This window comes from Corvus cornix, chromosome 2 (assembly GCF_000738735.6).
Source record: "Corvus cornix cornix isolate S_Up_H32 chromosome 2, ASM73873v5, whole genome shotgun sequence".
Classification (NCBI taxonomy): Eukaryota; Metazoa; Chordata; class Aves; order Passeriformes; family Corvidae; genus Corvus; species Corvus cornix.
In genome coordinates, this window is record NC_046333.1 from 142,976,683 (window position 1) to 143,029,485 (window position 52,803).

The following is a 52,803-nucleotide window of genomic DNA, read 5'->3' on the forward strand; positions in this document are numbered from 1 at the left end:
TTAAACTCATTTCATCAGTTAGAGCTATGGTCAGTGCTGCACACCTGACTGCTATGGGCCTACATGTGGTGCTGGCAATGGTTGTGTGCACAAGATTTGTCCCAGCAATGTTACAGAAAGAGCAAAGGTGGCACAAATCATTTCAGAGAGTATAGTTTTCGTTATTTTTGAGGACGAGTCACATCTTACCAAGAAATGGGCAATAAAGTGTGTGCTTCAGTTACTGCCTTGAAGCTTGAAGCTGCCTTTATGCCTGCACATAAAATAGGCAAGTGCTGAATATGGGGGGAGGGTACTTGTTTGGTCAAGTAGCAAAAGAAAAATGTTCCCAGCTGAAAAAAAAAAGCAGAAAATAAAATAGCAGGCATCAGCTTCCAGGTTTTTCAAGCTGTCTGTTTCTGTTGTTGTATCAAGAAAGAGAAGGGGCCTTTTATTGTTTTGAAACTCATTCCTTGATCTTTCTGCTGTGTAACAGGAAAGGCAGGAGAGTAGCATGATTAGATAGACCAAGTCAGAAAAATGCATCAAACTAGAATACAAAAAGCCCTTGGCTAGCTAGAAATCTCAAAGGCTTTTATGGGTAGAAGAGCCACAGTTTTCATACAGCAAATTCCAAATGAAACTGTATCCTTGTCTGAGTGGGCGAAAAGCCCATCATGTATATGAGAACAGTATCTAATCATTCTATACTAAATCCATTGATAAAAATCATTAGTAGCTATTTCCAATTTAGATGGAAATTGCATGTTTGATGGGTTATCACTAGTTTAATTTGTGATGAATCCAGCAACTACTGGGCTGTAATGACCTGAACCTGGATAAACTCCTGAAGGATGCCATGGGATTATTAAAGACACTTTAAAACTCTTTTGTGACAGAGTTTCATGCTCCTTCTGAGTTTACCAACAAATACTGACAAAAACATCATTCTGTGACCTTATTAATATTTTTAGTTGTTGAAGTTCAGTGCCACTAGGATGGGATATTTATAGCAACATCAGAAATACTAAAGTTGTGCTTACAGTGAAACTAGAAATGCAAACTTTCCTATTCACAACACCTTTGCTCTTTACAACATAGTTAGTGTCATATCCCATTCAGAAATTTAAAATGTCTCCTGGTTTCATTCTTTTCTGTGTAAGAATTTATATCACCTTCCCTACCCCTCTGCTGACATTGTTTTATAACAGTTCATATTCCTTTACAACTCCTGTTGATCCATGAAGAAATACTGAACAAGACTTGGTTTAGGTTCAATAAATAATTCTCTTGTAATTTTTGCTACTTCTTATCATTTTATCATAAAACTCTTAATACCTGGTGTTTTACTTAAAACTAGACCTTCTGAAATCACATGATGATGTGAACACTTCTGCTTTAAAAAAAAAAGTGTCTCCCCAACAAATTTAAGTAAATAAAACAATGAAAAAAAATCATATGATGGACTTTGGAGCTTGGTTTACAATTGAAATTTTAAGAAGGGGATCCTTTCCCATGCTAGGTAAATAACCATTTGTATTAATAAAAATAAAACAAAAATCCTATTTTCCTTAGGGGCATTTGGAAAAGAAACTACTTTTGTTGTCTTTGTAAACCACAACAATTTTTGCTTTGACCTTAATTTTTGACTGCCCATCCTGTTCACAATAGCTCAACCCCTGCTAACACTCACCATAGGGAGGTCTGTAATAGAAACTTATTGGCATCCTCAAGGCTATTTTCAGCTCAAGTTGAAGTAGGATGTCTCAATATTCATTACAATAACACCCTGCTAGGTTTGAGTCTTAGTAGTTTATAAAACACTTATATCTTGAGGTGAAAGGTGATATACACTTCCTAAATATTATTATTGAGATGATCATCTTTTACGTCATCATTTCCTATTTTAGAAAGAAAAAGCATGAAAAGGCTGTTTAGTGAGCATGTTAAGCTCACACATGACAAATACTGGTTGATTCACTCCCCAAAGCATTTTGTGATAGCACCAGGTACACACCTTTCTGTAACAGCTACATTGAAATACTGACTGTCCACCTACTGGTCTGAAGAACCAGTTTATAAAATTAACTGTAGAGGCAAAGCAGTAAAAAAAATCAATAAAATTCCTCGATACTTCTCATATGAAATGATCAATGAATGAGCCAAAGGAAATCAGTCTTCCAAGAAAATATTTAATGGGGTCAAAATAAGACTGCAACTACAGCGGTAAGTAAAGTCTAAGTCAGTTTTGATTCATGTCCCTGTACCCTAAATACACTCAGGTTGTAAATAGAACAAGGGAGGGAAGAAAGGTCCAGGGTACTTTCTGTATCTCTGAACTCATGCCCATACCTTGGCACAAACAAAAGGTCACATTACCCAATCTCCTTACGTGTGCTACTGCTTGTGTCCTACAGCTGCTAAGAGCCTGAATGTGTGCTAATAATAACCACACAATCCAACCTCTCTCAGTGAGACATGGAGGAAAGGTGCTAAGTACCATACCACAAGGCCCAGCAAACTCAGAAGAAAAATGAGCTTAGCCAGTCAAACTCAGGCATGGTCACCCCATTTGGTATCAAGAGCAGTGGGCAGCATCAAATCAAAGAGCTTGTCTGCCGTAAACGGGTGAAATGCTGCCAATAGAGAGTTTTCAACTTCCTTTTTTCTGATGCCATGTTTTCCACTTGATTCCCTTTTGCATGGGCAGCCCACCCTCCTGGGATGTGATTGCAGTGGGAATTCCCAGGGTGAGAGGTCTCCTGGAATACTGAAGAAAATGGATCATTCCTGAGGTCTTCATGGTGGGGAAGCCATGCTGATATAGCAGTGTGCCCAGCTTTTGGCTGCTTCAGTCATGTAAGAGGAAAGGAAACTCAGTTTTCATTCTCACAACTCTTCTTGGAGAAAATTCCTTGTAGACCAGACTGGCACCCAGGCCAGAGAGACATGGTCACCCGGGAGGATCTGTTTAGGTTGGTCCCTCCAGCTCTGTAGGACAGATCTGTAACAGCATGAAGGTTATGAAAATTTGTCAGCATCAGCCTGAAGTCACACAAAAAATCTGACATTACTGCAGTACCTTTCCACAAGGGGACTAGAAGATCAGGGGTTGGACTAGACGAACTCCAGAGGTCCCTTCCAACCCTAACTATTCTGCGATTAACATAACCAGAACCTGGGTCTACCTTGTATTTACAGTTCCACATGATGCTCCAGCCAGTTCCTTTTATTATAAAATTTAAAACTAATTACTGTGGTTAAATCCACACTTCAATATGGGTAGAACCAGTGGTCAAATCAATCGTATTTATGTTTACAAGGTTTTATCACCTGAAGGCCCTTGGCTAAGGCAATTAGCCCATAGGAGCATGTGACAGCATTTGAGGTTCTCTGAACAACCAGTGAGCTGAATTGTCTGGCTAACAATTAATTAGTTGGGGATCCCTTTGGAGGTAATTACCTTCTACTGCCTATTAAGACAACACCTGACAAGATTATTTACCACCTCATTACACTGCTTTGTCTAATTCAGCTGCTCTGTTTTCCACATTAAGCACTATTAGAAAACATCTACTTTGTGTCATCAGCAGGCTAAACGATATCCAGGGGCTTCCAGCAACAGTGTGGAAGGATGATAAAATATTGAACAACTCCAAACCACACACCACTATCAGGGTACATAAGGCCACATTTTGGCCAAGCGCCACAGCCACTGCCGGGCATCTAAGGATATTAATAACAGATTTAACTGTCCCTAGAAGAGATTAGCCTGGAAGGGAAATGAACCCCCAAGCCATGCTTTCATGAACAACAAATATCTTATACAGTTGCCTTCTCATCTTAGGGATAAAAAAGTCATTTTTAGATGAAGACAATAATTCCAAATCTCGGAGGCTTGAAACTGCATGTCAAAAAAAAGTTTGATGACAGTGGAAAGTATTTTGATGTCATATTCTGTTTACCAAAAATATTAGCCTAAATAATTAAAAGCCATATTGAGCCATAAATAGCATAATTTTGGGTTAAAAATATCACTAGGTATTTTAAAATTGAAACACCTGACAAGGCCAATGTTCTTCAGGGAAGAACTTCAGTTTTTATGAGTATTAATTTTTTTAGCTGTTTATTTATTCAAATTCTAAATATATACATCTTCTGTAAATCAATAATGACCTTCACTAAAGAATTGCTCTTAGATTCTTCAGACATAGGAACAAAGCACCTACATAAGCTATCTGGGGAATGTTTCAGAACAAAATCTGTTTTACCCTATTTGCAATATGTGTTTGGAGATATTTAATGTGCACAGACATTTATCTTCATAATGTGGTTGTACATTTTGATCAATCACATTTTATTCAATGCTTATAAAAAGTGAAATATAGAGCATTCTTTAAAAGTCCCAGCAGCCAATATTTCTATTTCTATCCAGTTTACATTAACTTTATAAAGATTAATTAGTTTCCACTCAAGGATTAAGGGAAGTAAGCTCATTAGTTTGTAGGTGTATACACACCACATAGCAGCATGCTGATCCTCCATTTGGATCAGAAGCTTTGAGCAAGCCACTGCCTTAAAAAAAGGCCAATATGACAACTGATGTTTTTGTAGTCAGAAGGGCTAAGTTTCGTTGTGGCTCATGAGGCATTCAGAAAGCATACATATTTCTCTCCAGCTCTTCCTTGAGTTCCACATGCATTCTGGGACTGCAAGGCAAGTACACAATGCTGCCAATGTTATATTGTTATTTCATGGCTAGAACAGAGAAGTTGTTTGGCATCTTAAGATGCGTAACTGTACTGAGGCAGAGCTTCATTTGCATTTAAGCAACTTTTTTTTACATACTTTGGCTATTTATTGCAAATCTACAGTAGCTGAAATATGAACATTATTCTGTTTCCACTGAACTCCCTGCCAAATTCCTGCAGGCAGTGCTGGGAATGTAGTTCGGAGAGTTTGGTTCTGAGTGCCAGTTTTACATTTGATGCAGGAAAGTGCTTCTGATCAGAAGGTTTTGACAAAAACACCCAACCAAAAGCAAACCAACAAAATTTTTCACATGGCCAGCTAAATGGATGGATTCCACTTGTAAGTGAATAGTGGCCTCAGAGGTTAGCAAACAAAACTGGGGCTGTGTTTGGGCTCTGAAACTTGGGTGTGAGGTAAACTAGCACAGCTCAGTTTTTTCTTGTCTCAGAGACTGGCAAATCATCACTCACCTTCTCAGATGTGCTGTGAAGTTGAATTACTCAAGATAATTTTTCTAGTCCTAAGAAGCCCTAAGGTGGTGTTAATGATTATTCCCACAGTACTGCCAATCACCATAAACCTCTTCTGGGTCACAATCTAAGCAAGACCAAGACAGATATTTCTGAACTTAGAACTTATTAGAGTAACTTATCATACATCCTTCATCACATTAGTTAGATCCAGATTGCAGGAGATAGTTCACCTTGTCAGGATATAAATGACTAAAGTCAATGTTGAAAATGGGACTGTGAAGTTACTCATCGCAAGCCTGAATGAAGAGAAACCATCTCAGTTCTGTGCTTTGCCAAGCAGGACACCTGCAATCTATCCACTGGGAGGAAAAAAGAGCGAAAAAAAGAAAAAAGAAAAGAAATAATGCATCCAAAGAACTTTGCGAGTTTAAAGCAGATATAAAATGTATCATCTGTTAGGGTTAAATAGAAAAGGCATTTCTTTGGCTGAGGGCTACTGGAGACAATGTCTGAGAGAGAATTCAGGGCACAGACAGATATACAGAGAAAAGCACAGGGGTTTCTTTTCCTATTGGTGAATTTATGAAGGATACTTATTCTGCATCAGACAGGACAGTTATAGCAGCTGGAAACTTTCATAATGGCCCCGGGTCCACAAACTGTGGCTTTTGTCACCTTCAGGTGCCACATTTGAATGGTGACTGTGAATCTGCAACAGCCTGAGGAGCCTCAACCTCAAATGCAAAAGCATCAGTAGTTAGATCAGGACAGACTGAGATGGCATTCCCAAGTCACCCTCTACAAAATCAGTTTTACTTCTCTTTGAAAACTTCTACAGGACATGGTCATTGCCCAGTCAATACCCAAGTTACCCTGCTTAATAAAGAAAATAATGTTCTTTATTCCAAAATCAGAGACAACTTTTCATCTTCCTTGGATAAGGAAATTCCATATGTACTACAAAACTTATTCTGACTTCATTAAGGAGAAGATCATAAGGTGCTGTGTTTTCTTAGGGAAACGTTAGATTGTTTATTGAAGTAAGAGAATATTTTGTGTGTTAGAGCCTCTCTGACAGAGCTTGCACTGTGCATACCATAATTTATAGGCTTCTTGGAAAGGGATGGTAAGCATTATTCCAGAAATGTGAAATGAGACAAATCAATGGAAATGAGCAAACTAATAGCCCGCATAGGTGTGTCAGTAAATTGCTTGATTTCCTTGGCTTTTAATGAGATTATCTAATGAACAGCATTTCTCTTTAACTGCCTACTAAACAACCAATGATTATGAACTGATTTTTTTTACTTAACTGGTTATTTCAAATAAAATGATCCAGTTCCTTGCTTTAAAAACACAGTGCTGTTTTGCCCTGGTGTCTGCACATCAGTGATGGGACCAGCTTTGGGCCATGGTGGCTCACATTTACCAGCCAGCCCATTGTTTGAATGGGTCTCTTAAGAATATGAATTCAACAGCAGCAGTGATAAAACTTCAATGCAATTTCAAGGAAAATACTGCCCATTATTGCTCGCAGCATCTTTGCTGTCTGGTTTAACTCAGTTCAATTCACAAGTATAAATAATAATTTTGATCAGCCTCTTGCTGCCCTTTCAATCAGTTACACATCGGGGCCACACAGACATAGCTACATTATCTTACGTCCAACATAGCAAAGGCACAGCAGAGAGATCTTGTCCTGTACATGGGATGAATCTTTGCTGCACTGGTGCTGGGGAAGCCCATAAGCTCTGAGCACACTCAGATGTAAGGCACTGCTTATTCCCTGTGAGATGCAGCACAAGTCCTCAAGGTCCTTGAAGATCTCCCAGCTGGAAGTGGCCCAGCACAGAGCATGGCAAGGGAGAGACTGGATCGTGTTGCACTTGTGCAAACACTCCCTGCGAAGGCAGGCACCATTGTTTGGGTGGGGAGGGCTGGGGGGAGCTGGGACCAGCCCCACTGGCTCTGCAGAAACACAGTTCCTTCATCCCCTCCCAGTAATGGACGTGCCCTGGGGCAAGTCCTGCTGTTTTCTGGTTCTTTGCTCTGCGGCAAATTTTTAAAAAAAATCTCATTTGCAGCAAAACCTTTGGCCTTCTAAAGTGACTGCTGATGCTCCATGAAAGGCAGAGCTTGGTAGCTGAATCTGTCACCACTCCTAAGGGGAGCTTTTGGCCCCTTGAGAACTAATCTGATGACCTGAGATCTGTAATTGCTGCTCCCTTAAGCTCCAGCAGATAACCCTGTGCATAAATCACCACAGCAATCCAAACACCAGAAAAGCGCTGCTTGTTTTTTTTCCCGCCCTCTAACAGCTCTCCTCGCTTCTCAGCATGATATTCAGAGAGGAGGAACAGGAAGGTCAGGGCAGACTAGCAGAAATTGCCAAATTTTGCATTTTGGCAAAAAAGGTTCTCATTACTAAGCTATACAACAAAAAGACAGTTGCATTTGTATATTTAAAGTGTTAAATATAACATCTGGTGTCTCACCGAGAGCTGTAAGGACTGCTGTGGTTCCCCTACTATTGTTTGAAAGAATGCATTCCTTCACAAAAAGCCAGCAAGTTTATCTGACTGATGGAGAGAGTCCAGGCTGTCTCTCCTATAAGGCAGAGGCAGGAATCACTCCATTGCTGCAGTGGGGTTTGTGCCACAAGGGCAGCAGCTGCAAAGAAAGCAAAAACAGTGATAGTAGGTCTGGCTAATCACTGCACTGATTTACTTTTCTTATTAGGAAAATCCCTTCTCAGTCACACCAAAAAGCATCAGAAAGCCCTTTCCTCAGGCCCTTGTGGTGCTCACCTCCTGCTCCAGCCTCTGGGAAGCAAGGGCATTGGCGTCTGTTACCATCACACTCTCCTTTACTCAGTTTGATGCCTTAGGTTTTAACTTTTATATTTTTTAAATCCTGTACTGCCTAGTGTGTAACTCTGAAGTTTCTTGTAGCCTGTTAACTTCTGCTCTCTAATGCTAGGTAGACATAACAAAGCCTCTCCAGGCCTGCTCTCCAAGGACACTCAGACTGTCCTAGGCCCAAAATGTAAACCAAAGCCTCTGAAGGGGGGGCAGGCTTGGGGAAACTACATCATTGACTGAAGCCTTAATTGGAGAATTAACCCTGATATGCAAATGACCCGAACTTATAAAAGTGTGAAGAACTCGTGACATGTTGTCTATCTTGGGGTCCATTTTTGCAGTAGCCTCTGGCTCCCCAGGGTGTACATTTGAAGGCCCTTCAAATAAATACCTACCTTTATTCCCTTATTCTTGTCTAGTCTCTGTTTTAGGTGGCCTCTTCAGGCATCAAGTTCACTGAGTTCAAGGAATCCAAACACATATCAACTCACAGCTCCAAAATCCCTCCCAGGCACATAAGTGTCAAATGCTCTGAAGTTTCAATCTGCTGTGGATTGTATTTGACTCAAGCTGCCACTGGCTGATAAGGACCTCAACAGTTGAGTTACCGCAGAACATTCAATTCTGTTTTAAGAGATCTTTTCCAGAATAATTCTGTCATTTCTGAGTGGCCAATAACACTAGAAGATTCCAGTGTTTGAAAGCTTGTTTTAGACAGGTTGCCAGTTCCTGAAGTGTAAACCACCTGGATTAATTTTTAACCACTTTCATTCCAAGAATGTGGAGGTAAGTGGTTCCTAAATCACTAAATCAAGTTCAATTCATAAACAAGTGGTAACAAGTGTTCCTAGCTACTTTCATGAGGATGAAAGAGAGATTCAAAACTGCCTCTTTTTCTTTTTTTTTTTTTTTCCCCTAAGGGCTTGTGTGTTGCATGGGAAGCACATATTTACCCTATTTACAAAGACAGTTTGTTCACTGTCCCAGTCTTCATGTAGTCTCTCTTGTTAGCCTAAACAGACACATTCAATTTAATTCAATGCATGGAGAAAGCTCAGGGAATAGAATCAAAACAGTAACAGGAATACAAACAGCCTTTCCACATTAGGATAGCGCCTCTTGATCTGCAAGACAGTTTATGTAGCCAAGGCAAGTGCGAAGCAGATCTGTATTGACAAACCAGCTGGCCAGGACTGTCCTTGGAAAGCCACCCTGAGTGACCACCTGGAGGGCAAAGTTGGGGGTTTTCGGACATTTGAGTATGAGCAGCCATGAAATCACAAATGAAATACATGATCTAATTATAGATGAAGGTAGAGTCATGTCACCCATAAATTCCTTTCTAGTCAATGTGGGTGTCTATATTAGGGATCCTGTGTAGAAATTACTGTTTCTCTTGGTTGAATATAAGGGAAGCTAGCTCCTTCTCCCATGTCAGGGAATTCTGATGATTCATGATCAGTCAGATCCCGCTCAACACATCTGCAGGCACTCCTCAACTCTATTGGACACAAAATCTATAGTCTGTAACTTGCAATCTGATGCTGCAAGAAATCACCTCTTTTTCCACTTTTGTTACAGCTCATTAATTTGCTCTGCAGCTCCAGATACATGGCACCCTTGGCCTGGGCTATTTACATCTCCCTGTCTGGGTTAAAAAATAAAAGGTACAGTCAAGACACTATTTCTTCCAACCAAGTCAGGGAAACTTTCTCTCATGTGAGGCAGTGTTTGACAATGTGTGCACTAAAGTCTTCAGCTCTGTCCTGAATATTTTGATTTAATGCAATTCCCAGCTGTGCTCAGCGGGATTGCAATTCAGAAAACCAAAAGAGTAAAGCATAATTCTCTTCTTCCATCCCAGGCTGATAGCCCAGACTGCACCTTTGCTCCATGAGACTGTATTTATATGGTTTTTGTCTGCAAGAGAAATACAGGTCAGAAAACGCAGGGGCTGTTATGAATATGATGATGTTATTACTGGAATCTCTATGATAAAACAAAACAACAAGTGTGCTAGGTACCAGACAGATATGAAATGAAAAAATTAATCTGAACCCCAAGAACTTAGAGAGACTGTTGTCACATCCTGTAAAAAATCATGCTCCAATAATTACCTTTCACTGTACAGCACATGGAGCCTGGGTAAACCAAGTGGAATTTTGCCCTCTGCTAAGTTATATCAAGTTGTGCTAATTAGGAAGCTGCAGCTCTGTTTCTGATTCTTCTACTAAATCGCTCAGTCACCTGTGAGTTACCAAGCCATGCTTATCCACTGTGTGTAAGTACTCTGGAACTCACACTGAGTTTCTCCAGGCAGTTCTCAGATAAAGCTGGTTTTCTCCTAGCTGAAAGCCGTATCAGAAAGAACTTGGCCTAATGAGGATACTGCCAAAATAACAAGTAGGGGATTAATTTCAATGTTTAACAGCAGACAGGGTGACTGACTTAGTGACTGTAGGTCTGTGGAACAAGAGCAGGGAAAAGCAGATTCAGTCCAAGGAAGTGCTAGGGCAGCTTCCTCAGGTAAGTCAAAAAGCCCAAGTTTGCACAGAGAGGTTTAATGTATTTATGCATAGGAAAAGTTTTCTAGCTTTCAGAATAAGGAGCCTGGAAGCTTTTACAGAGGCAGAAGAACTTGAGTGGTTGTTTAGAAACAAGATTCCTGACATACTCTGCTCACAGCACTTTGGAAATTGCCAAGATGAGCATCCAGCATGGTATGGCTGCTCTGCTGCTCCTGTTCCTGGAAAAGTATGAAATCGAAAAAATCTTTCAGGAAAGAAGGGTAATCAAATTACTCTCAAAGTCATATGAAAGAGACCTCAAATCAGTGAATCACCATTCCTAACAAGTAGCTTTCAAGTAAGTCACTATTTGGCTGCTTTGGTTCCAGTGACTCAGCAGCTAACCTTTGGTACATAGCTGAGCTGCTGCCACCAGCACAAGGGAGGGGGTACACAAGGCACAAGGGATTTTGTGGGACAGAGGGTGCCCTTCTCCGAAAATGCCAGTCTGGATAGCAGTGATGACTTCACATTATCCCCCTTAAGGAAAACCTATACATGGTAAATACCACTCACGTCACAATTAGTACTAGGGTTTGAGCTCCTGAAAATACTGCACATCAAAGCTTGTGCTTCTGTGGCAGCTATAAAATGTACATAAATATAACACACATTTTCCTTTTCTCCTTCCTGCCTGAGTGTACTTTGGCCCAGTTATCTCTCTATGTCAGACAGCAATTTATCATCAGCAGAAAGTAGAAGAAAAAGGCACAAAGGAGAAGCACATGAGGTCAAGCACTCCTGGGTGCCCAGAAAGACATACCCAAAGCTTCCAGAGGGAGCTATAGGACTTGGCATCATTATATCATACAGACTTTGCTGTGTGGGGCTGTGTACCTTTGCCATATGCAGCTCTGTGTGCCAGTGCTTGCTGGTTTATTCTGCAATCTAAGCTGCACAGCTACACATGTCCCTGATTTTGTTTCCATGCCCTGCCTATAAACAGAGAAAATGGTCAGACACACTTGGCTCTCTATGAATGCAGAAAGAAGCCAAAATATGTTGGATATGAAGTTTTATAAGTTACTTGGCATCATTACCCTTCCTGTGCAGCAGGAGGAGATGAGGAAAAGCATCCTTGATCTGCAGAGCAGGATTATGACCCCAGCTGGGATGGATCTATAAGGTGTTCCTGCAGGGATGCTGCCCACACACCATACCCAGCCCAGGGTGAGGGAAGGACAGAGAACAACAGGGTGAAAGAGGCCCATGTTCTTGAGAGCCAGCTCCACACTGAGCAGTGGAGTCCAAGGCAAGCCATGCCCCAGTCTCCTCCTTCCCTGGCTCTGAGGTCCATGGGACACCTCTTGAGGCTCCCCCCAGAAGACTCAGGTAAGTTTATACTCACTACCTGTAGGTAGTATTCATGTCAGGTTTGAGTATCTCTTTCCAGATGTCACTACACCAGCTCCTCTGTGGTCAGCCCACTTGACTTGTAGCAGGACAGAAGATACTCCTGACTTCCTGCTGTGTAATGAACCCCATGAGCTCCTGAAGCCCTGGTGGAGGGGAGAACAAAACCTCAGCACTGCAGATGAGACTGAAAACTTCACAAAGAGGTAATTCTGCTCTGAGAAAGTAGCACTGGAAAAAGCTCTCTTTTCTCAAAATTCCTTCTGCATGTGAAATTTTCTAAATAGTATCTTGCAAATGTTGCATTTCAGCATCTCACCAACTCTTCAATTTTGATTTCTCTTTCTTTTTCTCTTCAACTTTTTCTAAAAAATATCTTTGCACGCTGAAGATTAATAAGCTGATTTGGGAACACTGCTGATACACGGCTATCTTGAGTCAGAGGAAAAACTCTTATGCTTGTAGTTCATGCCATTCTCTCACTGAATTTTCCTGGCCTTTCAGACAGGCATCAGATGAAAAGTTTTAAGTCACATAATTTGTGCAGTATAATAATAGGACTGGCTGAATATTCAAGTTAAAACAGAGCACTGATTTTGGCAGAAATAATACTATTTACTATAACAAAGACATGTCATGTATATTTATCATTATTCACAGCCTCTGCTGCCTTCACTCTGCTTACCATCCCTTCCACATCTGAGAAAAAGCAACCTAAATTTATATAGATTCTGATTAACTCAATAAAATGTTAATCTCTATGAAGTGTAGTTCAAATGCAGCTTGCATGTAAGTCTTCACTTGGCAGTTGCATGCCCTTATTTAGTAAAATCCCAGGAGCACAGAGCACTCAAAGTTGAGTTTTTTCCCATTGTAATTTCTGGTGCATGACAAAGGAGCCTGGGAATTTCACCTGGCCAATTTACAAACTCTTCCAGGTTTTTCTAAGGAATGCCTTTTTTTTTTTTTTTTTTTAAATACTAAAAGTTTTTCAGTAAAAATACAGTCAGATTTATTTAGGAAATATGGATGCCTTCAATGCAGACATTTACCTCTGTGTTAATCATTACCTCTTCATTTCAATCAGCACAGAGCTATAGAGTCTTTAAGGTTTTGGCCATCTCATCATAATGCAAATGCCTAAAATTAGTCTGATGAGCCCTTGAAGTCCCTGTTTCTCTCCAAAGCTTAGACAGAGTCTTCATCAAACATGTCTGCAGCCAAATGGGAGTAATCACAATATTTTTGCTCATATTCAGCAGCACATATCCATTTAAAATACATAGATATATGTATTTCTAATTCTAGTTAATGAGATTTAATGTTTTAATACAAAAATATTTTTATTAGCAGTCAGCAATAAAAAGATATTTCATTGTTTTACCAGTATAATCAGATACAATACAATGCATCTGAACCTAACCAATTGAAAATCTTTCCCTCTGCCTTACTGAGGGTTGAGATGGTCATTAATGGCTTTTCCTAGCCCCAAATATTTTACTCTTCAATGGGATTTCACAGCTATCTTTTTAAAGTATCCATCATTGATTCATTGCCATCCAAGCCAGACTGAGCTATGACAGGGGTTATGTTGATATCAGCAAGGAGGAAAAGGCTCCTGGTCCCACTTGCAATGTGTGTTCTGATGTCATACACATCCAGAAACACCAGCATATCCTTCAGTTTTCCAGTAACACACTGGAAAGTTAATTAATTTACCTGAGCTGAGTGGAAACTAACCTGACACTAAGCTCTGTTTTGCTAGACAATTAATTTGTTACAGAAGGAGAAGTTTGTTCCACTAACTTGCCTGACATCCCCTGTTTGCAGAAATGGGTTTTCTTAAACAGTCACACACAAAAAAAGCCATCTGTTCACCTCTGTGTAGAACAGAAGTATACTTGATAACTGCATCAGTCTAGGGGTCAGTCTACTCACCAAAGCCTTAACAAAATAAATGTAATTGGTATTTTTATGCTAACAGAGCACAGTCCTAGATTAAAATGGGATGGGGATTAAAGTGTTGAGATTATTTTAATATTTGCTCTTGCCCCTTTCTACAGATTTTCTAATCTTTTTTCTTTGAGGCTTTTAATGTTCTCTGTTGCCACCAGCACCCACCACTCATCAGTGGGGCTTCAGGTAGCTTAAACCTTCAGGCTTTGTCCTGAGGAAGAGGTCCAAAAACTCCAGCTACATCTGCTGCTAGGTGAGATCTGCAACCTCCATAAAGACATGGGAAGAAACACCCCTTTTTCCATAGCATGTAGTTGAGGTGCTCTTTACTAATCTAATGACATCCTAAAACGATACAGCTGGAGTTCCTGAAACTTCTCAGCAGTTATTTGCTTATCAACAGCTCAGCATTTTCTTCTGTCACTTATTCCACAAGTTTGTTTATAATCTCAATTAATCTGATCACATGGATGTTAAATTCTAGTCTGAGAGACCTACCTAAGCACCTTCTGCTAGCAGGTGGGCACTCCCAAAGGAAGCACTCATTACACTTTGAAGAGAGTAGCCAAAGAATGCAGTCAATATGTTCCTATCTCTTTCTCAAAGTTATACCATGGAAAACTAGTTTAGAGGAGATGGCTAACTCCTAAATAGCTGGAGATGGATGTACACTCCTACCTGCTAAGCCACATCCTGTAAGGATTTAAGAACAATTGAGCTTTCCTACTAACAGCATATGGTTGCCAAAGATCTTTCTGGGTTTCATAAGTAGGGTAGAGCTTAATACAGGGAGAGGAGCCTTGAGTGGAGGATCTGCCACCTGCTTTGTCCCAGCCTCCAATCTCACATATTTATGTTGTGAGCTCTCCATTGCATGGACCATCTCTTGCTACACATAGATGCACTCTACTTCAGGGAGATCCTCTTCCTAGAATAGACATATACTCAAAGCAGTACAGTGGTTCAAATTATTAATAACTGTGGTGACAATGATGACAATAGATAACAGTACACTGAGAAAGTTTTGAGAGAAGAGTCTTTGGCAGGCAGGCCACTTCTGGGACAAGGCTGTTCCATCCAGCTTTTGTCCTGAGTTCCTCCAGATGTTCTCTGTTGGGGTGGCTCAGCCTGCTCTCAGGCTGAAACCATCGAATGTCAGTCACCAGAAGAGATCACTGCGGTCTAGGTTACCTCCCGCTGGATGCCTCCCAATCCTAAATTACCTCCCCCTGTTCCAGAAAGTTCTCCCTTTTGTAGTTATTAATTGGTTCCCTGTTACGACTCCTGCCTCCCTGTTTTCCCCATTTGTTCTGAAAAATTGTATCCTCCCCTCTGCTTGTACCCCATTGGTTGTTTTCCCTTTCCCTGCCTTACTCCACCCCCCCATAAAGGGGGCTAGCCCGCGTCTCCTCGGCGCTTTTTGCTGGTTCCTGGTCCCTCCTGCAAATAAACCTGTTGGAACTCACAGCAGGAGCCCCTCCCGCCTTCTTTGCCTCCGGACTAACGCGAGCCTGATCATCGGCTGCCCGACAATGTGCTTCCTCTGAGGAGGAGCCAGCGCACGCACCCATCCCACGCCGATTCCACTGAGCCGTGCAGCGAGGACACTGTGGAGGCCAACGCTGTGTCCCCTCTGCCCGAGGGCACGCCGGGGCTTGTGCTGACAAGCCCCCGGTTGCGACCCAACATCCTTGGGTCAGATTTTGCCACCTAAATCAGACAAGGGAGCCTGGAACACCAACAATGCTTAGTGCCAACAAATCTGTAGTATAACACTCATCAGGATCTCAAAGCTGGACTGACCTGTGGGGAAGATGCTAGTACTGCTCACAGGGCAGGAACAAAGCACTGGATCTTGGATGGATAAAAAGGGATGCTTTTATTTTCCAACAGTGCTCTGGGAACAGAGAAGCTTTTATTCTGGAACCTTGTTATCTTAGAAAATATTACTGACCTGATTGCTGTGGATACTAAGGAGGTTCAGGCCAGCTATGGAGCAAGTTCATTTATATCATCTGATAAAGGGTTTTTATTTTTATATGGCTTTTGACCTCAGTTCTAAAGGAAATGTCAGTCCCCACTGTAATGCGAGGTCCAGGGAATGCAGACACGTTAGACGTTTCCATATCAGCTGCAAGACCTTTAGCAGTACACACAGATGAGCAGGGCTCTCTAGCACAGTGTTAAAGATAAGCAATGGACAGCTTGCTTGTCAGCAACAGTGGAGAGAAAATCTTACCAGCAACATTTTACTTTCATCTGCCATGGGGTGACAGATGAAGCATGAACAGACACCTGAAGGAGGGGGAACCTGGGGAAAGGCACAGACTGACATCCAAAGGTGGGATCTTTCAGCTTTGCTGTGTGAGAAACCAGTACCCTGTTTTGGTCCTCCCAGCTCTGTTTGAGTGTCCCTTCTGTTTAGATTACTCCCTCCTCCTGCAGGAAGCTTTTGGGGCAGTGACCTACAGCTTCTGCTTTCTGGAAATAGATTTGGAAAGGAAATTGTACTCTAACAAAGTAGAAGATGTCTTAGACCCAAATGCTTCTAAATTCCTGTAGCCTTCCCCTGGCACAGCAGGTGCTTCTGTGCCATGACCTGACCTTGCAGCACTCAGCTCCTCTTCAGAAGCAGACTCAAACCCCACATTGCTATGCAGCTGCAGAATAAGTAAAGCATTAAGAACCAGGCTGTGTCCTGTATAGAAAACAAGTTAGCTGGGTTTGTTTTTATTAGACAATATACTGAAGTCCCAGTTCCCTCTTGCTGCAGCATTGTCCTCTGATCTGCAAGCTGTTTGATCTGCTTGCTGCTCTCTGAAAATTAAGACATCACGTGTCTGGAGTCACAGCAGGCCTCACAGGGAGCTGGGTTACCAGTTTCAAGAGAGCCTTAGCAGGCAGCCTACCACCATCACACTAAAATCAGAGATTGCTTAAGAGGAGACAGTTTTCATCCCAGGTCTTCAATGCACTTGACAGTCAGTAACTTTATTATTTAACGAGGCAACAAAGCCCTGAACATTCACATTTCAGAGAGGCAAACCATCTCAGCCATCCTGAGTTCCTAAAATATCACCACAGCTCCTAAATGAGAGCAGGGCTCTAGCTTCAAATAACATGCTTGTTTTCCTGGCCAGCTTTATAGCTTGGGGAATTTAACAAGCAGGTAGCAATGTGTGGAAGGAAAGCATAGGCACTCCCCAGGGATCCTGCACAAGCTCCAGGCTCCTGTCAGGGGGATTCCCTCTCCAGTGGGGCTGCTGCAGATGGAAGGACCAGGCACAGCATGGGAAAGCTGGCCCCTGCACTTGACCTCTCTTTCATCCCAGCAGAGCCAAGAGCAAGAAAATGGCCTTGCAGAGGGGGAACTCTAGAAAAAAAATTAAAATGGGAGTCAGAAAAATACAAACTCTAAAACACACAAAAACTGCAATGGCAAAACACCTGCTGGGACTCATAGAATGGCAAATTAGTGCTGCTGAAAGGAAATGTAATCCTTGCTTGGGGTTTGTACTAGGATTTTTAAATCATGATAAAAATGAAGCTTCCTCCCAAATACCAGTTGCAGACACACCACAATTTGTTGTACATGGGGGGAAAGTTCACATCTCCTTCTCACCCATTCAGGTTCATGACTTACCTTTCCCACACCATGGGGCTTTGTGAAGTCTGACTGGCCCTGACTACACTACACAATTAAGTGACACTTTGAAATCTTTGCTGCAAGCTGAATCCCTTCTCAGCGTGATGGGAATATAGGCAGCTTTGGAGCTGGTTTAATTGGCAAACACCCCAAAGGATGGTTGCCTACATATTAACATCTGTTGCTATTTATGTGTGTGCATAGTGATGCACATGTAGACTTTTCCTCTATTTTTCAATATTCCTGCAACTCAAGCACTTGCCTTACATAAGATTTGCCTCATTGGCAGATGTCTGCTGAAATTTATTAGGAACAGCATGTTTTTTTAAAATTTAACTGAGATATTTGTAATTTTCAAATTTAATAGAAACCATCTGGAAAATTATTATCTAACCATTAAACTAAATTCTTTTTCTTGGACATTTAATGTATGGAGAAAAGCTACAATGGAAAAATCAGATTATGGATCCAGAGAAAAGGTAAGTCTCCTTCCTCATTTATAATAAGATTGTTCTGACCTCTAATTTTTCATCCCTTCCAATTCACTGAAGGGCTACACTTTGACTGCTTGATTCAAAAACTGACATGAATGAGGTCCCTAGTACAGAAAAAGAGCCTGATGAGGACGGGTTTAGAGTCTAGCTGATCATGGGAACTCAGTTCACTTCTGCAAAGTGCTGTTTTATGGCTTTTCCCTACTAGTGTGAAAAAAGAGATTTGCTTTGCAAAGTGACAGATAAAGCTGTTTCTGAACAGACTTTTCTCTCTTCTGAGAATCTGTAAAAACCATACATCTTGTACAAATGTAGATCAGGCTTTATGATCATTTAATTGTTCTCCCTTTCTCCCACTCAGCCTTCACACCTCTTTTCTTCTTTGCCTGCTTTGCCTTCCTTTTCTCCTTCTTCACCCAACTCCAGCTTCCTCCTTGTCACTCTTATGGCACAGGTTGTGCATACTGCTGCCAGGTCTGACCTCACAGCTACCCAGACTTCCTTTTTAAATCCTTGTTTCATGATTAACAAAGCAGAAAACCATTTGCCATTAAACTCTATCTGCTTTTCTTCCCTTTCTGCTCTTCCCCACCAGCAGCCAAGCCCCCACTGTGCCACCTTTAAAGGAGAGTTCACCCCCTACAGCCAGCCTTGGATCACTCACCCCATTTTAAACACTTTTAGCCCATACTATCAATACACCTCAGTATTCCACTCATTTGGGGTGGATTAGAGTGAAACAACACTGAATGATCGGTTTATTGGATTTTTTTGTAGTTATACATATGTAGGGTTTATTGTAGAACAATTTGGTTGCACAGGAAACAGGCGTGTAGCCATTTTGGTTGCTGTTATCTACAGTAATATGACAATATAAAAGCATAAAAATATCACTTAAGAAAATGTGTAAGAAAGAAAAGAATAGAAAAATCTCACCACACATAGGCCTTGTGAAGAGGCACAGCTGTTGCAATTTTGACATTTATTGGTCAAAGTGATGGTCACAGTCTTAGTCAAAGCAGGAGTTACAGACTGGACCAATCAGATGGTGAAAAAACCCCCAGAACACAAACTCTGATTTCTATTCACTCAGGCTCAAGCAGGAATACCCAGATACCTCCCCTGGGGTGGGGAGTTTCAACTGGATGATGTAATGTTGTGGATTGGAAGTCTTTGACACCTTCTAAGAAGACACAGCTGCCTCTTGCATCAGTGCAGTTGAGTCCATTACGGCCCATGGTGGCCCATCAGCAGAGATGAACACCTCCAGGCTACTTCTGAGTGTTCTGGTACTTCCCCAGCAGGGGAGTTAACACATCTGAGTTCACTGGAGTAAGGACAAGGAGACAATTCTCGCCCCACAAGGTTTGCCTCTTTTGTTATTTTGTTCAACACCAGCTGTAGTCTGAGGTGGGCTGTGCTCACCCTCTGCGCCTTTGCACATTGGCAGCTTCCCCCCTGAATGTTTGAACCATCAGCATTCCAGTCTCTCTTCCAGTATTGTTTGTGGATTCATTCTCCTCCCTAGATCTGGGATGATTGGACAGCAGTATGTCCTTTATCTTATCTCAAGTTCCTGTCACAGTCCAAATTCCAGTTATTAGACATATTTGGGGAGGGATGGGATTCGGTGCTCACAGATGTTCAGCTCTGTCTTTGCTGTTTGCTATGGTGGGCAAAAGTCCTTCAATGATTTTAGCAATGTTTAACAATTTCTGTCTCTCACACACGGCTTACTGCAATTCACAAGTCTTTGCAAATAGTTATAAGGCACTAAGTAAGAGCCACAGACCAACACTCACTTTGGAGATCCATGTAGTCTCATCCATTTGTCATCCAGCCCCCTCCAACCGTTTTCCCAGATGAAGACTAGAACAGAATTGATACTTTATGAAGCCCTAGAACAGAAATCAGGCTTTATGAAGCTGACCTAAATATAGACCAGTAAGCTGGTGAAATCTGCAACAGAGTAAGAAAAGTGAATGAACTCAGTGAGCAGCTCCATCCAAACCCCAGCCTAAAGAGCCTCAAGAAACCACATTAAGATGGCAATTTGAATGAGATTTATGGCCTTCAGCTCCATACCTGGGGCACTGAGGGCTGGTGAAGGCTAATCAGCCCACTCAAATCACTGCAAGTACCTCTGAGCTTCCTCTGTGTGGTCTGGAAAAAAAAAGAACAGTGGGGGGAGCATGTGAGAGTGATTGGCTTATCAAAGGAAGAGAATCCCAAGCAGGGGAAGGATCAAAGGAAAATGCACATCATCATTTATGCTGGTCCTTCATTCTTGATAGCAGAGAAGTATCTAGTGGGACTATAACCCCTCTGGGACAAGGACTGTGGCCTAGATCTGCAAATACGGAGATATACTGAATTCCCACTGACATTTCTTTGACCATTAGGGCCTAAATATCTTTGCTATAAATCCAAGCACCTAAAAAATGTTTCCTATATTTAATCTCATAACTATGCCTTGTATATAATTTATGCATATACATGTGTGTGCACCTTTGCAATTTTAGCTCTGCTGATGTAAAGATGTGCCTCAGCCTGGAAAGCCCAAAGGAAACATTCCCTGGCACAGGTTCTCAATTTTCCATATTGTTAAATTGTCACGATAGTGCTGGCAAGCACTGTCTCTGATAATCCCCAGATATGGCTCAGGCTTGCACGTGGAGCTGACACCGTTGTCAACACACAGACTGGATGTGGTCAGGCTACACCATCTGAAGTTTGCCTGGAAGACATGGGCCACCCCGCAGCAGCTGGGCTCAGCATCAGGGAACAAGTACAGATGTGTGCCTTTATCCTCATCCAGCCACAGGCATTAAGCAACTGCCAGGGCCACAAAAATCTGTGGCAGGAGAGGAAACATTATGTCCAGGGCTGTTGCTACAGGGGTTTCTTCCCATCATGGAGCCAGAGCAACCTGTGTGGTGCCGCAGTATCTCCAGTCCTCAGTTCACCCAGAGATTCAGCAGGAGACTTGGACTGTTTAATAGTAAAGCTTTGCTACCATTCCAAAGTACATTAGAAGCTGAAGCAGCCCTAATCAAGCACAAATGAAAAGAAAGATACTCCACCGCCTTATTTATAACCTCGTTATTAGGAGGAGTCAAAATGCTTTGCAAATGCACTGTCTCCTCTCCTGGTGACAACACAACACACAGCGAGGAGCCCCTTGCCCTGAGCAGGCGCTCAGGATGATGCTCCTCTGGCTTCAGCAACATTGGTCTGCTTGCTCTGCATGTTCGAGTTATGAGTCCTAAGTGACACAAGGCATAAAGGAAATAGATGAAGAATTCAAACCCACTTGCTCACTTAGCTAAGCTCTAGCCTAGACCAGTTCTTTCAGCAATAGCTGTGACTTCACCCTCTCAGTGGAGTACAGCACAGGCAAGGGCAGGGGTGAGGAGGTGTTATAAATAGAGGTGAAGCGACCAGGTCTCAACTCCAGATCTGATGCTTGAACCACTGAATAGGACTTCTCATGGTTTACACAGAGAAACCAGGCTGAGCTGTTCTGTTCAAACAGTTTGGGTTCAGGGTGCCTTTGGGCAGCTGAAGTGCAAGGTACTGTGAGAACAGACTGTATCAGTTTGATGGGAACTGTCTCTTCACAACCCCCTATGGCTCCCATGGAAATGACCTGTCTGACCTTTGTATCACCGCTTCACTCCAACTTTCATCTTCTATTTTCTTATTTGCCCTCAGGGGGATTTCACTCCCCCATTCTCCTTCCACCACATGCTGGCTTGGAGGAATAAGAGCCCCGAATTAACACTGAGCCTCTGTTCTTGCCCATCTTTTCTCTCTAGTCCGTTGTAGTTGTGCTATAATATAAAGACTTCACCTTGTATAGCTTCCTGCCAAGCTGATACTCCCACTCTGCTAGACAGTTTGTAAAACCATGTAAAAGCTCCCTTGCTCCTAAAAGCTCATAGCAATTAACTGTCTGCTTAATATTTATATATGATCCTATAGAAAATGGCAGAATTAGCAACAATTTGTGCCTCTTGCCCTGACTTCAGTGCTCCCACCCATGGAACATGATGACTTCTCTCCCATTCAAGTGTCGTTCAGACACTGTTTGTCTTTAGTGGTGCAGGCAGAATAAAGGTGCACACTGTCATGGCATTCCCATGCCACTGAGACTCTCACTGCCCACGCTGGTGGGGCAGGATTGTGTCTGCAGCTCTAACCTAAACACACACCAGTAACAGCCTCCTCAGGAAATACTTCCTCACTACCACCAGACTCTGTCACTAAATATAACTCCACTGTTATCTGTGAAGTGTAGAGGAGGCAGAGTGAAGATCTATCAACAGGAGTATTTTAACTCCATGCAAAAATATCTTTCAAAAAATAAATTTTGAGGCTGGGGGTGGTAGCAGTTTGTTTATATAACATGTTATTTTTTGATTAGCAGCTGATTAATAATAATCAAACCTGACTGTAGAAGCAATAATTTTATGGGTGAACTGCTTTCAAGCTTGGTAAAAAATTGGGTTCAGGTTTTGTATTTAGGGCTATCCCACATGTTTTACCAAAGGAAAAGTGGGGAGAATCAACAAGGCTCAGTGCTCAGCTGGAAAGTGAAGAAAATGGGGCCAGTAGACAGGCACAAACTGGTACAGTCTTGGTCCTCTTGCAGTTGCACACACAGAGCAACCTCCTGGGGACAGTGTCTCCACAGCCACCTCAGGAAAGAAGGAGCAGGATGGAGATTCATGGATACAGCTTCATTCTTGTCAGTACCTCTGCTTGTAATAAAGGCAAAAGACTAGTAAACTGCTTGGCAAAACCTTCCCATTCATTCTGTGGCACAAACTGAGCTACTGAGCAAACTGCTGCACACTCTGTGAATGGCTTTGCATTGGGAAGTCAAGTTTGTTCATTCAGATCAGATGGCTGGTTTGAGGCTTTTCTTTAAATGAGTGCTGGAGTTAAAACAAGCCCATTGCAATAAATAACACCTGATGAAGCAATAAAGCCAGCCTGATTTTAATTTCCTGATAAAACTCTGTCCGTTTTCTCTCCCTCCACTCCAAAGAATTTGCAGGATCTGTCTCTCTATGGCTAATTTTAATTTTCCGGTAATGTGGTTGCCTTATAAAAAGTGAAATGCTGCTGAAAAATATGTGTATAGGTTTTGATGTGTGTGTCAGACTAGGAGGAAAAAGCACTGCAGCTTTCTCTTGTATTTATGAGATGATGTGTGTTTACCCACCTCTACACACCATTCTCCATATTTAATGGACTGAGTGCTTACAACTCCCATCAAATTAGAGAGAGTTATTGGTGTCCTTCACACCTCAAATATGTAATCATATTAAAGGAAACTCATTCCAGTATGCAGAAACTTTATGGCAGCACAGGACACCCATCATCTCCTTTTCCAGAAATTTTCCAGTGGCACATTTCCATTTTCCAAAGCACAGAGAAGGTTAACATGCAGGGAGTTAGACTCTGTGCTCAGGTACAGGCAGCAGCCTGTGGTACAGCTCAGACCACAAAAATTCATTTTCTGAGTTTAATCTTTTTGCTTAAAAGGATGTTTTCTAGGTTAGGTACCAAGTAGGCAGCATCTTGGAACCTCCCCTGAAATATTTGCCCTGATTTCTCTGAAGTCATGGCTGTTAGCTGAAGTCCCTCTTCTGTACCAGGAAAACAAGTAGACCTGCACTAAAAAGCAGACCCAAATCTGACCCATCATCTTTGCTGTCTCCCTTGGTACTGCTGAATCTGAAAAGTGCCTCCGATTTCTGAGATATTTATCTAGGAGAAATGAATGGACAAAACCTCACTATAACTTAGTTTGCAAGTATATCAAAATATTGCCAAAACATTTCCAAAGAGGCACCTTGCAAAATTCATGCTTTTTTACCTTTTCCTATGTGATTCCCTGAGAGAGACAAGAGACAGAAGCAATAAAGGAAAATCTTGAACACCATCCCCTGTGATCTTGTTGCCTTCGATTTCAGATCATAACTCAAGTTTGATCTGTAGCAGTGCCAGATGACTGAGCACTTCATACAGCAACTTTTCCATGAAACCTGGATGAAACAGCCTTGAAATGAGAAGGTATCAGTTCTCAGTCCATGTGTTGCACAAATGCCAGAGCCAGCCTAAGCACCAGCCTGCACCAGTCAGTGTCTGCTGCCCTGCCTGTGTGGCACCAGCTCCTGTCACTGCCGGGGACAATGTCCTGGCTCTGCTGATGGCTCACATGTGGCACTCTGTGGCAGAGGAGCCACCACTTTCCTTGTGCTTATCCCACACTGACACCAGGAGTGATCCTAGAAACACCAGCTGACTCGGACAGCTTTTCTGACTAACCTGCCCACTTAGACAGCCATGAGTTCTAAAATTCATTTGGGCTGATGGAAGCTGAACTGAGCCAAGAGCATGAGCTGGCAGCCAAAAGGGCCAACCGTGTCCTTACCATGAGCTGCTTTGGGCTGTGCCTACAGAGTCATTTAGCCAGAGAGAAAATCCTACGTACAGCCATACTGCAAGTTTTTGCACTAAAACACGTTGATTTTGGCAATTTTAATATGAAAATCTTCAGCTCTCATCAGGTTTAGATGTGTAGGTTTAGACAGACAGTTGCCAAGCTTGTTGTGTAAGTGTTTAGCTTTTCAGCTCCCAAGGCACTGTGAAATATATAGTACACGTTAGTGCTGTTTTCTACCAAGTAGGTACAGACTGTGCTGTGCCACTCCTGCACACTGTCCCAACAGAAGCTGTGGCAGGGCAAGGCTTCCTTCCTGTCTGGGCTGGGAGCTGCAGTCCAGGCACTACTGGTGCTTGAGCAGACACCCTGTGCCTCGTGTGGAGCCCACTCTGGGCTTTGTCTTGCCCGTGCCAAACTGGGACTGAAGCAGAGGGATATATTTAATTCATATGATGTTGGTGACCATGGTGTTCAACCCACAGGAAGAACAGAAGAGGAGGTGAGGTGCCACATGCTAAAATTTGCAGACAAGACCCCTGGAGGGAGGAAGCAGAGATGTTTCAACCTCTCTAAGGAAACTAGGGGAAGCACCATGGGGCTGAAACGCTGCTGAAGCTCCCAAAGAACATGATGACCCCAGGTATTGTACATTGTAGGAAGGTTATCTCAGATCAGTAAAACAACCATTTAATTTAGGGTCTAGATCAGCAGATCTGACTCTGTAATTCAGCAAAGGCTTGTGAAAAAGGAAGGCTTGGGCATTTTCCCAACAAGATTACAGATCTATACACTGTATATATTCTTACATATTCCTGAGCCACTTGAGTGTTATGCAATATTGTGCTGGTTTTGGCTGATATAGTGTTAATTTTCTTCATAGTAGGTGTATGGGGCTGTGTTTTGGATTTGTGCTGGGAACAGTGTGGTAATACAGGAATGTTTTGTTTCTCCTGAGCAGTGCTGACACAGGGTCAAGGCCTTTTCTGCTCCTCACCCCACCAGCGAGGAGGCCAAGGGTACACAAGGAGCTGGAAGGGGACACACCAAGGACAGCTGACCCCAGCTGACCCAAGGGACATCCCACACCATATGACATCGTGCTCAGCTCATAAAGCTGATGAAGAAAGAAGAAGGTGGGGGGATGTTTGGAGAGATGGCATTTGTCTTCTCAAGTCACAGTTACGCGTGATGGAGCCCTGCTTTGCAGGGGATGGCTGAACACCTGACTGCCCATAGGATGTGGCGAATGAATTCCTTGGTTTGCTTTGCTTGAGCATGCGGATTTTGCTTTACCTGTTAAACTGTCCTTACCTGAACCCACAAGTTTTCTCATTTTTATTGCTCTTGGTCTCTCCCTCACCTCACTGGGAGAGTGAGTGAGCAGCTGTGTGGGGCTGAGTTGCTGGCTGGGGTTAAACCACAACAAGTGTGTTCATCAATCAACCTGCCTGACAGAGGTGTACACCCTGTGCCTCATGTGGAGCCCACTCTGGGCTTTGGCTTGCCAAAGGGAAGTGGTCACAGCACCAAGCCTGTCTGGGTTCAAGAAGCGTTGGGACAATGCTTGGAGGCACATGGTGTGATTCTTGGGGTGTCCTGTGCAGGGCCTGGAGTTGGACTCGATGATCCTGGTGAGTCCCTTCCAACTCAGCACGTTCTATGATTCTGTGATTATGAATGATTAGATACATTCAAGGCTGGGTCACATATAGGTCTTCAAGTGTGCCCAGGCATCAACAGTGCCAAAGGGGACTTGTTTGTTGCAGGCTCCTGCAGATCAGACTCTGAGCCAGCATTAAATAAATGCTTTGACTGCGACACATGCGTTTTGCTGGTAAAATATGCAGCAGATAACAAGATCAGGAAACTAGCAAGCAAGCAAGAGAATGTCTTACTTTGCAAAGTGATCTGGACTACTTGGTAAAATGGACAGAATTTAAAAGAATGCATTTGAATATGGGAAACTGCATTAAAGAACCGGTTTCTTTACACTGGATAAAGAAAGCACATTTCTAAGCATGCCATAGTGAGATCGATAGTTCTTTGACAGCAAAGCATTAAAATGTGCTGACATCTGTTGGGTGTCAGAGAACAAAAGTTACAGCTGTTAGAAATACTCCTCAGCATGTTGTAAACTTTCGTTTGAAGGCTGAGATCTGCAGAGGCAACACACGCCACTGAAGAGTCCTCCTCAAGATTCCCGAGACAGCCGGAAGGAGCAGAGTGCAGCCGCCTGTCTGAGCTCTCACCATCATAACTGCCCCAACATTACAAGGAAATACATGGCTTTGGACATAGACCACACCAAGAGATTTGTGGGGAGTTTTTGACAGACAGGATTAATTAATGTAGAGAATCAAGAGAATAAGAGATGTCAGAAGAGCAAAAGTGTACATGCCAGTCAGAAAAGATATTCTGACTATTCAGATCATGGTATCAATATTTTGATTTGCAAAGGTCTCAAAGGAATGACATTAAACTGACAAGAAAGGCCTTAAACCAGCAACATTTTTAACCTAATCATGATTTGATCTATTTACTCTTCCTAATGGAAAATAAGTTTCCCAAGACTGATAATGTAGCCCACATCAGCAAGTGACATTATCAATGACATGCAATGAAATCATCATGAATATTTATCTTGTAGGTAAATGATTGGGAAAAAAGTAAACTATTCCAGGTAGTATTTTAAAATGTATGTTTCAAGGAAGCATATGCCCTTTCTGAATAACTTATTGGCAGTGGACTTCACAACTTTCTGTCTTTGCTAACTACTGAATCCCCCATCCATGAATCCATGGTGAGAATGGAGGGCAAGCCTTTAGTATACAATTTTCTTTCATCTCAGTTTACCAAATCCATATTGGCCTCCATATGTGGCACCAGGCCCAGGAGCCCATGCCCTGTCTGGAGCTGAATGGCAGAAAGGGGCCACCAGTGCTAAGGTCAGCTGTTCTGGCTGTGTCCCCTCCCAACTCTTTGTGCACCCCCAGCCGCCTCACTGGTGGGGTGAGGAGCAGAAAAGGCCTTGACTCTGTGTCAGCAGTGCTCAGGAATAATGGAAACATCAGTGCTTCATCAACTGTTTCCAGCACAAATCCAAAACACAGCCTGATACAGCTGCTGTGGAGAAAATTAACTCCATCCCAGCCAAAATCAGCACAACAGGAGACTCACTTCACTGAGTGTTCTATCTCTCTTTCTTAGCTGGTTAGCATGGACTGTCTTTATGTTAAATGGAAGGAAACAGGCACCTTTGTCCAAACAACATATTCTAAATATGTTTCGTTCTAAGTATTTCTAAATGTAGTTTAATTCTAAAACTATAGAATGACATGAAGAAAATTCTGAGACTGTCAGTTTTCCCCCATGGACTGTAAAGTGGGTCTAGAAAACTTGCTCAGATACAGACATGCAGTAATCACAATATACACAAAATTACAGGTGGCACATCAGCACAACACACAGCAGCCAGCTCTGAAGCCAACATCAGCCATGGCAGCCCTGGTGCTCTGCACAGAGGAACAACATGCCTATCATCTCCACTGAGTTCCTCATTAAAAATGTGTATTCCTTATTAATACCTTGCCATTAGCAAAGAAATTTATTCCATCACAATTTTACTCAAAATTTTCTATATAGTGCAAGGAAACAGTGTAGTAATTGTTTATTGGTTCCTTTAGCCATTATTTTCATTATTTAAATCCAAAAAGAAAATTTGTTTATGTAAGACTGTCAAATTTTGCTGCTGTGGTGAATTGATGAAAAAAATGAAACCTGAAGTTGAAATTCAGTGTTCCTCTTCACTTAGCATAAGAAATACTTCCTGTTCAGAGTTCAGAACACATTTCTGCAGATATTAGTGTTTAAAATAGGCTCGCTGGGCAAGAATTTTTAAATTCTGTTTTACAGTTGAATAAACAAAAGTATAGAGAGACAGAAAGAAGATTATTGATTTACTGCAAATATCAGACATATCTTTCCCCTCTCAGTAGAGGCAGACACTGCATGTATTTCATTTTTGAGAGATCACTAGCAGACCTGTGGTAAATTAGCATTTATATGCAAGTGTCCTTTGCGGAATCTGGTTACTTTACTGTTCTGAAACAAGAAGTAACAGGTCAGCTGTGGAAGATCACTCTTCCCTGAAACTGTTCTGAAAACTGGTGTTTTCATTGCTGACTTGAAACAAATCCCATACAACTGCACAGTAGCAAAGATACAACAAGAAATCCTGGGGTTTTTTTCTAACAACCTGACTTTGTATCTTCTCTATCACTCACCTACAACCCACATCAAAACACACTGCAGTCAGTGAGAGGGTTTCCAGTGATGTGTTGAATCTACCTTTTGGGATCCTATGGAACTGTTTATAGGGAGCAGAAAGTAGAGGATAGAGCTATACATGTGAGTGAGGTGTAGGCAGTAAAACATGGGGACAGTTTCTGTATGAGTACAGTATTTATAGAACTAAGTTGCAAAGTGATTTCTATGCCCTAAGAAGAGGCTGAATCATATTAAGCAAATTCAGCTTTGCCAACAAGCACATAAGTAGGTGTGTGCATTTCTGTGGTACTGATTAATGGCTGGGTGAATGCCACAGGACATCTAACAACTCTGAAATACTTTTGTTGCTTAAAGCTTTCTGCTGATGGCAGCTTTTTCCCTTGCTCTCTGCTAGGGTGAGCTGTTCCCCACCCCAAGGCCTCTGGCACCACAGTCTGCAAAGAAACAGCATCTGCCAACTCACACCTCCTCTTCAACAGACAATGTCAGACACCTTACCTTGAGCCACATAAAAGCATTTGAGAAAACATGAATTCAGGCCAGAGGCATCTGACTACAGCAGTATTCTCAGGATACTATGAAAATAAACTCATTGAGACTCTTAAAAGTGCCCTACACAGGCTTTGTATTCCTATTGAGTTCAAAGAAATCAGAGTTAGCTCAATACAGGCCAAAGTTCTGCTCCAGAAAAGCTCGTTTCAACTTGGTAAAATTCAATTATTTTTCCAATCTCTACTGGACAGGTTTTGCTCATCCTCTTCCAGGTTTAGGAGGCATTACTTGTAGAACATTCAGTAAATCTGAGTCTCAGAGTTAAGGAACATGCTACCACCATAAAACACAGCAAAGAGAATGGATAACCATGATATGACTCATCTGAGACAGAACAGTTACAAATCAAAAGAAATATCCAATTCTAAAATCACTGTTGCCTCAGAGATTCTGAAAACAGACCAGCTATCTCTGTCCTTTTCACACTCAGACATTTGCTGCCTTTCAAACATTCAAGTCCATTCTTTTTCTTAACAACATTGGTTGATTTGATGTTGCAGGTAGTGGGTTTGTAAAAAGCATTTTCTTTGTACCCCTTCCTCATGTGCACCTGTTATGGTAAAAGAATAAACAGTGTAATCATCTATTGTTTTCTACTCTTCTTTTTTTCAAGAATATCTTGGCTGCTGCACAAAGCTGACAAGATATGTTTTTGTTCTACTATTTGCTGTTGGACACTATTTGCTGGTTTACTATTTGCTGGTTTTATTTATTTCCAGTCAATCTGGGATCATTTCTTCATTTATGGAGATATTAATTTTTGGCATAAAACTGAGCATTTAATTTGTGATATTTGCTAAACTCTTCATGGTGCTCTTGTAAGACTAACACACGTTTAGCAGCTGAAGTCAATACAGGAAGGCTGAAATCCTGATTTGTATGGGGAAGGCAGAGGGGGATTTCGGTAAAAGCATCTACAAACTAAGTTTCTCAAGCAGGCTGTTCCTCAAGGACAGCTCCTATGTGCTTATGCTCATATTGTCTTTCACATGACCCCAAAGGAGAAGTTACATATTGTTAAAAAATTCTTGAACTCCAACTGCAGACTTATTTCTAATAACAGGCTGTAGGTTTGCAGCACTGCACACCGGTGGCACGGACCCCCCCATCCAGCAGTAGCCTCCCAGGTTCTCCATGGGACTACACAAGTCCCCTGAGTTTCACTCATTGATCTCTGCCTGTAACTTCTTCACTGTATCATGTTCTGTGGAAAAGCCTTGGGTCCTGACTCACAGATTCCTACTGATGAGCTATGGATTTTTTAAAATATTCACAAACCAAAAATAATGCAGATGAATCAGAGAGTTAACTGTCACCCTCACAATTCACCGCTTCAGTCTGACACTGTAATCAGCATTTATTTACTGTAATTACTTTCTGCAGCTCTTTATTCATGAGTAACCACAGGGAAAGAGAAAAAAAAAAACACACAACTATTTTGGATGCCATAATATGGGAAAATATGCCCATATAAAAATATGGCCATATAAAAAAGGAAAAAAAGAGGAAAGAGGACTTGCCCTGCCATAGGACTGAGCCAGGGGAAGCTGAGAGGCAGGACCCATGTGAGATGCTGGGCTGGGGTGCAGGAGGCAGAAGCTAAGTGCTCCAGTAGTACTGCCTTGCATGACTTAAGCAAAACAATTTTATCCCTCTTCATATCTCATTTGTAGCCTGGAAATATCAGCAACTTTCCATTCCTCCTCTTCCTCATATCCCACTTACTCACACTATGAGCTCTGCAGCTGCACCTCTACTTTGGCGTGTTTTCATACAGTGCCAGCACAGCTTGGCTGCACACACAGAGCTGCATCGGCACCAAATCCCTGATGCAAACCAGGGAGGAAATGTCATTCCTGAGAGCTGCCAGCTCACCTCCCACCCCATACCTGTCTCTGCTTGCCTCGGCAGGGCAGGTGGGGCATAAAACAGTGCCCTCCACCTCAAGTATGAGGCCTGCAGACTCTGCAGGGTACTGGAGGCTTTCACAGTCATTTTATTCACTTTAGATTTTAACTAAGTATCTCAATAGTGAGAAGTAAAACCTATTTATGTTATAATTAGATATGCCAGAATTAACCTCACATTTTTACTGACACTTAAATTAGCATTCATTGAGTATAAACCACTGTGAATAAGCTAATAAAATTATTCATTTGCTCATTTGCCTATGCATGTTGATAACTATATGCCAAGAACCCAATGATTAGTTAACAGCCTCATTTATTTTAAGGAAGCTGCTGTCTTTCATAAAGCACTGGCCAGCTGCCAGGCATCCCTTCACAAATTTCTGATTAACCTCTTAAGCATTTTAGGCATTTTTGTGAGAAAAACAGCAACATCTATATGGAGACTACTGCTACTCATCCGCTCACCTTGCAAAGGTTTCTTGGCCCCTGCCCCTTGCAATTGCATCCTGCTGATGCAGCTCATAACTTCCAGCCTGCACTGACACTTCTCACAGTCATTTGATGCTTTGTCATTGCTCTGTACAGGAGGAGAGGAAGCGACAGCTCTCCTCATCTCTTAACCAAGCCCATATGAGTAATCATAAACCAGATCATTTGCTCTCAGCCTGATTTTGAACAAAACTTTCAGAAGTTGCCATTATTCTCCATTAGACAGAGTCTCAATTCTCCATCACACAAGAGCTGTTCCCCTGCTACTGAATGGAAGCCACCAGAAACCAGTGATTGGCAACTTTCCCACCCACAAGCACTGTTGGTGCTTACCCAGCCTGTCTGGATATTTCTGACCCACGTGGGACAAGTGGGTCGGTGCCATTACCTCTTTCTAGAAGTTGGCACTTGAGGCACAGAGCTGAAAACGGCTGTTGAAGGTCACCCACAAAGCCTGATCAAGGAATGGAGGACATGTTTTCCCCTCCCCTAGATTAGATCAAATCCTTCCATTTTGGGGGAAAGTGATCATCCTTGCCCAGTCTGCTCCTAGAGTTGCAGCAGGTTTCAGTGGGATAAAGAGACATGGGTCTGTCTTGGGAAAACTTTCCCTCCTTTCAAAGCAGGTATCTCCAGCTTTCTTGGTGGAACACAGTGCCGGGGTCACTAGGACATACTGTTTGGGTTCATTGGAGGTAACTATACAGTCCCAGTATACACAGAGAAGAAGCACTTCTACATCAGCTGCACAGGCAAATCCACTTCTTTCCCTGTCATAGTCAACCTGCAACAGGACGGTATGGATGAATATGGCAGGCTCCATTTCTGCCACAACTGAATGACAGTGTCACCATCTGCCAAACAGTGTCACACAGTTACTGCTCTTATTTTGCATTGCAGCAGTTTCCAAACTATGGCCCATGTTGAAGTCTGTTAGCAGTCTGGAGCTGGCAGATTTTCCATATTAAACATGCTTACAAACTCAACAATTAGAAGTTGGATGCTATGGATGCTTGGCAGTCCATCAAATGCTGCAAGGGTAGCAAATGAGTCAGCCCCAAAATGGTTTGGGATTGTCTGGATCTTTATTAACAAAAGGAAAATATCTGCATCCTAGCTTGTGTTCCAGGTTTGGTTTTGTTATCAAAATATTTATAAATTAGAAGAAAGATAGTGGGCTATCAAAAGGAGCTAAGTACATTACAAGGAATGGAAAATATAAAGCCAGGGAAGAAAGGAGCCATAATGGTGGAAAACCATGAGGGATGAAACTCTGACATCAGGTGAAGTGTTGGTTAAATCCTGTACAAGTGTTTATGGGAATGAGGATACTCCTGGGCCTGGGTGTGCTCAGAAGCATCTCTTGGTCTGGGTGAGCTCAGGAAATCACTCTACTTTTCAGGTCTCCAGTGAGTTCCCAAGCTTGCCCTGGCCCTTTCCTTGCAGTGCCTTGATGCTGCAGACAATCTGTACTTAGAGTGGCTGCTGTGAGACCCAGTGAGGAAGGGCTCAGCAAGGAGAATCACAACAATCCTGGGACTGGTTAAAGCCTCTCCTGATGTTTTCCAGTTCCCTATGTAGATTGAAGCAACACATGTTCAGTGACACTGGTGCAGTAAGTGGAGTTTTGTAGTGATGACTCTGTAGTCTCACTAGCTCACAAATACAAGACTGAGGAATAGCACTGCTGATCTTTATCCTGAACACCTCTCCTTCACGCTGTGCTATCCCCAGTGTGGAATGCATCACTAGGATGTGTTTGGAATGAAAATCAGCAACCTGCACACTGCTTTAGCTGCTTGGAATGGGATATACAAACATTTGTTTCTTCTTCTGCCACCTCCCAACTAATCAATGCATGAGGCTTCAGAGGGAAAAAATGCTTCTGATTTCATTAATGTTGTGTTAACCTGGTATTGTGAAGCAACCAAAGGAAATTTGAATTTCAAGAGTGCAAAATTGAAGTGTGGAAAATGATGGAAGCAGGTAAGATTTGTGCTGCTTGGCTTTCTATCAAATGAGGTAGAAATTACTCCTGCACAGGAACAACAGCAATGTATTTACTCTTGACTCACCTTGTCCTGCCCAAGTAGAGTTGCTCTGGCACATTCTGGTATGGGCAATCAAATGTTGAAGCAGAATGTCTCTTCCTGGCATCCTTCAGCAGCAACTGTGCCCTAAGAAAGTTTAGTGCAAATTCCTCAGATAAGTTTGATCAGTATAACACACAGTTGGATCCCAAGAACAAATTGATGGCTCTTACATACCCAAATCCAGGCCCATGTCACTAGGGCTTCCACTTTTAGAATCATAGACCGGGTCAGGAAGGGAACCTTGAAAGGTCACCTGAGGCAACCTTCTGTGGAAAGGGGAGCCTGGATGAAATTAGCTAGTGTCCTGTGGTGATGTTATGAAGTCCCTTCATTCCTTAACCATCCGCTCAATGCCCAAGGACGCTGTGCCTTCAGGATGGACCCGGGGGCGGGGCCGGAGCCGCAGGACCCGAGTGCGGGGCGGTTCAGCGGCTCAGCCCAGCGGCTCGGGGCCTTGGGGAGCTCGGTGGGGCTCGGGAGGGAGCGCTGGGAGCTCTGTGCTGTTTTTCTGGGTTTCCTGTGTGTTCCAGCTAGCTGGGAAAAGGTTCTGTTGGTTTTTTTCTTGTTCTTTTTCCCTTTCCCTCCCCTTGCCTTACGGCCTCCCTTCCCTCCCCGCCAGTCTGCGGAGCCTGCAGGGGTGGCCCCAGCTGGCCCGCGGGGTGGCCCCAGCTGGTCCGAGCCTGCGTGTCTGTTCCCTTTGTGGGAATTCGTTGTATTTTGAGGGGTTTTTTAATCCTGTTCTACCCTGTTTTGTTTGTGTGTTAATAAACAGTTTGTTTTTTTCCACTTTCACTTGTCTTATTGGTGGAGGGAAAGGGGAAGCCCTTTTCCCTTTGGAGGAGACACTCATTCTGGAGTGTTTCCTCCTGAAGTTTTGTCTCCAAAACCAAGACACATAGCACCATATCCTATCACACCTTGAAAACCTCCAGTGATGGGGACTTTGCCACATCCCTGAGGAGGTTGTTTCAGTGATTGATTGTTCTCACTGTAAAAAATTTCTTTCTTACACTAGGATAAAATGATGCCCATAACACTTGTTGACTGCCCCATCAGAAACTCATTGCTCTATTCATTTTCCAGTGCACTGCTCCTTCTGGCTTCTAGCACAGCGTATCAGAACACTTGACAGGCATTTGGGTTGTTGAAAGTAGCTGGTACTTGCTACTCCTGCAGGAAACATCTGGCTTCCCTCTGCCACCACAGGACACCTGGTGATGTAGTGGTTTGGTCCAAAATACTCATTACTGTTTACCTTCTGTGAGATAAGAATTAGGAGAACTGCAAAGCAGGCACCAATCTTGAAAGAATATAAAGAAGTTTATTAAGAGACCTAAAAGAAGAAAATAAATCATACCACACCTTCACAACTCTTCTCCTCCCCCCACCTTTCTCTCTTCTCCCAGTGACAGTGTAAAAAGACAACCCTTCAGATGTTCAGTCTGTTTACCACTTCCATAATAACCTTGTTCAGTCCATTTAGGAAGAGGAGTCTCTCTTGCCCATGCTATGAAAACATTATCACAACGAGACAGCCGCCCACTTCCAAATAACTTTGTTCAGTCCATTTAGGGAAGAGGAGTCTCTCCGCCCGCATGTGAGTCCCTTCCCCCAACTTGCAGCTTTTCCCACAGCTGCTTTCAAGGGTCCACTCTTGAAGGTTTTTGGGGTACAATTTTAAGGTTGAGCCGTTCAGAAACAAAAGTTCTCTTTACCCATCTCTGGGAGCATTTCATCTCTAAGAAATCTCTGGGAGCATCTCTAGGAACAGAGGTTTTCTCCTTTCCCATTTGGAGCAAAAGTCCTCATCGCTTCCATCTCTCCCTGTTCAAACTTCTCATGAACTTACAGCTGCATCAGCATCTGCCTATCTCAGCGCAGGTGCTTTTGCTTACGAGTTGAACACTCCATCCCCCATATCTTCATGAAATTACAACAGGATATTCTGATATATCATAGCTTCACAACAGAATTTCAGCTTTAATCATCTCCTCTTTCTCTTCCCTCAGGTTTTCAGCTCTTCCCAGCACTAAAAAGGTTAATCTCACCTAGGCCTTGCAGCTGGAATGTCGCTTATCACTGTTGGTCACATGACCTCTGCTGGACAGTGGTGCAGCTTCAGCTCAAATCTTGGCCGCACTGGAGAGGGGGGGAGCCGAGCTGCTCCGGCTGCCCACAGCAGGGCTGTGGGGGGCGTTCCGCAGGTAGAACAGGGCCCATTGGCTCCAGGATGGCCATGGCCCGGCCCGGCCTGGCCCGAGCAGGGCCTGGGCCGGGCCCGCTGGCCCCCACACGGGGCCCGCAGCCACCTGTCCCAACACTGGAAATGAGAGAGAGAACTGTGGGGGGGAGTTTCTATTCTTAAGTGTGCATCACAGAGGTGGTCACAATTTTAAGTGGCTTAAAGAATTGTCCATATTCAAACTGGCCATCTGATAGGTTCTATCAGGTCACAGAGGAAGCTGTAAGCACCCCTTAGCAAGAACATCACTTCCGGGACTATGCTTGCTAACCCATGAAATAACTTTCCAGTGCTAAACACCAGTGTAAGGTTTCTGCAATCACTTTAGCATGTTTGTTTCTTCTTTCACCATTTCATTTTCATATATAAATGCTTTTGTTCATGGAAGGACCTGGACTGTCATTAACTGCAGTCCATCTGCCCAGGGAAAAACACTCACCTGTATTTACAGGCACCTCACCTCATCTCCTTCCTAAACCTCTTCCTGCGGCGATGCTTCACCATGTGTGTTATGATGTTAATGCTCTGCACAAGGAGAGAGTGGAAGAGCTCCCCTAGCAAGGACAGCAGCTGAGGCACCAGGTGCTTGACAAAATCTGTGTTGTGCTTGGGCCCCCTCATTGTGTCACATCCCCTCTGTACAGATGACAATTCCTGCCTTCTGCTACTCCTATTTCAAGCAGGGCAGCCGTGGGTCGTCAGACATCCCTCTGCTGCCCCAACAAGGGCACAAACCCATTTAGGTTACAGATGTGAGTTGTGGCCATCACATTAATAAGGGTGATTGATGATCTTTGATCAAGTGAGCAATCAGGTGAGCCATACATTAATTAGTCTCCTTCACCTTTCCCAGTTGTGCTAGTGGCTGGTTCCTGGTGCTGAACTGACAAGTTCTGGCAGCCCATGTTTACAAAAAAGCAAAGGCTCTATCCTCCATCCAGGGTAAGCATTTCCAACTTACACAGAGAGATTTAGGGTTTACATCCTTGCCTAGCAAATCAGATCCTAAAGCAGATCATTAGGGACTTATGTATTAATTTTAATATTTTTAGAGCTCCTAGAAGGACCCACCTCTACATATTTCCCAATCTGAGCAGCTGGATTTATGTTACTAAGCAAACTAACTTTACAGGAAAAAGATAGAAGAGAAAGTACTGGTATGGACTTTCAGAGTCCATCCATTTTCCTGTAAAAGTCTGACAAATAAAATGGAGACTTTTTTTGTGGGGACCCATAAAAATATGATTGGAGTCAATAAAATATTTATGCCAGATACGTATCTGAAAGAGAGAATCTAAGCTTCTTAACCTTAACAGAATTCAAATGATAACTGAATCCATTTGAAGTGGGCATCAGTAAAATGTTTTTCTGTGTGATTCTAAACATTTAGCTATTCCAAAAGAAAAGCATGAGCCCATCCTAACACAGGGATTTGTGTGGGTGTAATAGCTCATCTCTAGAGAGGTCTCCCTTCCTCCACTAAATATGGGGGGCCAGGGGTTTGATGTGGCTAGACACCATGAGTCTAATTCTACCCTCAATTTCTAAAACTCTTGCAACAGAAAGATAGACAAACATTTTTTAGTAATAGCAATATGAGCTTGAAAAGGATCTTCCTTGAAAAAGCACAAAGCATTGATCAAAGGTGTTATTGGCTCATTTATTGCTTTGTCTGCCTCTGGCAGTCCTGTAGCTTTATTTGACAAATTTAATAGGTCAGTGTGGTTTCCAGTGTAAATTGTTCTCAAGTTTTAAATTATAGGCAGTATTACTTTGCTGTCAGTACTACTTGATGTAATGATGATTCATACCTAAGAGACCTTCTGACTCACTACAGTTCACCTCAACCAACCAGATGACTGTTATTTAACAGGCTAGGGAGTTAAAAAGTTAAATTTAAGGAAATAATTTATAGCAGACATGGTTCAAGCATTAAATCAGTTGATTAGATCACCAACATGAAGGATGGTTTCTACTTATAGAAGTTAGGCAGACTGAACTACCAAAAGCAAAAGGCTAAACTAAACCAGATGTGACCTTTCAGGATGATAGACTTAATTGCTTTGACAAGTAAAATGCTGGACATCCAGACTCAGATCTAGAAGTTAAAACTGAAGATAAGAAGTTCAAGAGCACTTTTTAAAATCCAAATAACTGCTACCTGCCTAACAAAAATGTGTCATGACAGTATGTTGTGTTAAGATAGGTGAAAACTTATTTGGAGAAGCTGTCCTGGGAGTCCATCAATCAAACTTTGCCTCTGAAACATTGAGGTGATTAAATCTAATGTTTGCCCGTAATTTTTAATGGCATAATACTGTCATAATAGAAAAAAAATTATTATTTAATCTGAAAGGGGTTGGAAAGAGAGATAAATCAGACTAGTTAATAGGAATTCTTATCTGTATGGGTAACCACAGAAAAGCCAAATCAGAATGGATTAGGTATATCCATGCTTAATTTGGAAATTTCATTTGTGAGATGTGTTTAGCCTGTATTTAACCTACAGGCATAAAAACAATTTTTGCTTTGCTATTTAACAACCAGTTGAGAACCCATGTGACACAGCTAGCCAGGGAAACTTAAAATGAAGTAGAGAAAATTATTTTGGCTATTTGGAATGGTTTTAGGGTATAATGCACTTAGCTCAGAGTTGAAGATTTGAATCAATGAATATAAGGGCATTTAAGAGAGAAAATAAAATTACAAAATTACAGGTCCTTTTGAGAAGGTCTTCCCAAAATGGCCAAGGTCCTGCTGGGCAAGAGGCCCCTGAAAAGCTCAGCAATGAGATCTTTAAGTGAATGTCTAAGAGCTGTCAGGTGGACATGAGCAATATGCTGAGGAGCCCTAAAAGATGGCTGTTGACAGAGTCATTGGAGATTCAGTTAAAAAGTACAGACTTAGCACTGTTCATTCAGACCGTGCCAGAGATAACTGCAGCACCTTATCAGTATGAGAAAGGCCAATTACCTGTGCTGGCCTCAACCCAGCTGACAGTGACACAGAAATCCCTGCAGGCTTCTGCAGGCGCAGGGGTCTTCCTGCGTGATGCCCATCACCTATCAGGAATAGGACAGTGCAGGTCGACAGAGGTCTTTAATGAAATCAACAGAATTTAATCAGACTTTTGCTGTGGCTTTTTTCAGCAAGCTGGATGGCACCCATTAATAGCAGGAGGGGCTTCACTCTGGGAAGCAGAACTAGTAGCGCCAGAAGTCTGTAGTGCTATCACTGTATCACACAGAAAGGAAAAACAAAAAAGCATAAAAAGGGTGCTTTTATTTCCCTGTTCAGTTAAATTAATAAGGTACAATGTTTTGTCTTGTTCTACAAATGACATTTCCTCAGCCAGCAGTGATTTTCCCAAAGATACCATTTATGTCTGACCATCTCACCAGCTCTCTTCCCACTAACTCCATTTCCAAGTTTGACAGCTTGCACTCTAATGCTTCTAAATACTGGGAAAGGGAATACCTTGTACATCAACCACCAGTTCAAACAGCCAGAAACCTGACCCAAAGTTGTGTATTTATGCAGTTAGACAACATGCCAAGGCTTCTGAGAAAGCAGACACACATTTTAACCTGTTTTCATTATTTATGTTGTCTTTCAGTCAATGTTGTGTGCATAACTGGACAGTTACCTTCCCCCCTAGCAAGAAAATCCTTGCATTGAGAAAAACAAGAAAATATTTTTACAATGGATTTTAGGAAGTTACATAAAAAGTCAGGTGTTCACTTGGCAAAAGGCCAGTATATGCTTCACATTAACTGCACAATATTTATGCCAGGTGAAAATGTGACCCACTCTCTAAGGAAGGCTTTAAAAATTCAGTAACCCTGAAAATAGCACATAAAATCTCTTTTCCCCCAAAGGCATAGAGTTTCTCTTTAAAATTCTATAAATCTCATTTGCAGGGTAAATAATGCTCAGCCTTTAACAAACACCAGACATATCTTACAATCTCTGGAAATGAGAGTTCCTTACTGCTGTGCAGCAACATCTGCATCTGCTGGCAGCACCCACTGGGCTCACTCTGCCCAGGATGCAACTGGGAGGGAGAACCGTGTGTGTGAGCAGGGAGACTGTCTTGGTGTCTTAACCTTCTCAGGAGGAGAGGATTGAGACATTTTTTCCTCCATAAATACACAGAACAGCCAGAGCAGGGTGATCCTGCTGCCATCTCAGCTATCAGCACCTGCCACGGCACTTTTAGACATCCTCCCCAAGCTGCTGGAAATGTGCAAACAAGCTGCAACACATTATCATGAAGCCATTGATCAAGAAAACCCATTGATGTCTCATATGCATATTTTGAGCATCAAGTATTTGTTTTAGGCTACCAAGCCTATAGAGAAAGCTGCAACAGCTAGAGGGCCCTGGCTTTGCAGGCTGTGGTATAATTAAAAAAAACCCACTTAAGTTAGTGTGGTGTTGCTGGATTTTCAACACTTGTTCAGCAAGCCCGGAATAATTCAGTAGTACCTTTGCTTCTAACGAATAATGTACTCAGTCTTGAATTTGAGCCAGTAAAAATTTACATTGCATCACTGAATTTTCTGCTGTGCATAACACCAGCAGTGATGCTTACAGGTAAGTGCCTAATGGGTTTAGGGTATAAATTTGCTCTGCCTGTACTCCAGTATAGCCATACCCTTATGAATAACACCTGCTTACCATTACTTAAATGCTCACATGACACATTTGACTGGAGTTTTCCAGATCCTGAATCGGTTGTTATCCTGATTGCCTGAGACTGCTCAGAGTCCTAGAATTTGCTGGTCTGTCCTCTTCCTACTAATCCCTGGGCACCTTGACTTATTTTTTTGACCACTGTTGAGCAACCAAGACAATGTCTTGACAAGCTGTCACAGCCCAGGTAAATCTCACCTGAATGGCAATGGTCAGCTCAGAGCCAAATATTTTGTACATGACGTTAGGACTAGTTTTCACCACATATATCCCTGTACAATTACAAATACTGGAATCTCATGGTTTTCTGCCTAGTCATTATGCCTCCAAAGATCCTTTTTGAATTCTTCACACATGGTCTGATTTTTTTACTGCCCCCAAAAGCTTACTGCCATTGATCATTCCCCTTTTTAGTTTGTTATGAATATATTGAACAAAGCATTCAGCTCCCTTAGACATGAAATCATTCCATCTTTCCTCAGGTTATTCATTCCTCTGCTCCATTCAAGTCAAAAGAACTGAATTTTGGAGAAAGATGAAAGTCAGAAATTGCTAAGTCAAGGTGTAGAAAAATTATGAGCAGAAAGAAGATTGCATACAAATATATACAGCTGGTAAAGGAGGCAGTTTTTATCCCAGCCTTACACTGTCTGCCTGGGACACAACTGGGGCTGGACACATCCCACATGCAGCCCTTGCTGTGCCGTGGTGGGACAGCACAGGGCCAGCTCTCTGCAACCCCACTCTACACGGTTGTTCATGTGTGCCTGCCAAGGGGAGGGCAGCACCTCAGGGTGTGAGAGGCTGGAAGCATTGCTGGCTCGAAATATTTCGGGCAGGTGTTGGGGGGAAGGGGCAGGGCATCACCTCACCAGAGCCAAGGCCTGCCCTGCCCCACACACCCCACACCCCCAGCCTGTATCCCAGCTCTGCAGTGGCTGACAATCCCTGGCACACCAGAGGCAACACTCCACACCCACCTCTGGAGCCCCTAGCCCAGCTCTTGAGAGGCCAAATGACTGGGAGTCCCACCTAAGGGATGAGCCCAGGAAAGCCAAAGGGTATTTAACCTGAGACATGAGGCGAGCACATCTTGACCCTACCTCCTCTTAGAATTTCTATCAGCTGAACACCGCTGGAACCAGGAGTGGTAGTTATGTTTGTTCTTTTCTATATCTTTTCTGTCTTTCTCACTTTCTCTCTTCTTGGGATTTTGAAAACTTAAAATCAGGTTTAGAGTTTTGCTAGTTGAATGGGCTAACTTAATGCTTTGAGAAGTGTTTTATGTTGACTGAATGCTGCTCTAAATCTTTTGTCGAAGTTCTTTGATTTTTCTAAAGTTGCCAGTAGAGTTCTTTCTGTTGTTTTGACCTCTTGGGAATATCATTGATATTTCTCCCATGTGTCTAATTCAGAGTACATGAACAACTAAACCCTTTTAAGTGTCTTGTCAAGCGAGATTTTTGGGGGCTTACACAGGGTCCCCCGAAGGGGTTTGGTTTACCTTAGTGCTGAGCAGTGGCACCACGGTCAGTGCCTGCAGCAGCGCCTGGAAAGGGAATTATCCTGTTTGCCAGCAAGTGAATTAATTTGAATAAATAAATCCACATCCTGACTCCATCCAGAGCCTGGCATCTTTACAAAACAACAGCGTCTCTTCAAAACTAATTGCTTGGGGCTGACTGCAGATTGTCCCTTTGGCACGTCAGGTCCCAAGCACCAGGCCATGCCTGCTTCCTGGTGGTCCAGAGAAATGCTGCTTGGCCTCTGAGAGCTGGAGGCTGTGGGAAGGCAGTCACCAGCAATGGCACCTTCTGCACCACACCTTCATGGCAGGAGGTTTGGGGCCCTCCACTCATCCCCTCCACACTACGGAAAGGAAGAGAGAGGTAGATGGAGCTCTGGGACACAGGCCAGGTTCCTCCTCTGTGCCTTAGAAAAGCACTGGCCTTCAAATGCATCACCTTGCTCACCTCCTGCATTCATTCATTCTCTTCCTCTGTGCCCATGGTTTATCTCACATTATAGTCCACCTCTATCTGTTCAAGCTCCAACACAATGTATCAAGTGTCAGTTTAAGGGAATAATATACAAAATTTAGAAGAGAATTCCAGGAGTCTATGAGATCAGACTATGTAATCTCACAATTGCTCCAAATTCTTATTGATAAAACCCCTAAATACACCATACCTTAAGATTAAACATCACAGCTGAGTTACATTTTATTTACAATAAATTCCCCCACAAAAATGTATTATTAATCAGCACAAACATTGCCAGTAGTGCCTCTGACATGAAACTTCAACCCCTTTCTTACAGAACAAAGTCTCTCTCTGCTCTTTCTGGCACTTTCCATTTGCATCTTTTCCACTCACTCAAGTTTGAATATTGTATTACACCAAAGGGAATACAATAACCTCTTTGCAGACGTAAGTCTAAAGGAAACACTTAAGGCATTTCAATGGAAGAAAAGAGATCTTCCAGTTAGAGATCCATAAAAATCAGCAGGTATCAGGTGAACATTTCCATTTTGATGAAACTACACTCTCCACTGGGAATATATTCCACCTGAAGATTGAATTTATTCCAGCTAATGTGAAATGCTGCAAAATACAAAACATTTAAAATGCTCCCATGCAGGTGATGACCATTTAGTTCTGGTCATTCACCTGTGAAGGATGACTGGCTTGCAGCACAAATGCAGGAAACAGCTGGATTATACCAATGCAACTAGCCCATTATTCTCAAAAACATGGAAGATACTCTCCACATCAGATTTGCAGCTGCACTGTGGTGTCTGTGAGTCTGTCCTGAGGGCTCAGCTGCTGAGCAGCCCTGGTGCAAATAGCCTTGTACTCCAGGAGAACCTGCTAGTGAGACCCAGGAGACAGCTCTCTCTTCCAAAGCTGTTCTAATGGTTCACACATTTTCATTTTGCCCTCTTGTTTGCTACTCATTAATTCATGTTTATACCAAAAACTCCAAGGTGATGACCAAGATTTTACAGCAGTCCTTACAGAGGTTTCAAAAAATAGAAATAAAATTTAACTGCTCACCAAGCTGCATAGTCCTCATTCTGCCTCCAAGTTATATTTGTTCTTAAGTCCACATTATGTAAAAGGCAAATGACATCATGGGCATCTCTGTTGCAGGTTCAACTCAGCAACATGTCTGTGTTTGGTCTTACAGTGCACCAAAGACATTCTATCTGCCCAAGACAGGCTGCTCTGAAGAAATTTCTGAAAGTCTCCCTTCACCTAGCTCCTTTTTTCCTCCTTCCAGCTTTCAAGCCCAGGCTGTAGCCAAGCCCCAGCAGACAAGTACTAGCACACTTCTCTGCCCTGGCTGCCTCTCTTCTCTTGAATGGCAACTAAGTCTCACCATTCCCTTTTCTAATTACCACAGAGAGTTAAATACTTTTTCTATCAGCATCCTTATTAGAGAGAGAGGGTCTGAATGGGTGAATCCTGCATGTGGTTTCTCTGTAATGCTGCTGGTCTCACAGGCTCACTTCTGGTGATCCGCTCATCTCTGGTCTTTGTGTTTCCTTGGTCTTGACCAGTGTTAGGGTCAGGTTCAACCTGAAAAGCCTCTGTACAAAGGCACAGCAGGAAAGCCTCATGAAATGGTAGGCACCAACAGCCTGGAGAACTGATTGCAACACCATTCTGGTTCTCTCTAAGCCTAATATTTACTTTTACTTTTATAACCACAGACACATTTCTTGCTCCCTATCGTCTCTTGTTTGTTTACACATTGTTGCAAACTTGTCAGCAACAACTTTCTTGCACTTAAAAAGACCAGCCTCATTTCATGCTGAATTTTAAATATTCAGAGTTCAAGGCACCCTCAGACATCAAGAAAAAGGAGCTCTCTCCAGCAGTAAGATGGGATCGAACTCACCAACAGCAAGTATCAGCTCTTGCTGTGGCTGCTGAAGGAGGCTCACACTGATGCAGTTGGCCCCTGGGAAACTCTAAGGATAAGCACAAAAGGATTTGTTAGCTGCAGTTCTTCTGAGTTTCAGAATTTCTGGAAATCTTCAGTTTTCCTCTAAATTTCAAGTTTAGGTCCTTGCAGGCATACATAAGTATCCAGGATCCAACCCTGACCCACCCTACGTGGGCCTTCCACCAGGCCAACTATGATTCATAGCAATCACTGACTGTCTCACCATCCTCTGTTCTTGTGTATTTTGCACCCCGACTCTTCCCTACCTCCTGCCCCAGTGCTTGGTGAAAGCCTCCTCCAGTGTCCAGCCTGAGTGCAGAGACAACTCTCACCAGCTCTGCACCAGCCTGAATGTTAACTAAGTACTGAGATGGTGCCATAGGGTTGAGCATCAGCACAGTTTGAGGAAACAGAGGGAAATTAGCCCATCCTGAACTTTTTTCTGTCCCACTGGAAATGAGTCCTCATCACTCACCCCTAGAGCTTCTGGGCAGGGAAAGGCCAAGGGCCTGACTCTGCCATGACTGATGTGAAAGTCAGGGAAGAAAGGGTAAAGAAGAAAGGGTCTACCTCCTCCTTGTCGATGCAGGAGTAGCAGGATTTCTTTCCTGATGGAGAAATCCAACCCTGCATCTCCAGGGACAGGAATCAACATAAAGTTTCTATGGCTTATCCAGAAAATCCTGCAGAACAAGCATCATTTTATGTACTCCCAAGGTACAGGGTTACTGCAGGATCTCTGCGTGGATGCAGGCTTTGGTATAGTGAATTCACACTACTTCCAGATGGGTCCAAAAGTCTTGACTGTAAAAGAAACCTGGGATCCAGGAGTCTAACACAGACAGCTGTAAAAAACATGTTTTCATCATGTCAGGCCCATGCATTCCCCACACTGCACAGAACAGAAAGCCTTTATGTTTTCCAAGTTTTATTCCAGCAGCTTTTACATCTCATTGTGCACAAGACATGTCTCTTATCCAATATTTGCATAAAGCTGATGATGTGCAGCAATTTTCATTAATAAAAAACCCACCTCCTCTCCACGTTTTTATTCACAATGATAAATATATTCAGAAGAAAATTCTCTTCTCCAGCTGCAGCCCCACAGCCCACTCACACACTAATTACACTGGGGGTGCCTGTAACCAGGATTACTATTCAGCAGATAGTACTTCAGAAGCTCTTCTTGCCAGCATCTTTTTCACTTACACTACAACCAGTCCTTTTCTTATGCCCACCACCAGTCAACTGCAGATTATATCCCCTCCCCAGCCACTGTTTAAACCACACATTAATACCAAAGATGGTTTAGAATAAAATTCTTCAGTTTTCTTCTCTCACCTCCAGACAAAAAGAAATGCCCGCTCCCACTGCTGCCACCTCCAGTTCAAACAGAGCCCTCAAAACCTGCCAAGTTATTCCTTCCAGTGATCAATACTCTCCAGGCTTGATTACAAAACCATGGCTTACAGGAGGGAACAGCCCAGAGGGTACGAATAATGCTCAGTGGCTGCACTGAGATAAACTTGGCCCAGAAGAGAATCACAGAATACCTCAGGTTGGAAGGGACCCACAAGAGCTAATTCATGCCAAGCCCTGCAAGCTACTGAAGTTTTAGACTGCATTTCTCACGTGTTATAAGAAACCCATTCCAGAGAGATCAGATCCTGCAGCTGTTATACCCCCAGCTTTCTCAGAGCCAACCAACTTAGAAAGCCAACACCTCCGGGAATAAACACACAAAAAGGAGGTGAGCAACAAATCAGATGTGTTTAAAAAGCAGTAGAGATCCTGGTCCCGTTTACTGTTGGCTGGGAAGCACAGAAGCAAACAAGCTCTTCTAGGAATTCCCCCCAGCTGTGGTACATCACACACACAGGTAACACCATGTACTTGATAGGCTGCTTGCAAGAGCTCATCCTGCTAAGAAATTCAAAGTCACTTTTTCCACGCCAGGCTTCCACCACCAAAACTCTCTTAGTGTAGTTCAAAGCAAGTTCCCTTCATTCTCTTCCAAGGCCAGGCTAGATGGGGTCCTGAGCAACCTGACTTAGTGGGTGGCATCTCCTGTCCATGGTGGCAGGGGCAGAATTAAATGATTTTTAATGTTCCTTCCAACCCAAACCACTATGATTCTGTGATCCTCTGACAAGAACTGACAATCCAGTAAAACATGGATTTGAACACAGCAATGTTTTCAAGTTTTAACTACCAATGAACTTTTAGCTATACAGTGCTTTTTACTCCTATTTTTTACTGAAACCATCTGAACAATTGCAGTTTCATTCCAGTGAAGAATTTTTTTTTTCACATGGTAACAAAAATATATCCTACCCATGGAATCACATCATGACTGGGGTGGGAAGAGACCTCTATAGGTGGCTTAGTCCAACCTCTTTCTCAAAACAGGGTCACCTACAGCATGTTGCTCAGTGCTGTGTCCAGTCAGGTTTTCAGTATCTTCAAGGATGGAGACTCCACAATCTCTTTGACAACCTGATCCAGTTTCCATCACTCTCACAATAAAATGTTGGGTGTTTTGTTATGGTTAAATAGAATTTCCTGTCCCAACACAGGGAACCACTGAGAACTAGATCTCTGTTCTTTACCCTCCCCCCCAATCAAGTATTCACACATGGATAAGGTCCCCTTGAACCTTCCCCTTGAACCTTCCCTTCTCCAGACTAAATAATCCCAGCTCTCTAAAGCCCTCTCATATGACATATGCTCCATTCCTTAACCATCTTTATGGCACTTTACTAGATTTGCTCCAGTATGTCCATGTCTCTCCTGTAACAAGGAGCCCATCTTTGGGCACAGGTCCCAGACATAGATGGTCACCTCTGCCACAAGGGCAATTGATGGCTTATGGTCATCCTGGAGTCCATCAAGACCCCAAGGGCCTTTCTGGGGTCAGCCCCAGCCTGTAGCAGTGCATGGGGCTACTCCTGCCCAGTGCAAGCACTTGTCATATCCCTTGGTTGGACATCATGAGGATCCTGTCACATTTCTCCAGCCTGTCCAGGTCCCCCTGGATGGCAGCACAACTCTGGTGCATTAGCCACTCCTCCCAATTTCATATCATTTGCAAATGTGCTGACACAGCAGCACAATCAACCAGGTTCATTAACAATGAGGTTAAACAGTTGTGACCCCAGTATCAACCCCTGGGCCACCAGCAGTGACTGTCCTCTGGCTGAATACGGCTCTGTGTCCAGGTATTCGGACAGTTTTCAGTCCACTTCACTGTCCACTTGCTAAAGGCAGGATAAACAACATCCATCACTCTCCACTTGACCACTGTGCCCATCATGTCTGTAGAAGGGTACCCAAATTCATTTAGAACTAGAGAGAAGTGATGCACATGTACCACAGGACAAATTACACTGTTTTAAAGTTTAAATAATGATGATCCTTGAATTATAATTCAGTTTTATGCTTATCTAGAACAACACACATTCCTGCTTTGTTTAAGAATAACCAATTTAACATCAGAGCGAGGTTTGTATTACAGACAATCAGGTAAGTAGCTATTCCTTCCCCTATCTCCCCTGGAAAAGCACTTTTGCTGGAACTCCAGCAGAGATGTCATCAAGATAAATGTGTTCCTGAGTGAAAAGAATGTGCCACAGCCATTCATATGCTGACTTATTCTTGTTGCCTCTTGACTTAAACTCATGATCTATATTAAGATTAATGATAAAGACTAAGCATGTGTTATGAAATGCATGTTAATTAAGATGGCTTCGTTTGAAGCCAGGTGAGAGTGAAATTTCTTGACTTCTATCTGCTATTGAGCTACACAGATTAGCCCCCAATTTAATCAATTTCCATTCTGAAATGCAAAAAGCTGCACATCTCTGCCAAATTGCAACAAAATGCCAGACATTTCTAAAACAACCCCAAGATCACAAGGAAAGTCATGCAGAATCTAAACCTTTCAAGCAAGTTAATCAGAGCAACAAAATGCAGTGTCTCAAGCTCTTCAACCAAAGCATCTCTGATTTTTACAGCAACACTATTTCACAGCAACCCACTATCAGAGCCCAAAGAATACTGGCAAGGGCATTCCTACTGCCTGCCTTAATATCCGTAACAGTCCACACATCCCTATGAAGTTTTGATATGTTGGTTAATTTGACAACATTCTGAAGCATTTTTTCCTTATTTCTATCAATTTCTTAGAAGTGAATTCTCATCCCTCCTTCATCTGCCCTCTGTCCTGCTGACTCATCACTTACCCCTCCCCGTCAGACCAGTTTTTAACACCCAAATACTGTTTTCTCTCACACCTCCCTGTTTGACCCATCCATTCTGTGCACTCCAAATAAACTTCCACAGCAGTAGGCATCCCTCACATATATGTCACAACCCTTCTGAAACAAGCTTACATCCCATTTCAACCACCATGACTTTCAGTGCTACTTTTCCTCTTTTCCTCCTGCCTCTCCTTCCTCACTGACTCCACGGGGCTTTCTTCCCAAGTTGTGAGCTTCTAACAATTTTTAAGACCTCTCTTCCACAGCACCAAGCATTCAGTATGAGTAGCTGGACTTAGCACTGCGTTGCTATGACAGTTGGTTTTGTGTCCAGTGCCAAATTGTCTTTTAAATGCATCAACATCTCCCTGTTGCTGGTATGAACCCAATTTCTCCTGGTGCCAGACTTGGCTGGAACCCTTTGCTGTCACTGATGCTGTCTGCCAGCAGCTCCTCAATGAATGAGTTTCCTCAGCAGATTTCTTCACCCACATGACTAGAGGCCAAACATCAGGTCAGCAAGGCGGGCTGAAGCTATGACAGGACAAGTGAGTGTCACACTGAGGCAACAGGGATGGAAAACCTCTCTTGATGGCATGACAAAATCTGCCACACTTGTGACCAAAAAACCACCAACTTTTCCACAGCATAAGGAGAAATCTCTATTATCATTTGGTGAAAAAAATCCTGTGCCTACAGTAAATCCTCGTCTTCTAGACTGAAGGGCCATTCACACCTTACTTGCTATTGGTGCTGTACCTCAGATACCATGAACCCTTTACCCCAGAACACTGCTGCAGGGAGACATTGAACTGTAACTTTCCACACCTGAGTGATTCCAGCTTCACCAGACTGGATCCTTAGTAGTTACATATGTACTTTGGTGTTAAAAGCCCAAGTAAATAGACAAATAATACACCTACAGCATTGCAGAGGGCAGGAATGCACCATATCTATAGTTAGACGCTCTGTACCTATGCACAGATAGGCCCGAATAAACTTTAACTAAAGAGCTCATCACAAGAAATAAATTGGAGTGGCCTCAGCACAACACGAGTTTACCCGAGGTCTTGTGCACACAAGGGGTGCTCATCCCGTAGCAGCTGCTCAAGTTTAACCAGAGCTTATGCTCCTGGAAAAGGAGCCTCCCCAATTACCCAGACACTCATCATGCACCTTAAACAGACAAAAAATGTCCACAGCAATCTGTGCATATCACCTGGCAGAGAATCAGACCAGCAGCCACTGGACTGAGGCCCTGCTGTCTGTTCACAGAATTCACAAAGTCTTTGCACATTTTCCATTTACTGTTGTGTTCTGGTCACAGCCCTGTCAAATGTGCTTCAAATTGTCTAGAAGATCTGGTATACCACTGCCAGAACCTGCTCTGCCAAGTTTCTGAAGCTGAATAGGGAACTAGAGGCTGTGAAAGGAGTTTAGCAAAGAGTCTGAGCTGCTTTTCCAAAAGTCACTTAAGACATTGAGCCAAGTCTCCAATATGGATAAGGCACTATACTTCTTTCAGGCCAATAACGCAACAGTCTCCCTATTTTTCCAGTAAAGGACAGCAGCCCTTTTATTGTCTGCCAACAGAAATGCCACTCTGCTAACCCCACACCACAACCAAAAACAATGCCTTTATTTTGAATTTCATAGTGTTTAGTCCTGAAGGTGAAAGACTTTGAGTTTACTCTTAGCTTTGAGTTTACTCTAAGTTGGAGCATAGTCATGTTAAAATCAATTCTCATTCACCACTATTATTCCTCTCTACACTTACACTGATTGCAAAAGTCACTCATCTTCCAGACCCTACAAGCCATGTATCAAAATCACCATGCAGTCAAAAGTCCCAGGAGTCAGGGAAATTAACGTGGGACAGCCCCAGGAGGTATCCATCACATCTGCAAATGCCCATTTCACTGGGCTGCACCACCCCTGTGATTCAGATGTGCAACAGGCTTTGCTGGCTCACCTTCTCCCACACTGGGTAGCAAATCTTCAAACAGCCCCACAGTCTGATACACCATGAGCACAGGATCTGGTCCTGAGGAGCCAGAAACTAAACACAGTTCAAAAGCCATAAAGTGCTGACACTGGATTTACCTCACCTCACCCACAAGTGTAAAGTTTGGGGCATAACTTACAGTTAGTCAGCTATTCTTCCTCTTTGAAAGCAGGGGAATGCAACATCCTCCAGAGGTGCCTCTCTGACTCCCTGTGTGGCTCAGAGGGATGTGCAACTTCTAGACAGCCACAGTTAAATGAGACAAATACTACCCTGCAAACAGAATGACAAGCTAACATGCTCTAGATTCCTCCAGCAATGTTATTAAGTGACAAAACTGCCAGCTTCTATAAATTGATTCACTAAGATCAGCAAAATCAGAGTTTGCTCCTGTGAGTTGAACATTTAATAGTTCTTCAAAATTATGGGGGGAAAAAAAAAGAGACACAGATTGTGGAGAAAACTAGCAAAAAATATTCGTTTTGCATGGGTGGTCAGTAATGCCGAGAATAAGGACAGTTTGACATAACTGGCATTTACAAGACAGGAAGCAAGATATTAATGTTAATAACTAAATACACTTTCCCCTCAACTACTGCTTACACTCTGCTAATGGCAGGATACTGTGAGAAGGAGTCAAAGAGGTTAGGAGGAAATTCAAACATTTTGAATACAAAATAAAATCTAATTGCACAAGCAGAAAGAAATTGGGAACAACCAGTGAGTATTAGGAGTCATCAGGGTTGGAAATTCAAAGGTGAGTGAGTATGATGGACATTTCCTCTGTGTAGTCATAAAGGCTGACACAGTTTTGACTGCACAGACAAGAGTATCAGGAGAAAGGGAAAGTAACTGCAGTAAACTTCCTATTTGTTATAGCTATCTTGTGGCAATCCCTGAACTACTTCATCCTGTGTTTTAAAGCACAGGAAAATGGAGCTTATTTACTTGTGGAAAGAATAGTGCTACAGGGGTTTAATGGGATATACATAAAAGAGTGGTTATGTTCCAACAGTGACTAAGTGTAGTTAAAATGATGGATATCTTTCTAACAGATGAATATTTTTCAATATGCATGTACACTTACCATGGGGAGGAATTACTCAGTATGACACAGAGGAGTACTAATTCAAAGCAGCAAACTGGAGAACAGTTAAAAATGAAGGTTAGGGAAAAAACCCCACACAACTGTGAAAATGAAAGTAAAATACATCAAAGCTGTAGACCACAGTTTGTAAAAAAGCTACAGTGTCATCCTGCCTGCAACATCTCAGACACAATTCTGCCAGGTGTAGGCAGAACAGTGATCCATGGACACAGCAACAGCCATAGATGATTTTAAATTTTTTTTAACATACACACATCTCCAAAGCATCCATGCAAAGAAAAAAACATGTTGAGGAAGTGCAGAAACTCTCCCACCTTTTGTTCTAACCACCTGTGGCACCACTGCTCCCTCTGCACTTTCTCACAACATGGAGGACATAAGAGCAATCACCACATCACCAGCTAAAGGAAGCTATCTGCAAACTTTACGTAGAGTAAGATTAGATGGTCGTGTGAGAAAATCTGCAAAAACCACAGTGCATACTGCGGGTTTATCAGAGGACACAACCCCTGGTATGCTGGAAGACACCTATGACTTGTCCTGCAGCAGACTGTTTCTTTCTTAAACAGGTGCTTCTGGCAGCAGCAGCTTTCCAGCCTCTGAGTTGCTGTCCTTGCCCTCTGGTCTGTTTTCACAGGCACGAAGCGTGGGCGCTGCCCCATGAGGGACTTGCT

General features: G+C 42.8%; 1 long non-coding RNA gene across 2 annotated transcripts; it reads right to left on the bottom strand.

Annotated features, from left to right (window-relative positions):
- Positions 1-2,151: 2,151 nt before the first annotated feature.
- LOC109145307 lies at positions 2,152-34,431 on the bottom strand. 2 transcript variants are annotated; one of them, XR_002046622.2, is made up of 3 exons: positions 33,852-34,431; positions 20,167-20,244; positions 19,047-20,040 (listed from the first exon to the last, which is right to left on the bottom strand). It is a non-coding gene; the product is annotated as an uncharacterized LOC109145307 (long non-coding RNA). The 2 variants fall into 2 exon arrangements; XR_002046623.3 differs by lacking the exons at positions 19,047-20,040; positions 20,167-20,244 and adding an exon at positions 2,152-2,983.
- Between the last annotated feature and the right edge of the window lie 18,372 nt (positions 34,432-52,803).